The sequence below is a fragment of the Hippocampus guttulatus genome, chromosome 18 (assembly GCF_054856545.1).
Source record: "Hippocampus guttulatus isolate MCC_2025c chromosome 18, RoL_Hgut_1.0, whole genome shotgun sequence".
NCBI lineage: Eukaryota > Metazoa > Chordata > Actinopteri > Syngnathiformes > Syngnathidae > Hippocampus > Hippocampus guttulatus.
In genome coordinates this window covers 12,413,376-12,485,464 of record NC_141278.1, presented here as the reverse complement: position 1 = coordinate 12,485,464, position 72,089 = coordinate 12,413,376, and the positions used below count along the sequence as shown (strand labels likewise).

The following is a 72,089-nucleotide window of genomic DNA, read 5'->3' as shown; positions in this document are numbered from 1 at the left end:
TTGCCGGCCCGCCAGGCACGGCGCAGCTCTGGCGGGGCCAAGCGACAGCATCGGTTAGGTCCCGGGCGCAAAATCAAAAGGGAGGGTCGACACTGTGGACAAACGATGGACCCTAACACAAAGGGCAGGAAACTCCGACGCACACCCGCGCGACATTCTGTGAACGAAAATATGCCACCCGCCTGACCTCGCCGGAGTTTCGCCGCGCCCGTCGGTCCAACGTGGCCCGGGTTGCAAGCGAAGTGGGTGAAAAGCTCACGCCCATCCTCGCGAAATGTCGGACAATGCCGCTGCAAAACACGGCCCGGGCGCGGCTGCTCCTAGCGGATCGCAATGCAGCTCTGATCAGGGGGATCTTGCGGGAAGCCGGGAGGGGCGCGGGTGTCAAGCAACGGGCTAATAAACCTCGTCGAATACGCCCGCGACGGGCCGGTATAGAAGCGATGCTGCCAGTTTGTCCCCGCCGGAAATCCTCCAAGCCAGGCAGGCCGAAAGTGGCGCGGGTTGACAACACAGGGTCCAAAACTTCAACTATAACCAAGCGATCGTCCGGCTTTATGCAGCCTTGTACAAACTGTGTTTTCAAATTGTTCGCCCGAAACAGGTTTGTCACTCCCACAAGACAAACAAGCTATTTTTTTCAGATGGCAGTGGAACTGATGAAGGCCTTCCCCAGACATTCCGTGCATCAATTTTAGAACATTATTTGGCGATGGAAAATAAGAGAACAAGACAATCATCAGAAATATTGACCACAGAAGGTTTATTGGATGATGATCACCCATGCAAAAAATGTTTAATTGTGGCATCCAGAAATGATGACAAAGAAATATTTTGTTTCAAACGACTTCATGAAAATGAAGTGCTGATACCAGGGATGAATTCTGAAAGCTTTTAGAAAATCATTTTTTATGATTTGTACCACAACCAAAAATCTCGTGTTATTCACTGCTCTGATGAAAACAAAATGTCAAGATAAAATTTCAATCCCATATTTACACAGTGAATTTTAAGTTTAATGTTGACTGATATTCTGTCACGTTGTAGTATTTGTTCTCGCCATGCACTGTGGCATGCTCTCAATGGCAAAACCACCTGGAGAAGGTCCTCTGACAAAACGAGTGATTTTTACAATGGAAGAACACACAATTTATCTTGCATCAACATTGTCTTCATGATGCTTTGCATGCATCATTGAAATTGGGTTGGTTCAAGTAAGAAAAAAAAATTGAATTTTAAAAGCAACTTAGAGTTATCCTGATTGAAATTTCCTAACATATAATCTTGCGATGTTAGGGTTCTCTCCCCCCGCCCAGCTTTTGACAAGACCCAAGCATTTGCATGAATTGAGAGGCCGAAAACTGGTATTGCTGCTGTGAGTGCACATCACAATGTTGGAAGTCATGTCGACCTATATCTAATGTTGTGAGTGTTGTTCTGGAAAAAAATAAATTCTCACTAAAAAATGACAGACATGTCAGATTAAGTTGCCTACACTGGTAAAGTTTTTTTTTGGCCACTGGTTGTGTGTTGGTCTCAGTGGCTATATGATGTGGAAAAATTACACCCCAAAAAATTGGTTTCGAACCGGAGCTGCGCCGTGCCGACGTCCCCGCCAGAGATGGAAATCGCTTTGAGGACCAGGGGGTCGCGGTGTGCGATCAAAGGGAAGAAAAACTTGGTCATCAAACAGCACGAAGGTCCGGACCGAACGGATGCCACCCGCTTGGCCCCGCCGGAGCAGAGGTAAGATCAGGCGGCCCGAGCCCGAGCCCGAGCCCAACGCGAACCCGACCGCCCTAAAATGTCCCTCATTGCTTTGGGTTCGGGGAGCACGGCACCCGTACGGCGGAGACTCTCCGCCGGAGAGTATCCAGGGTTACCAGTGAAGCGGAGGAACATCTCACGCCCACCCGCGCGAAATGTCGTACCGAGTTGTTTATGCCCACGGCACCGCCGATGCTGCACCGTTTCGGCACGAGGGACGCTCCAAACGAGGAGTTTGGGTCGAATGTGAATTAAAGTCTTTGGTTTCGTGAGAGATCAGCACAAGAACCACACACAGACACCAAAAACGAAGAGGGGTTTTATTGCCAGAAAGTTGGACAGGTCGAGGTGTAAACAACTGAAAGCTAGTCAAAATGATCGCGTTGAGGAGTTCAGAAATGCTGGAGCGTAACGGCAAGCCATTTGAGCATTTATTCCAAATCCCTGATATCAAACATAAGTGTGTTACACTAGTTCGATCTCTTTCAGCACTAGTTCGACACTCGGCCACACTAGTGACACCGAATGTCGAACTAGTTGCACAGAAATCCTCACTAGCCACTCATTTTTGGCAACTAGTGCCACTTTTGTCCAACTAGTGCTGACAAAATTCTAACTAGTGACACCTGGAAGCACAGAAGCAGAGGGAACTTCCCAGCTAGTCAGCTTTTTTATGCCCTAGTGGCCCACTAGACCAAACTAGTGAGGTTCAAAGTCTTACTAGTTTACTAGTAAGGTTTAAAAAGTGTTAACATGTTAACTAGTGAAACGTGGATTGTTCTAACATGTTAACTAGTGGCCTATGATTTCCTGCACTAGTTAACTAGTGGGAGCTGAAATATCCACTAGTTAACTAGTGGAGGATAAAACATTGATAGTGCACTAGTTTAAGACCGTTAAAGCCTTGATATCCAACTAGTGAGTCCAAAAATGTTACTTGCTCACCAGTGATGCCCCAAATATCCACTAGTGCGACATTTTGACTTCACTAGTTCGACTAGTGAAGTCAAAATGTCGCACTAGTGGATGTCACCCTACTCACTAGTCAACTAGTTAAATGGTCGTTTGATTTAACTAGTTAACTAGTGATGGCAAAATGTTCACTTGTACAACATGTGAAACACTAATGGCTCACTGGTCACACTAGTTATGCTAAATGCTAATCAGGAGGCAGGACAGTGCCAGAAGTGAACACCTCCAACTGGCTCCATAATAAGAGCACCACCCAGCAAAAAATTAACCCTTTAAAACCTGATTCTGAGCTTTCACAATTATTTACCGCCATTTGCGTAATATCTACAGTATACAGAAGGAATCAAGCAATTTTTACCAGTCAATGTATCTGTAGGCGATGTTTATTCATTATGTACACGGAGATAAAGGGTAACGGTACAGCTCTACAGTATCTTTCCACTTTTATATATGTATGCTATACTAAATAAAATTAATACGGCACCATATAATTCAACAGTTCTGCAACATATTCTCCCTAAATAATGATGTCAATTTTCAGTTGTTGCTAAATCAGTTAGGATGCTATAATTTGTGGTGTAGATGCGAATTTAGGAGAGCAGGACAATATATCGCATTGCAAATGGAGCAGCAGCTTGGTTGATGATGTCCCCAAACCGGCTCATCTATTATATTTGTCGTGCAATACAACGAAAATGAGCACAATTGAAAAACATAGGCTTCTTATATTTTAAAATAAAATAATCACATGTTTACCCTTCTGGGGGTTCTACAATCATGAATGAAGGCATTATTTACAGCATCTTGACAGCAGTGTGATCGAGCAGATTAGATGGAGTAGAATTTGATTGGGGCTTCATTGATTTATTTCATACAATTCATATCCAAAACACAGTTGAAAAATATTTTATTGTTAAAATATTTAAATTCAAGAACTATATCAAGAAATTAACAAAACATACACAGTTTTTTTTAATGAGGAGAAAAGTCTAAAAACATATCACAGATGACAAACGTTGTGCCTCTCCTCCTCCTGTTCTTCAATGAAGCTGATCACCCTCCAGCCCCCGTTAGAAACATCGTGCTGCTGAAGGTGTGCCGGCAGAATGGTTGTGATGCAGGAGGTGCTGTGGACTCTCCCAGAAACGAGGACCTAGTTTAGTTTAGTTGTAGATCCAGTAAAAAATAGTGCAAATGTTACATTATTTATAATGCACAGTTACAGTCTTGTGAATATTAAAAAATGGACTTCATGTAATGCAGGCAGCGAATAATTCAAACGAACTAAGGCAGCAAACAGTAAGAGCAAAATCATGTTCCAAACATTAACTTTAACTCTTTTTTAAATGTCAATTAGCTTGTGAGTAATAAGACAAAATGTGACTGTCAGACAGAGAACTGTCAGAGCAAACGGCAGATTTGAGAAAGTCCTGCCGAAATAAATCTGCACCCGACTGCGACTGTCAGCGTTGAACTGCCGCCATTGCTGTCAAAGTCAGACACATCTCCGAAATCGTTGGAGCAAATTTTTAAGCAGGCTTCATCTTGATAAATTGACCACATATTTGACATTCAAACCATAACTTTACCGCCTAAAATAATCGTAAAACAACATCTTGTGTAACAACAAGAGTAATATTTACCCCAAAAGCTTTCAATGCGTCTGAAAGTTTTCTCCTCTGTTTTTGTTGGGGCTTGGCTCGAAATGCATCATGATTGGCTGCCCGAAGTCCACGTGTCTGTCGGACGTGCTCTCATTGGTCTGCAATACAATCACGGATGAATAAATACTCAGAGGGCTTGCCAGGCAAGCCCTTTGAGTATTTATTCCATATTGCCCACTAGTTCACTAGTAAGATCATTTTGACGCTTACTAGTGAACATGTAAGCCACAAAACGCCCACTAGTTCACTAGTAAGATCATTTTGACGCTTACTAGTGAACATCCATCCATCCATCCATCATCTACCGCTTATCCGGGGCCGGGTCGCGGGGGCAACAGCTTTAGCAGGGAAGCCCAGACTTCCCTCTCCCTAGCTACTTCTTCCAGCTCTCCCCGGGGGATCCCGAGACGTTCCCAGGCCAGCTGGGTGACATAGTCTCTCCAGCGTGTCCTGGGTCTTCCTCGGGGTCTCCTCCTGGTGGGACATGCCCGGAACACCTCACCAGGGAGGCGCTCAGGGGGCAACCGAATCAGATGCCCAAGCCACCTCATCTGGCTCCTCTCGATGTGGAGGAGAAGCGGCTCGACTCTGAGCCCTTCCCGGATGACCGAGCTTCTCACCTTATCTCTAAGGGAGAGCCCGGACACCCTGTGGAGAAAACTCATTTCGGCCGCTTGTAACCGGGATCTCGTTCTTTCGGTCACGACCCATAGCTCGTGACCATAGATGAGGGTTGGAACGTAGATCGACCGGTAAATTGAGAGCTTCACCCTTTGGCTCAGCTCCTTCTTCACCACGACAGACCGATACAACGTCCGCATCACAGCAGACGCTGCACCGATCCGCCTGTCGATCTCCCGCTCCCTCCTGCCCCCACTCGTGAACAAGACCCCAAGATACTTGAACTCCTCCACTTGGGGCAAGATCTCCTCCCCGACCCGGAGGGGACACTCCACCCTTTTCCGACTGAGGACCATGGTTTCAGATTTGGAGGTGCTGATCGTCATCCCAACCGCTTCACACTCGGCTGCGAAACGCTCCAGTGAGAGTTGGAGAGACAACAGCACCACATCATCTGCAAAAAGCAGGGATGCAATACTGAGGCCCCCAAAACGGATCCCCTCAACGCTTCGGCTGCGCCTAGAAATTCTGTCCATAAAGGTTATGAACAGAATCGGCGACAAAGGGCAGCCTTGGCGGAGTCCTACCCCCACTGGAAACGATTCCGACTTACTGCCGGCAATGCGAACCAAACTCTGACATCGGTGGTATAGTGACCGAACAGCCCGTATCAGGGGGTTCGGTACCCCATACCCACGAAGCACCCCCCACAGAACTCCCCGAGGGACACGGTCAAACGCCTTCTCCAAGTCCACAAAACACATGTAGACTGGTTGGGCGAATTCCCACATACCCTCGAGGACCCTGCTAAGGGTGTAGAGCTGGTCCACTGTTCCACGGCCGGGACGAAAACCACACTGCTCCTCCTCAATCTGAGGCTCGACTTCCTGACGGACCCTCCTCTCCAGCACCCCTGAATAGACCTTACCAGGGAGGCTGAGGAGTGTGATCCCTCTGTAGTTGGAACACACCCTCCGGTCCCCCTTTTTAAAAAGAGGGACTACCACCCCGGTCTGCCAATCCAGAGGCACTCTCCCTGTTGACCACGCGATGTTGCAGAGGCGTGTCAACCAGGACAGCCCCACAACATCCAGAGCCTTGAGGAACTCCGGGCGGATCTCATCCACCCCCGGGGCCTTGCCACCGAGGAGCTTTTTAACCACATCGGTGACTTCAACCACAGAGATAGGAGAGCCCACCTCAGAGTCCCCAGGCTCTGCTTCCTCCAAGGAAGGCGTGTTGGTGGAGTTGAGGAGGTCTTCGAAGTACTCTGCCTACCGATTCACAACGTCCCGAGTCGAAGTCAGCAGCGCCCCATCCCCACTGTACACAGTGTTAGTGGCGCACTGCTTCCCCCTCCTGAGACGTCGGATGGTGGACCAGAATTTCCTCGAAGCCGTCCGGAAGTCGGCGTCCATGGCCTCACCGAACTCTTCCCACGCTCGGGTTTTTGCCTCGGCGACCACCGAAGCTGCCTTCCGCTTGGCCAGTCGATACCCGTCAGCTGCCTCTGGGGTCCCACAGGCCATAAAGGCTCGATAGGACTCCTTCTTCAGCTTGACGGCATCCCTTACTGCTGGTGTCCACCAGCGAGTACGGGGGTTGCCGCCACGACAGGCACCAACCACCTTACGGCCACAACTCAGATTGGCCGCCTCAACAATAGAGGCACGGAACATGGTCCACTCGGGCTCAATGTCCCCCGCCTCCCCCGGAACATGGGAAAAGCTCTGTCGGAGGTGGGAGTTGAAACTCCTTCTGACAGGGGATTCCGCCAGACGCTCCCAACAAACCCTCACAATACGTTTGGGTCTGCCAGGACGGACCGGCATCTTCCCCCACCATCGGAGCCTACTCACCACCAGGTGGTGATCAGTTGACAGCTCCGCCCCTCTCTTCACCCGAGTGTCCAGAACATGCGGCCGCAAATCCGATGATACAACTACAAAGTCAATCATCGAACTGCGGCCTAGGGTGTCCTGGTGCCAAGTGCACATATGGACACCCTTATGCTTGAACAAGGTGTTCGTTATGGACAATCCGTGGCGAGCACAGAAGTCCAATAACAAAACACCACTCGAGTTCTGATCGGGGGGGCCGTTCCTCCCAATCACGCCCCTCCAGGTCTCACTGTCATTGCCCACGTGAGCATTGAAGTCCCCCAGCAGAACAAGGGAGTCCCCAGCAGGAGTACTCTCCAGCACACCCTCCAAGGACTCCAAAAAGGGTGGGTATGCTGAGCTGCTGTTTGGTGCATATGCACAAACAACAGTCAGGACCCGTCCGCCCACCCGAAGGCGGAGGGAGGCAACCCTCTCGTCTACCGGTGTGAACCCCAATGTACAGGCACTGAGCCGGGGGGCAATGAGTATGCCCACACCTGCTCTGCGCCTCTCACGTTGAGCAACTCCAGAGTGGAAGAGATCCAACCCCTCTCGAGAGAACTGGTACCAGAACCCAGGCTGTGTGTGGAGGCAAGTCCGACTATATCCAGTCGGAAATTCTCTGCCTCACACACCAGCTCGGGCTCCTTCCCTGCCAGAGAGGTGACATTCCATGTCCCAAGAGCTAGCTTCTGCAGCCGAGGATCGGACCGCCAGGGTCCCCGCCTTTGGCTGCCGCCCAGCTCACATTGCACCCGACCCCTTTGGCCCCTCTCATGGGTGGTGAGCCCATGGGAAGGGGGACCCACGTTGCCTCTTCGGGCTGTGCCCGGCCGGGCCCCATGGGTGTAGGCCCGGCCACCAGGCGCTTGCCAACGAGCCCCACCTCCAGGCCTGGCTCCAGAGGGGGGCCCCGGTGACCCGCGTCCGGGCAAGGGAAACCTTGGTCCATATATTTTTGTCATCATAAGGGGTCTTTGAGCCGTGCTTTGTCTGGCCCCTCACCTAGAACCTGTTTGCCATGGGTGACCCTGCCAGGGGCATAAAGCCCCAGACAACTTAGCTCCTAGGATCATTGGGACACACAAACCCCTCCACCACGGTAAGGTGACGACTCACGGAGGGGACTAGTGAACATGTAAGGCCATAAATGTGCCCACTAGTTCACTAGTAAGATCATTTTGACGCTTACTAGTGAACATGTAAGGCCATAAATGTGCCCACTAGTTCACTAGTGAGATCATTTTGACGCTTACTAGTGAGCAGAAATAGTCCTAAAAAAATGGATTATCCAGAGTATTTTATCAAAGGCAAAAATACTATTTTGGAAAAAACTGCAGAAATAGCAACTGAATTTAATGAGTATTTTGTCAACATCGGCAGTAACCTAGCAAAACAAATTCCTGATCCATCAAACTTGTTTGAAATAGATAGATATGTAGAAAAAAAACTCCTCCACGATGTTCCTTACTGCTGTAAAACAAGAAGAAGTATCAAATATTATAAAAACTTTTAAAAATAAAAAGTCAACTGATTGCTTTAATGACATGACAATAATAAAGCAGATTATAGAATATGTAGTGCGACCTTTCACGCACATATGCAACCTGTCATTCAAAGCTGGTATCTTTCCATCAAAAATGAAAATTGCTAAAGTTATTCCAATCTATAAAAGTGGAGAAAGACATCGGTTTACAAATTATAGACCAATATCACTACTACCACAATTTTCAAAAATATTATAAAAACTATTTTCTCGCAGACTTGATAGCTTTATACAAAAGCATGCGTTGTTAAGTGAGAATCAATATGACTTCAGGGAAAAACGGACCACCTCAATGGCCGTTATGGAGTTTGTGGAAGCAATAGCCACTAATATAGACAACAAAGAATTTACTGTTGGGGTTTTCCTAGATCTAAAAAAAGCTTTTGACACAATAGATCACAGTATATTATTGAAAAAACTAGAAAGATATGGCATTAGAGGTGTATCTTATAAATGGATAAAAAGTTATTTAGAAAACAGATATCAGTACGTGCAGCTCAACAATAAAAAAACGAATCAACTGAAAATCACTCACGGAGTTCCTCAGGGGTCAGTGCTTGGTCCAAAACTATTCATCTTATATATAAATGATATCTGCAAGGTCTCAAAACAATTTAAATGTGTCCTATTTGCTGATGATACAACTTTCTACTGTTCTGGAATAAATCTGAAACAGCTCCTGACAACCGTAGAAAACGAATTAAACAAATTAAAAAACTGGTTCGACAGAAATAAATTGTCACTTAACCTGAAAAAATCGAAGTTAATTGTTTTTGGCACAAGACCAATCAAACACCAAGCTAAAATTATGGTAAACTCAATTGAGATAGAAAGAGCGTTTGAAACCAAGTTTCTCGGATTAGTAATAGACTCAAAACTATGTTGGAAGCCACATATAGATAACGTAAAAAGAAAAATAGCCAAAACCGTAGGGATCCTCTACAAAACCAAGGAAGTGCTAAATAAGAGATCTTTGTACACATTATACACTTCATTATTATTACCATATATGACCTACTGTGTGGAAATATGGGGAAATGCCTGCAAAACAAACACACTCCCTATTCTCAACCTACAAAAAAAAGCAATTCGAATTATTAATAGATCAAAATATACGGAACCCACAAATCCACTATTTATCAAATTAAATACGATGAAATTTTATGACCTGGTTGACTTTAAAATCGCCCAATTAATGTACAAAGCACACAATAACCTGCTCTGCCAAAACATTCAGAAGTTTTTCGAAATTCGAGAAAGCAGCTATGATTTAAGAGGTACCAACTTATTCAAAAAACTCAAAACAAGAACAAACATCAAGCAAAGAAGTGTATCTATCAAAGGTGTTAATCTGTGGAATAATCTCGAAACGGACCTGAAAATGAGTAAATCGCTTGCTGAGTTCAAAAACAAATTCAAAAAAATAGTACAAACAACCTACATCAATCAGAGTTAAAATGATAAATTCAAAACATTAAATATAATGATAAATCAGAACTAAGTTGATAAATAGAGAAAGGTATATAAATATCCATTATGAATACAAGAGAAAATTGACACAAGAGTGTCAGGGTGTGGAAGTATATAATCCCGATACAAACCAAAAGTTGTAAAAATATCACGGTTAAGGGTAAAGTATGAGCCTTAATGGAGACTTCTTTCTTCTTACTTTTTTATTTTCTGATTGATATAAAAATGATTTATTAGATATAATCACATAACGGGGTAGGACTAGATAAGTTTTTTACTTCTTCCTACTCCCTTGAACATAATAACTGTGTTGAATGAAGATTGATTTCTTTCTTTTTCCTTTTTTTATCTACCTTATTTTCTGTCAAATTATTACTGTATATATGTTTTATGTTCAATAAACAAACAAACAAACAAACAAACAAACTGCACCGGTGCAGTTCACGTGTCAATTAGCAGCCTGGACTGTGTCAACGCAGCCGATGTGTCAATTAGCAGCCTGGACTGTGTCAACGCAGCCGATGTGTCAATTAGCAGCCTGGACTGTGTCAACGCAGCCGATGCAGTCTAAACTGCGCCGGTGCAGTTCACGTGTCAATCACGTGACGTAATGAAGCAGCACATGCACCGACACGTGGTTTGCTCTGTGAGCCCGGCGCATGCGTCAACGCATCGGTGTCGCTGGACCCATCATTATGGTTTTTGTTTGCTACTTTGGACTTTGTTTGCTTAGGATTTAGTTTTCTGTGTTTTATCAATACACTTCTTCAAATACACCCTGCTCCTCTCTCCTGCCTGCTTTTTGGGGTCCACCACAACCGCGCAACATGACAGAATGACCCGACCACCTGGACCCCACAGGTACGAAGGACTGGTCCCAATTCCACCATGTGCCTAGCGGAGCGCGTCTGCGGCCGACACCCTTTTCCCTTTCAGGCAGCGCTGGTGATGCGGCTGTCCTGTTTTTGTCTCGTCAAGCCGCGTCTACGGTGGGCCGAGCCCCGTCCGCGTCCACGTTGAGCCAAGGCTTGTCACGTGTCTGTTCGAGCTGAGTCACATTGACGACGAGCCGTGCCACGTTCACGCCCACGTCAGGCTGAGCCCCTGTTCACGTCCGGCTGTCCCATGTCCCCCGTTACGTCGAGCTCCGTCCACGTCAGGCCACGTCAGGCCACGCCCAGCCAAAGGATTGCCGTCGCTTTTGTTCCTGTTCCCTGGCGAGGTGAAGGTCACCGTTGCTTTTGTTCCTGCTCTCCGGCGAGGCGAAGGTCGCCGTCGCTTTTGTTCCTGTTCCCTGGCGAGGTGAAGGTCACCGTCGCTTTTGTTCCTGTTCTCCGGCGAGGCGAAGGTCGCCGTCGCTTTTGTTCCTGTTCTCCGGCGAGGCGAAGGTCGCCGTCGCTTTTAGTTCCCGTTCCCCGGCGAGGCAAGCCTTCTGACAACTTTGGGACGTCTGGGATCCGTCCCTTGAGGGAGGGGTACTGTCATGATTCGGTTTGAGACCAACAGGTGGCACTGTAGGGCTCCCCCTGCAGCTGCACACCTGTTGGTCATTAGGCAATTAGTGCTTTAAAAGGACTCCCAGCCCGACCACTCATTGTTGCTTTTTGCTGATGTCATGTTTGTTTGTTTGTCATGTTTCTGTTATTGATAGTTTTGAGCTTCAATCATGGTTTTTGTTTGCTACTTTGGACTTTGTTTGCTTAGGATTTAGTTTTCTGTGTTTTATCAATACACTTCTTCAAATACACCCTGCTCCTCTCTCCTGCCTGCTTTTTGGGGTCCACCGCGCAATGTGACACAAACACCTTTTGATCTGTGCTGTGTAAATTCACAAAAAAATAAAAGCAGGGGACATCAGCATGTTATGTTCTCTTCATTCTGCCGTTGATCCAAATACTTTGCATGAAAGGATAGTAAATGTACGACAAATGAGTTACATGAAATGAACGAGCTGATATGCTCTACCAGCTGAATTAAAGACGGGGAGTTGATTCCCGGCCTGTGGGGTATCATCCATTGCCACATTTTTGCCATTTGAAAATCAATACAGCTGCCAGTGCCGCAGCGACGACCTCACCCAGAACTCCCCCTGCTACAATCGCTGTGTATAACACAAAACATTTTAATCTAATTTCTTTGTCTACCCAAAGTAACAAATACAGTGATCCCTCGCTTATCGCGGTTAATGGGAGCTGGGACCACCTGTGATAGATGAAAAAATAGCCAGAAAAATTAACATGCCAGATTATGAAGGCTGAAAAAAAACCACGCTCGAACTACCCTAATTTTGAGGATAATTTGAGTTCGGCAAAAAATTCCTGCACAAGCATATGACAGTTACAACAGGTCACAAGACATAAACAATGAAGACGGTGATACAAGGGAATGTATGAAGGAGGGGGTGATGGTGGGGGACTAGCTTCCGTGCATACTTTCATCAGGGTTTGAATTTTGCGATAGATCAGGAAACTGCCAACACCAAACAGCAGCATACCTGTTATCGGAAGACCGATAATGTAGATGTCATCCACATCCTCAACGGACAGTGTTTTCAGGCACACCATTCTCCGCTTCCTCCAAGGATCTAGGGTGTACCCAGCAGCAAAAGTCCCAGACGGGCAAGTAGGCTCCCCACTGCCTGCTCTTCTCGTTGAGAAAATTTTGTCAATGGCATCGAGAGACCAGCCAACCAATTCCATGTTTGTTTTTAGGATGAAAATACAACAGGAGGCTAGGAAAAGTCAGACAAAGACAGCACATGGACTGAGTGGCGAGCAGGGAAGGGTGGGGGGCGGGGGGGACAGGAGCAGAAAGCAAAAGCATCCGCCTTCGTCGAGAGCCAAGCAAGAAGTGTGTAGTACCGTATTTTCCGCACGAAAAGACGCACTGGATTATGAGGCGCACCTTCACAATGAATGGCTATTTTGTAATTTCTTTTTCATACATTAGACGCTTCGCCTTAAAAGGTGCAATCTACAATGCCTCCACTAGATGGTGCTACGATCCTTCCATTCAACTCGAGAGGCGTCCGTTCAACTTGAGAGGCGTTCATGACCGCCTCTGAAAAATGTAAATGAAGTGTTACTGGACTTAAATGAAACTACGAAAATTGAAAATAATGCATCAAAACAGAAAATCAAGCGAGGAAATCACAAAATAAATTCTATATCCCCCCTACAGAATTTATTTTCTGATTTCCTCGCTTGATTTTCTTCATGGTTTCATTGAAGTAATAATTAATTTATGTTTTTCGGAGGCGGCCATGAATGCCTCTCGAGTGGAACGGAAGACAAGGCACGGAAACGGACAAAGACGTACAGGACCCGTATTTGTTCAGACTGTGAAAACCATTAATAAAGTCTGCGTTTAAAAATAATAATAAAACCGCAACCACAGCTCTCCTTTTTTCAACAAATACAGGTGCGTCTTTGTCCGTCTCCATGCCTTTTCTTCCGGTCAACTCAAGAGGCGTTCATGACCACCTCCGAAAAAGGCATTGGCATTTCCTTTATCGTACCTCCAAGAGTATGATCAGATAAGATAAAATAAGAAAACCTTTAATAGTCTCACAATGGAGAAATTCCCACTTCACAGCAGCAAAGTTGCTGAGAGGAAGAAGTAGAAGAACAAAATAGGAGCTGCTGGAAAGGCAGCCACTCTCGCGGCGCCATCTTGAAGTCAAAATAACACAACAAGATGTCAGTCGTAATTATGTAGTCCTTTGTTGTGTATTCACAAACAATGAAATCACAATATCAATTCTGTAGGGGTGGGGCTATAGAATTTATTTTGTGATATCCTCGCTTGCTTTTCAGTTTTGATGCATTATTTTCAATTTTTGTAGTTTCATTGAAGTAATCGTTAGTTACGTTTTTTGGAGGCGGTCTTGAACGCCTCTCGAGTCGAACGGAAGAAGGCACGGAGACAGACGTGCCTGTATTTGTTGAGACTGTTTTAAAAAATTAACACCACAGCTCTCCTTTTTTCGGAGCTCAACACAAACCTATTTAATAAAGCAGCAACACAGTTCACTGAACCAACAGCAAGTTGTAACATTGGAAGCATGTTTTCAGGAAGGACCCATCTTGGAGTCGACGAATTACCGTAATGACCATACAAAAAACGCACCGAAGAATTTTTGGTGTGCCCTATAGTGCGGAAAATACGTGTGTATATATAAAAAAATAATTTAAAAAAATTCCTCGTCTCACCCCCCCTCGGGTGGTGTCCATCCCTCATTCAGCTCGGGTCCTCTACCAGAGGCCAGGAAGCTTGAGGGTTCTGCGCAGTATCCTTGTGTGTTGGATCGTCTCAGGTGCCTCTTTGCACAACCTACACCTTGGGCCTTGTCTGGTGTGGTATATCTGGGCCTCAATGGCTCTGGTGCTCAGGGCCTGCTCCTGAGCAGCCAGGATGAGTGCCTCTGTGCTGTCCTTCAGGCCAGCCCTCTCTAGCCACTGATAGGACTTCTTTAGATCGGCCACTTCAGTTATGGTCCGGTAGTACATCCCGTGTAGGGGCTTGTCCTCCCATGATGGTCCCTCTTCCAGCACCTCATCCTCTGTTCCCCATTGTCTGAGGCATTCTCTGAGTACGTCATCCGTTGGAGCCTTCTCCTTGATGTAGTCATGGAGCTTGGATGTTTCATCCTGGACAGTGGCTCTCACACTCACTAGTCCCCGGCTTCCTTCCTTTCGGCTTGCGTACAGTCTCAGGGTGCTGGATTTGGGATGGAACCCTCCATGCATGGTTAGGAGCTTTCGGGTCTTAACGTCCGTGGTCTGAATCTCTTCCTTTGGCCACCTTATTATTCCTGCAGGGTATCTGATCACTGGCAGGGCATAGCTGTTTATTGCCCGGGTCTTATTCTTGCCATTGAGCTGGCTTCTTAGGACTTGCCTCACTCGCTGGAGGTATTTGGCCATAGCCGCTTTCCTTGTTGCCAGTTCGAGGTTGCCATTGGCTTGTGGTATACCGAGGTACTTGTAGCTGTCCTCAATGTCTGCTATTGTTCCTTCAGGGAGTGAGACCCCTTCAGTGCGGACTACCTTTCCTGTCTTAGTCACCATCCGACTACATTTCTCAAGCCCGAATGACATCCCGATGTCGCTGCTGTAGATCCTGGTTGTGTGGATCAGGGAGTCTATGTCCCTTTCGCTCTTAGCATACAGCTTTATGCCATCCATGTAGAGGAGGTGACTGATCGTAGCTCCATTTCTGAGGCGGTATCCATAGCCTGTCTTGGTGATTACTTGGCTTAGGGGGTTCAGTCCTATGCAGAACAGCAGTGGGGAGAGTGCATCACCTTGGTATATGCCACATTTGATGGACACTTGGGTAAGTGGCTTGCCATTGGCTTCAAGTGTGGTTTTCCACATCCTCATCGAGTTCGCAACGAAGGCTCTTAGGGTCCTGTTCACCTTATACAACTCCAAGCATTCAGTGATCCATGTATGTGGCATCAAGTCATAGACTTTCTTGTAATCAATCCAGGCTGTGCACAGGTTGGTACGTCGGGACCTGCAGTCTTGTGCGACTGTTCTGTCAACCAGGAGCTGATGTTTGGCTCCTCTTGTATCTCTACCAATGCCCTTCTGTGCTTCGCTCATGTATTGATCCATGTGTCCACTTTTTACATGTATATATATATATATATAGAGAGAGAGAGAGAGAGAGGCGGCTGGATAATTATTAACACGTTATTATATCATTTCACATGTTATTTTCACATTAAATATGTATATACATATGTATGGATAGCTCAGTTGGTAAGGTATCAGTTTGGCATACGGGAGACGGTGGTTCGAATCCCGCTTGGGGCAAAAAATGAGCACATAACACCATCCAGTGTGGGTCCTTGGGCAAGATCCTTCACGCTAATGCCTACCTCATACGATGATGAGAGACAATAAAATGAATGACATCGCCCGGCCAAACAAGGTCTGCGTCAGGTGCTGGGGAACCAGAGCTCCTTGATGAAAAATGGGCTACTGGAACAAAGCGGAGATGGGCGAGTTGCGATAACATGGCTCTGTTGGAATGCTTCTACTCAAGCAACCCTAGTCAGAGGAGTTACATGCAGAGAATGTGGGCTAAATGGTTACTTCGAAACCCACAGTCACGGTTGACCACGAAACAACTAGTAGCTCAGTGTTCCAACATCCACAAACGGCAACTGCTGTCAAAACTTGAGATTGATGAGGTACAACGCAGGGCCCCAGGCTGCCAGATCGGAGGAGGTCATACCAGCGATTGGGAGGCAAGCCCCAATGAATGCCATTGATGAGATTGGGAGGCCAGCCCCAATGAATGAAATAATGAGCAAGGCAGCAACTGACCTGAAAGCTAAGATCATGGCGAGAATGAAAGCTGGGCAACCTAGAAACCGATTACAACGGCTATGTACCACCTGAAAAGTCTCATGGAAAGTGTGAATGCAGCACTGAGGGCGATCCCTACCGTAACGATCACGGAAACCAATGAGCTGATATACGCTTCAGCATCAGTGATCCTTGAGATGCTTGGCTATAAGAGCAACCATGGAAGCCATGAGTTACCCACCATGGAAAAGACGGTTGGAGGCTAAGATCAAGGCGGCTCGGAAAGATGTGAGTCAATTGACGGAGGCCCAGAGAGGTGTGATGAAAAGGCCGATACCCGAGAACATCCAGATGACCATACCTGAAGCACTCGAAACTGCCAAACAAAGGCTCCAAGCCTTGTCCAGCCGCCTAAAGCAGTACACGAAAGAGAATGAGGCCAGACGAATAAACAGGCTGTTCGCAACACAACCTGCGAAAGTGTACGCTCAGTGGCAGGGTCCTAACAACAAAGCCGACCCACCAAGACTGGAAACTGAAAGGTACTGGAAAGGCATATGGGAGAAGGAGGTTGCACATAACAGCAGTGCACAATGACTGGTGACCCTGAGAAAGGAGCACAGCAACCTCCCTGACCAGAACCCAGTTACCATAACAGTGGCAGACATACAGGAAAGAGTCTCAGATATGAAGAACTGGACAGAACCAGGCCCGGACATGGTCCACACCTACTGGCTAAAGAAACTCACAGTACTCCATGTGCGCCTAGCAGCACAAATGAACCAGCTGCTGAGGGATGGGACTCACCCAGGATGGCTAACCGAAGGGCGAACGATCCTGATCATGAAGTCCCATCCAACTATCGGCCAATAACCTGTCTATCCACAACATGGAAGCTCATGTCAGGCATCATTGCGGCTAAGATAAGTGGACACATGGATCAATACATGAGCTCCTGGTTGACAGAACAGTCGCACAAGACTGCAGGTCCCGACGTACCAACCTGTGCACAGCCTGGATTGATTACAAGAAAGCCTATGACTCGATGCCACATACATGGATCATTGAATGCTTGGAGTTGTATAAGGTGAACAGGACCCTAAGAGCCTTCGTTGCGAACTCGATGAGGATGTGGAAAACCACACTTGAAGCCAATGGCAAGCCACTTACCCAAGTGTCCATCAAATGTGGCATATACCAAGGTGATGCACTCTCCCCACTGCTGTTCTGCATAGGACTGAACCCCCTAAGCCAAGTAATCACCAAGACAGGCTATGGATACCGCCTCAGAAATGGAGCTACGATCAGTCACCTCCTCTACATGGATGACATAAAGCTGTATGCTAAGAGCGAAAGGGACATAGACTCCCTGATCCACACAACCAGGATCTACAGCAGCGACATCGGGATGTCATTCGGGCTTGAGAAATGTAGTCGGATGGTGACTAAGAGAGGAAAGGTAGTCCGCACTGAAGGGGACTCCCTGAAGGAACAATAGCAGACATTGAGGACAGCTACAAGTACCTCTGTATACCACAAGCCAATGGCAACCTCGAACTGGCAACAAGGAAAGCGGCAACGGCCAAATACCTCCAGCGAGTGAGGCAAGTCCTCAGAAGCTAGCTCAATGGCAAGAATAAGACCAGGGCAATAAACAGCTATGCCCTCCCAGTGATCAGATACTCTGCAGGAATAATAAGGTGGCCAAAGGAAGAGATTCAGACCACGGGCGTTAAGACCCGAAAGCTCCTCACCATGCATGGAGGGTTCCATCCCAAATCCAGCACCCTGAGACTATACGCAAGCCGAAAGGAAGGAGGCCGGGGACTCGCGAGTGTGAGAGCCACTGTCCAGGATGAAACATCCAAGCTCCATGAATAGGAGAAGGCTCCAACGGATGACATACTCAGACAATGTCTCCGACAATGGTGAACAGAGGATGAGGCGCTGTAAGAGGGACCATCATGGGAGGACAAGCCCCTACACGGGATGTACCACCGGACCATAACTAAAGTGGCTGATCTCAAGAAGTCCTATCAGTGGCTCGAGAGGGCTGGCCTAAAGGACAGCACAGAGGCACTCATCCTGGATGCTCAGGAGCAGGCCCTGAGCACCAGAGCCATTGAGGCCCAGATATACCACACCAGACAAGACCCAAGGTGTAGGTTGTGCAAAGAGGCACCTGAGACGATCCAACACATAACTGCAGGGTGTAAGATGCTGGGTAACCTGTCAAAACCTGTCACATATGGCCCACTTCAAAGCAAGGAATTCAAGCCTGTGAGCAGGATAGTTCAACTGGGCTCCCGACAGCGTTTTACTAGCAAAAGCCACTGGTCTCGCAACCTTGTCACCAGGTTGAAGCTGGGAAAGGACGGCCTAGATGCCGTCCAATGATGCATCGACAGCAAGGATGAAAGGTTTCTCGAAGTCAGGATGGGCCACCGTCACACTGTGTGACAGATCATGCTTCAAAGTCTCAAAGGCATTTTGAAACTCAGTGGTCCAGTCTTCCGCTTTCAACTTCACATGACTTTAAGCATCCAATGCTGGCTTCGCCCTTCGTCTGGCTTTACCACCAGTCTTCTGGCCCGAAAGGAGCTTGAAAAGGGGCTTGGCCTTGATGGAGCAGTCCTCAATGAAGTGCTGATAATACAGCACCATCCCCAAGAAAGACCTAATCTTCTTCTGCGAGGGAGTGAGGCCATCACTGTCCATCAAGTCAGACACCTGCACCCTGTTTATAGCTTCCACCTTTCCGGGGTCCGTCTGTACCCCTGACTCAGAGATGACATGGCCGAGGAACTTCACAGATCTCCGAAGAAAGTGACACTTCTTCGGCGCTAGCCTGAGATTATGGTTCTTCAAGCGGGAGAAAACCATTTCCAATCGCTCAAGCGCAATCTGCTCTGTAGCTCCATTTCTTGTCATCGGACCAAAGACCATGTGATCGTCACAATAGCACAAAAGGCTCGTGAAGTTCTTGTCACCAAAAATGGAAAGCATCATCCGCATGAATGTAGCCGGGCTGTTCGATAAACCCCGTGGCATCCGGTTATATTTGTGCAGGCCAAAAGGAGATGAAAAAGCAGTGTACTTCTTGTGATCCTCAAACAGCGGCACGTTATAGAATCCTGAGGTAAGATCCATGGTGGAGAAGAAGACATTTCCCCCAAGTGCGGCAAGAGCATCAGCCTGATGGGGTAGTGGGTGAGCATCCCGCTGTGTCCTCGAATTAAGACACCTGAAATCTGTGCAGATGTGCAAATCCCCATTCATAGAACCAATGGAGACGCATATTCATCTCCATTGGCATATCCACGGTATTGGCATATTCGTGGATTTCCGAACGATGCCCTTTTCTTCCATCTCATTGAGAGTCATCCTCAGCTTCTCATCTTGACTTGGCAGGACTCTCCGGTAAGGCAGGCGGAATGGCCTCTCATCCACCAGGTGTATCTTGTGCACAAAGTCAAAGACCTCCCCACAGTCCATCTTGTTCCATGAAAAGACTGATTCATACCTCTCAATGATTTGGAAAAGTCTGTCCCTCCACATGTCAGACACAGCACACGCATCCAGGTCCAGATCCTGTAGTCCTAGCTTGTCCAGTGCTATTTTAATGTTTTCTTTGGACCTTGGCCTCGCGGAATGCATAACAGATTGGGAGAAAATTTGGATGTTGTCGGGCTCAGACAAGTCTTCAGCAGCAATGCAACTATGACCGTGCTGCCAACCGACATCGGTGCAAGGCGGGAAGCTTAGCCCAAACAAGATGTTCACTCTTTGGTTGTAACATCACACACTGCCGTAACTTCAGTGTGCCAACTTTATCGGGTACAGTTACACCCCTCCATCTCTCTACGTTGGATAGGAGTGAGGAAAAGTGGTGAGAGTCATCATCAACGATACTGCCGGGTTCTGACATGAGCCACCAGTAGCCTTCAGTCTTCCTCATCAGATGAAGAATTTTCTGAATGGCATTACTGCCCAGAATAATGTCATCGGTCTGTCCAGGCACCACAAACATAGGCACAGCTAACTTGCTATTTTGGATTGTTTTGTTGCATGCATTCTTTGGTTAATGACAACGTTCGCCTGCGTGTCATACAGTTTTCTTGCTAGTTGCAAGTAACTGTCCCGTTCATTGCCGATGTCTGGTGATTCTTGTGCGTAGCAAAGGATTTTTGTTGCCATTTGCATTGCCTCCTTGCTGGAAGGTGGCTTGTCATCAGGAGTTGAGCAGGGAAGATCATCTTCTTCCTCAGACTCAATCACATTGGTGGTTTGCTCGATCAATTCTGTGATTTCTGTTGCTCTGTAATATTTCGTGACAGCCAAATCACAGTCCACATTTAGAAGATCCTGGTTTGTCAGGTCAGGAATTATTTGACGCAGTGGAATAAGGTCACGCTCATCAATATTTTCCCCCTCAGCATTGTAAGTGATGGCGTCTGTGTGTGAAAATCCACACTTGGAAAAGCATTTACAGATGGTAGAAGATTCTAATTTCATCCAAGCAGCTTCTATCCATTCAATGGCATCCCTGACAGTGATTTTTTTTACAAGGTCACTTGCTTTGTTGCACTCATCCATGTTGAGCAAAATATTTTTCGGCATGCTCTTACAATACTGCAGCTTGATATTCTGGATGACTCCAGTATCCATCGGCTGCAAGTGAGATGTTGTGTTTGGTGGGAAGAAAATTATCTTTATGTTTGACAAGTTTGCTGTGACGTGGGCTCCACAATTATCCACAAACAATAGAATCGTTCGGTTTTGGATGATCATCTTGTTATTTAGCTGATGCAACCACTTCATAAAGATTTCTGAAGTCATCCAAGCTTTGCGGTTGGCTTCATATGTCACTCTCATTTGTTGTTTATAGTCTTTTGTGAAGCACCTTGGGTTTGCTGATTTTCCAATGACCAGTGGACGCAACTTTTCACCAGCCATTGAACTTGCCAACAGTACGGTAATCCGGTCTTTAGTCCAGTCCAGTCCAGTCTTTACCTCCCCTCCCTCACTACACAAGACAGAATTGGTCAACTGATGCCGGGCAACAAACTTCTGCAGCACGCCACCGGACGCTTCGAAGTCGTCTATGCCCATAGATTTCGATATGGAGCTAGACTTCTCACGAATTAGCGGCCCAGTTCGCGGGAAGTTTTTAGCACGACAACAGTTAAACCATTCCAGCACACGATCATTTACCGCGCTGAATCTCGTCCGTCGAGCCACAAGCAATTTCCTATGAGCAGGCAGACTCCCACATTCGGACCGGGCAAGAATCGATGCCTTGTTTTTTAAAGTCTCGTAGATTTGGGTCTTTCCAACTGTCAGGTTTGTCCAATTTGACACTCAGGAATAAAACACAAGGAGGAGACAGGAGACTCAATTCTGGTACCAGGAGGGAACGAGGAGAAGCGTTCGGTTTCAGTTCTCGGCACGTCACCCTAACGATCTCCCCCTTCACCTTCTCATTTATTGGGAAATCTACTACATAGGTGTGTCCAACCTAAAGGGTGGGGGCTGTTGAACACACACTGAACTTGTTTGACTATGTGTGTGCATGTGAGTGTAAATTACGTACATGTGTGCAATTGTTACAAAAACATCACGTTGCAGCTGGTGTTGATGGCTCCATTCACTGTCCAACCTTGATCACTGTTTAGTCTTAACACTTACAGTGTATCTCTTCCCAACCACGTCCTCTGAAAGGTGGTTGCGTCCCTAAACTTCCACACAGTGCACCAAGCATTCTTGATTATAAATGTGAGTATATAATGGATAAATGTGAGTACATAATGAAGAATATATCTTTATTAAAAGCAGAAACTACAAATAATCAACCTATCACCAACTCCAAGTGTCTCCTGGATGCTTTTAACTTTGTGTCCAGCCTCGCTCAAACGGATGCATTTCACCCGCTCCACTACAGTCATTACAGTTCTGGGACATTTCGATGTCATGATCTACAGGGTGCAAGTGAATACATACAGTTAAAATCTTTCGCAATTACGTACAGTAAAACGCACACCAATAAAAACTCACTTACACGTCATCGTTTCGGATCGGATGATGAAAACGGCGAAGCGAACACGTGTCTTTCGTAGTGTCGAGTGGGCGGTGCTTTTTAAGCCAGTGCCGCTATCTACGAGACGTAAGTGAATAAAGTTAAAATCATTGACAATTACAATAAAACACACGCCAATAAAAACTCACTTGCACATCGTCGTTTCGGATCGGATGATGAAAACGCCGAAGCGAACACGTTTCTTTCGTCGTGTTGAGTGGGCACTGCTTTTTAATCCGGTGCCGCTATCTACGAGACGTAAATGAATAAAGTTAAAATCATTCACAATTACAGTAAAACGCACACCAATAAAAACTCACTTACATGTCGTCGTTTCGAATCTGATGATCGAAAAATGCGAAGTGAAAATATGTCTCACGTCCAGATCTTTCCGTCGCATCGGGTGGGCATTGAGTGTATTTAAGCTCCCGCGGCATGACGTCTCCATCCGGGTTATGCCTAGTGGAATTTCCGCTCACGTAAGTTCCGGTAACATGTAATATCGTAGTCAAAACGTTAATGCATAGGTTTTTATTACGGGTGAAAGATATTAATTTTCATAGAATTCCGGGGATGGGAATATTTACCCAACTGCCGACCACTTGTCTATTGTTTTTGACCTGAATGTCATGGAAAGATCCTTGGATTGGCAATGTTTGATAAACATCCGTGTCGTTCAAGAGAAGAACAGTCCAAATCTCTGCCCTGTTCTCTGAGACGGTCAGCGGCAACCTCAGCTGCATTGTTAATCCTCAACCAATAGTCATATGCGTCCTCATTATTCTCTGGGAGAGTAGTGTAAAGGTCTGCTAGAGGGAGAGGTGAACAAGGGACAGTTGCAAAATGTTTACGAAGAAGGCCATAGATGGCATCTGGGTTCTGGGTAACATCAACTGCACTGTTTCTTGCGCTAACTTTTACAACATCTTTAGCTCTACCCCTGAGGTTCATGAGGATTTCCTCTGCCTGATGCTCAGGAGCTACATTTGCTCTCCTCATGTAGTTCCTCATTAGGTCTTCCCACTCATGCACATTAATTGTATCAGTGTGATCCCACTTGAAAGCTGGAGGTTCCCGAACTTTCCTGTGCGGCACTAGCAGAACTTGTGATGAGTCAAGACTTTGTGCAGATGTGTCAACGGCCGTGTCATGTAAGACTGAGTTGTTATGCATGGCAACATTATGTGTTAGGCTGAGATGTGCAACAATGCTATCTGCCAACTGCTGGCCAACATGTCTTATGTCACTCATCTGACCAACTACATCAGGTGACTGGAGAAAGGGATGTCGGTATAGCAGTAGTCTGCGCACTTGTCATAGGTACACTGCACTGGGTCTGGGAAGGAACTCTGTCCCCACTAACTGAAGTGGCCTCAGCTAGAACACGCCCATTCCCCTCTGCATGAACTACACCACTCTGACCAGGACTACTAAACTGTAACACGGTCGGGATCCCTCTACCTCTACAACACACTTATGCATAAATGTTCCCTGTAAAGAGCTCATCCTGAGACTTCACAAAAAAAAAAAAAAAACACCAGAGGAAGAGAAAAAAAATTGCAGAAAAGTACACCAATTGCAAAACAGCAGTTGAGATGAGAAACACACTAATTGCAGAACATGAGCACACACTGTCCACCTAGTCATGAGTGAGTGATATGATGAAGCGGCACAGCGTCGTGGTCCCGGTCCGAAGTGGAGAGTCAACTTGTGATCGACGGGTCACGGCACCAATGTGACGGGGTCACAACTGTGATGGTCTCGAACTCCACGTCGCTGCCGCCTCAAGAACACCAGACACTGGGATGTGGCTTTTTCTCTATTTTTATAACTGCAACACAGTATGGCGGAGGGATAGGTGAAGTCACAGGGCTTTTCGGTCTCAGAAATAACCTGTGACTTCCCTGGTAGTTCTCCCAAACAAAACATCATTCATAACAAAATAAAATGCACAACAAAACAAAATATACAACATAGGTGATCGTATATTAACTATTTACAAAAAAAAAGGGGGAAAAAACGCACATACACTGGTATTTATGTGATGCCGCTGAACGTATCACATGCAGCAGAACGGCTGTGCAATGTACAACAATGGCGGCCGCGACGAACTGTGGCCACACACCAGCCACTCAAACAGCCAAATGAAAAACGACACGAAAAACTATATACAGTACAACCAAAAGGAAACAAACATTACCTGCAACACAGTATGGTGGGAGGGATAGGTGAAGTCACTGGGCTTTTCGGTCTCAGAAATAACTGCACAACAGAAAAGCACTATTTAAAAACTTTCATTCGACAAAACTTAAATAAAATAACGACACAAAAAGCAATGTGGACTCGGAACAATACAGGGAACTAATTAAATACACAGCACCGCCGAAAAGGATAAAACAAAGTGAAATATTGTAATTAAACTAGAAATGAATCCAGACCGTCAATGAAATGGTGCCAAACCCGTTTGCATTGCAGGGCAGATTATAGTGGAATCAAGATCATTTTTCCATCCATTATCTGAGCCGCTTACCCTTTGCAGGGAGCACTGGCCCAGTTTCAGGACGTCTCACCATCTCAACCAGCCGTCTTCGTCACTTCACATCAGTAGCGAGTTGGCCGCGCAACTCAGCCTGCTGCACAAGTTCTCCTTGCTACGCCTCACTGCCATTATGGAGAAGTACTCCAACAAGCATGGTTGGACCTGGTGGGTAGAAGAGCATCTGCTTTGTTCTGCTCGCTATTTATTGCCTTTTGCAGCCTATTTTTGGCTCAATTGTTTCAGGTCCACCCAACCTGTTTTTGCATTTTTAATTCAGCCCTAAAGGCCAGTTTCGTTTAGCAGCATGACACGCACAGGTAGGCAGCCATTTTGTTTTGAAGTGGCCATTAACGGGTAATTTTGTCAAAGGTCCCTCAGAGACAAATTCTCTGAAATGTTGATTGCTACCAAATATGAATGACATACATTTTACTTGTGTGTAAAAACATCACAATTGAAGAGTCATCCTGTTTCCTTGCAGGTCTGTACCAAAATTCATGAAGCGTATAAAGTCTCCCGACTTTAAGAGAGAGCGTGTTTGGGGTCCCACTCATCGTGCACGTATGACGTTGCGGCTTCCCGTTGTCCCTTTGCCTTCAGCAGGCTCTTGCCCACCTCACGCGCCATTGTCTGGACCAGGTACTTGCGGCAAGCAGATTTTAAAAATAAAACACGAGATTTTGCCACAAAAGACAGCATTTGACCAACTATGGAGTTCTCATGGAACGCTTTACTGTCTTCTCATCTTGTACGGGTTTCCCTCCAGGTGGGCCTGTTCCGCAATTCTTTTGCGGAACAGGCCGGACAGGCCGAATTCCGGATGGAGTGGACTACGAGGAGCAGTCGGCCTTTGATGAGTTCGACATAGTCAAGCAATTCTTCCGGGACCTTCTGGAGCCCTGACTGAGCAACAAGCTGGGAGAAACCTTCCTGCGCAATAATTCCTTAACACCAGTGTAGGTAGCCAGGCTTCCTGCTAAAATACCTTTGTGGATTTTCGGATGGTTCATGCTGAGAGTCCAGGGATTATTCAGTGGTAATAGTTTGAGGGAGTAATGCATTCTGCCAGCATGTCATTGTGTCAATACTTGACTGAGTTCAGAATTCATCACAACACGACATTTTGCCATAAAGTCTCGATATTTTGTCTCCCCTCACACCCAAGACGTACCCAAGGAGCAGCGTTTGCAGGCTGTTGAGGAGGGGGAGCTGTCAATTTGCTCTTGGTCCTCCTTGGACACAGGTTCTTTTATCTCTCTATAAGGTGGAAGAAGACCCAACACCACGTCGTCTTTTCTTCAGTTTATCACAACGCAACACGAATCGATTCGGGCTCCTGTGAGTCTCAGATTTCATCAGGAAGCCCCGAACAACCACGGTCACACGTATATATAGGCATAGTATGTTAATTATGTTAATTAGGGGCGGGCAGTCCTTCCCCTTATGTAAAAATCAGAAACAAAGAAAGGTCAATGCAGTTCGATCTTGGCATTTTGACAAAGTATAGACCACATCTGCTGTGCACAAATCTCGAGATAAGAGTTCCTCCTCAAGGGAACTTGACAGCCTTCAGGAACTTTCCTGAGGTGGGGGACGCAAAAGAAGACACTTGGGGGCTGTTCATCACTCAAAATAGGAATCTAATAGGAATAGGAAATAGGATCTAAACTTCACACTACATTCTTTGTTTTAAGTACTTCAGCAGATGTTCAGGACAGAGACTAGTATCAATAGTTCTCATAGCAAGGTGAAATTCCTCAACAATGTCCTACTACTACTTCTAGCAGAATAATTCCTTAACAAGGCGATGCAGGCAGCCATCTTTTTGATGGAGGACAAAAACCGCCAAGCATTGCAGACGCTGCTCTATTTCCTGCGCGATGTGGCAGCACAGGTTGACGAAAACCAGATGACGGCCGCCAACCTCGCCGTCTGCCTGGCGCTGTCCGTCTTCCACTTAAGCCTAACCAAGAGCAACACGCTTTTGTCAAGGTACACCGTTGCTGTGCAGTCCAATACGCAAGATTTATAATACAGTATACTGCAGAAATAAAAAGTATTGGGTGTAGGACTTGTTCAGCATACAATGATTGTTGATCATGAACTGATTGATGTTCACTGTTGTCTTTCCGATGATGGTGAAGGTCCATCCAGAAAAGTATGGCAGTGGCTGACCAGATCAGAAGGACTTGAGCGAGATCTTGTCTGCGACTCAAGGCCTGGCTCACATAATCAGAGTGCCCGCGCCTTTTTCAGGTTTACGTATTTATTTATTTATTTATTATTGTTCTCGATTTACTTATTTATTTATTTGTTTGTTTATTTATTTTCATTTCTGATTCTATTCATAACTGGAAAGTCAGAACCACTTTAAGTATTTTCAATACTCATTGACTGCCACACCGCATGAGATTTAACCCCCAAAACACAAATTTGTTGTAAAAAATTCATGTTAATGAAGGCCTTTTCACCAGTCAATCAATGGGATCTTTTCGGCCAAAGTCACAGGACACATCGTAGTACAGTAATCGCAACAAAGAAACATTTCCTGTGCCTCACATGCCGAAACCCGGGTTTGAAGTAGGGACCTTTAGATCCTCAGTCTAACGCTCTCCAACTGAGCTATTTCAGCCTCTTGTAGCTTTGACTAAGCCCTCTTAACCAGTCAATCAATGGGATCTTATCGGCCAAAATCACAACAGTGTGTCAAAGGACACATTGTCGTACACTAAGTAATTGCATTAAAGAAAACATTTCTGTGGCTTACATGCCGAAAACCAGGGACCTTTAAATCTTCAGTCTAAGGCTCTCCCAGCTGAGCTATTTTGGCCTCTCGTGGCTTTAACTAAGCCAGTGGTTCTCACTTATTTTCTGTCATGCCCCTCCAAGGAAGAGGAAAACACCTCGCACCCCCCACCCCAGCACGACTATAAATAGTATCATTTATCTATAAAATTGGTAGAAGTACAACTTTGCATAACACTGTATCCTTATTAACATATAAGAGAATAAAAAAAGAAAGAAATATGGACCAACTTTATGGACCAACTTACAACAAAGAATAGCTTTAGTAACTGGAACAGAAAAGATTTAAAGTGCATCTGAAATTCAAAAATAACATTAAATCCTTAATTTAACAATAAATATTTTTTGACCATGTCAAACCATACGATACTGAAAAATAATCCATCCATCCATCTATCCATTTTCCACCGCTTATCCGGGGTCAGGTCGCGGGGGCAGCAGCTTTAGGAGGGAAGCCCAGACTTCCCTCTCCGCAGCCACTTCTTCGAGCTCTTCCTGGCGGATCCCAAGGCGTTCCCAGGCCAGCTGGGTGACATAGTCTCTCCAGCGTGTCCTGGGTCGTCCCCGAGGTCTCCTGCCAGTGGGACATGCCCGGAACACCTCACCAGGGAGGCGTCCAGGAGGCATCCGAATTAGATGCCCAAGCCACCTCATCTGGCTCCTCTCTATGTGGAGGAGAAGCGTCTCTACTCTGAGCCCCTCCTGGATGACCGAGCTTCTCACCTTATCTCTAAGGGAGAGCCCGGACACCGTGCGGAGAAAACTCATTTCGGCGGCTTGTATCCGGGATCTCGTTCTTTCGGTCACGACCCATAGCTCGTGACCATAGATGAGGGTTGGGACGTAGATCGACCGGTAAATTGAGAGCTTCGCCCTTTCGCTAAGCTCCTTCTTTACCACGACAGACCGATACAACGTCTGCATCACAGCAGACGCTGCACCGATCCGCCTGTCGATCTCTCGCTCCCTCCTGCCCTCGTGAACAAGACCCCAAGATACTTAAACTCCTCCACTTGGGGCAAGATCTCCTCCCCGACCCGGAGAGGACACTCCACCCTTTTCCGACTGAGGACCATGGTTTCAGATTTGGAGGTGCTGATTTTCATCCCAACCGCTTCACACTCAGCTGCGAAACGCTCCAGTGAGAGTTGGAGAGCCCTGCTTGAAGGAGCCAACAGTACTACATCTCTGCAAAAAGCAGAGATGCAATACTGAGGCCACCAAAACGGATCCCCTCAACGCTTCGGCGGCGCCTAGAAATTCTGTCCATAAAGGTGATGAACAGAATCGGCGACAAAGGGCAGCCTTGGCAGAGTCCAACCCTCACTGGAAACGATTCCGACTTATTGCCGGCAATGCGAACCAAACTCTGACATCGGCAGTGTAGGGACCGAACAGCCCATATCAGGGGGCTCGGTACCCCATACTCCCAAAGCACCCCCCACAGAACTCCCAGAGGGACACGGTCAAACGCCTTCTCTAAGTCCACAAAACACATGAAGACTGGTTGGGCGAGTTCCCACGTACCCTCGAGGACCCTGCTAAGGGTGTAGAGCTGGTCCACAGTTCCACGGCCGGGACGAAAACCACACTGCTCCTCCTCAATCTGAGGATCGACTTCCTGACGGACCCTCCTCTCCAGCACCCCTGACTAGACCTTACCAGGGAGGCTGAGGAGTGTGATCCCTCTGCAGTTGTAACACACCCTTCGGTCCCCCTTTTTAAAAAGAGGGACCACCACCCTGGTCTGCCAATCCAGAGGCACTCTCCCCGATGACCACGCGATGCTGGAGAGGCGTGTCAACCAGGACAGCCCCACAGCATCCCGAGCCTACTGAAAAATAAAATGACATAAATCAATAACTAATAATGTATTCAAACAAATCACCAACATTATCTCAGGGGCACAATATATATATATATATATATATATATATATATATATATATACAGTATATATATAAAAAAAACCTTTAACTACCAAAACAAAAATATATAAAAGAATTTGTGCTTTTTTTTTTTTTAAATCAAAGATGATGTCTGGATTAATGGCTACAATGAGCACGTTTTGCAATGCACAGCTTTTCGAAGCGAGGTTTGAAGCAGGACACAGCAACTCTCGGCTCCTGCTCAATGTGTAGCCGGGACCTGTATTTTAGTTTTTTGAAGTAGCAGTCACAAAGCGGCATGATTGTTGGCAATATTCGGCACGTTTTTGCTGAAAAAAACTCAAGCAGCTTATCAGCGTGATTGGGGTGTAATGTCTTTAAGTGACGCCTTAATTTATTTGGCTTCATGTTGTCGGCTACCAAAAGTTATTAGACACAGTAAGCACATCGATCTTCCCTTGTCTGCCACCGCAGTCACACTGAAACGAAGCGCTACATAGCCTCGTCATATTTCCTCCCTGAGAATGCTCCCTGCGCAAACTCTGCCAATGAGAGCGCCAACCTTGAGATGTTCATTGTAACTCTCCCTCATTTGAGGTTAACTAAGGCCTTTTCACCAATCAATTAACTCATTGAATACCACCCCTTCTCACTGGAGCAACCCCCTCAATCCCTCACATTTTACTGAATTTTGACTGATTTGCAAGGCCCACAGAATTTTCTGTTCTATGGCTGTATAAACATGCAACCTGTCAAAGGAAAGGTGAGACTCTCTCCCTTCAGCAGAAAAAAAAGGTTTGTTTCTATCTTTCTCCGTTCATTGGTAATCAGCATTAGAAAACTGCTAAGTTTTATGGAAAAGGCCGATTTTCTGCAGAAATCCAGAGAAAATGAGCTTTTTGTAATTTCAAGCATCATTTCAAGTTTTACACTATTTTTTGCTTTTGTGACAGCTCAAATACCTCAATAATGTGTTCCTCCTACAAAAGAACATTACAAATAATGTTTTTATAGCAAAATAATTTATTTGCACACAACAAAACTATTGAACTATGAACAAAAGTGCAAATGGAACATTGAACGAAAGTGCAGCTGTGGAGAGGATGGTTTTTGGCTTCCATCCAGTTTGTCACCACATCGATTCATCCCACCACGTCCAGATGCACGACCTTATAGAAACAGAAAAAGTTGCAAATATATATTGCTGCAGAGTGAGGTACAATAATTTTATTTACCTTTCTTTCCACCACCAAAGCAAGGAGTCGTCATCTTTTGGCTTCTGGTTGGACAATCTGTAATTTATAGAAGTTTTCAATTTTTTTATTGTTGCTTTCCACTTCCATTTCAACATCTCTCACACACACATACATGCTCGCACACTGCTATTTACACCATTCATTCCACGTTGCTCAGCATCCAATTTGAAATGAAATGGAATATGAATTGGGCGGCCTGGTACTCCAGTGGTTCACACGTCGACTTCACAGTGCAGGGGTACCGGGTTCAATTCCAGCTCTGGCCTCCCTGTGTGGAGTTTGCATGTTCTCCCCGGGCCTACGTGGGTTTTCTCCGGGTACTCCGGTTTCCTCCCACATTCCAAAAATGTGCATGGCAGGCTGATTGAACACTCTAAATTGTCCCTAGCTGTGAATGTGAGCGTGGATGGTTGTTCGTCTCTGTGTGCCCTGCGATTGGCTGGCAACCGATTCAGGGTGTCCTCCGCCTACTGCCCGAAGACAGCTGGGATAGGCTCCAGCAGCCCCCGTGACCCTCGTGAGGATCAAGCGGTTCGGAAAATGAATGGAATATGAATTTAACACGAGTGGTTTAGCAGAGCTGAGCGGACCAAATGTGTCCTGTTTTTTTATTGTTTTGTTTTGTTTTTTTAAAACCTATGGCGACACGCAAGTCAGCACATTTATGGCGCATATTTTCATCCATATCTACGAGACGCATCAACCGTACATAAATGATTAGTGTTACTGGCAACTTTATAGTACAGGTATAGCGGGGAATGTAGCAGTGCATAAAAGTGACTGATGAGGCATAAGAAGTGATGAAGTTTTGAATGGGAACTTGCAAGCTAGTCAGCAGTTACCTTCTCGTTCCAGTGGCTCTGGCGAGAACTCTCAGCTGCTTTCCGTTATGTCCGAAGGCACGTATTCGTCCGACAGATCGGGATTCAAATCCAATTTGTAATTTTGTAATCGTCATTACGAGACGATTACAGCGAATCGCTGACGTGTGCCCGGTGTCGGCCATGCGAAGCAATGCAGCCTCTTTGCCGTCATCGCTGGAAGTCGCCGGGGAGACAATTTGTGGGCGATGTGCGCCACGGGAGGCACAAAATGCTCTGCCAAGCGATGGTCCCTGACGTGGAGCATGTTCATCTTCATCAGATGAACTCGAAACTCGGCGTGAGCTATGCGGGCCGAGTATAGCACGCGATATTTGCGCAGGCTGACGTTCGTTTGACAGGTGCTGCTTTTGATTACGTGACCGAAGCGTCATCTTCTCTTCTACACAAACACCATCTCCTTGGTTGTTTTGTTTTGAGGACGCTTTTATACCGAAAAAAACCCAGTCCTCAAGTGTTCGTTGTTTCCTTTTCTCCATCGTTGCTAGTTGCTAATTGATGGATTGATTATTTTTAGTCATCATACATTCGCCTATTAGATTGATTGATTGATTGATTATGCTTGCAAAGAAGAACACTTATTCTTGCAATCATTAATTGACTATGCCTGCAATGAAGAACGCTTCTACTTTTAATAAAGATATATTCTTTATTATGTACTCACATTTATAATCCTTTTAGACTCAAGAATGCTTAGTGCACTGTGTGGAAGTTTAGGGACGCAACCACCTTTCCGAGGACGTGGTTGGGAAGAGATAAGTGTTAAGACTAAACAGTGATCAAGGTTGGACAGTGAATGGAGCCATCAACACCAGCTGCAACGTGATGTTTTTGTAACAATTGCACACATGTACGTAATTTACACTCAAATACACACACATAGTCAAACAAGTTCAGTGTGTGTTCAATAGCCCCCGCCCTTTAGGTTGGACACACCTATGGAGTAGCTTTCCCAATAAATGAGGAGGTGAAGGGGGAGATCGTTAGGGTGACGTGCCGAGAACTGAAACCGAACGCTTCTCCTCGTTCCCTCCTGGTACCAGAATTGAGTCTCCTGTCTCCTCCTTGTGTTTTATTCCTGAGTGTCAAATTGGACCAACCTGACACTAATGTTGCAATCCACTATCCACATACGCCCCTCCTCCACTATACGCCCTTTCTACTGCTTCTGCGGTGTGATCCTGGTGGACTTTTGCACCACTGCCACCTGATGGCCATTTTTTTGCTATTTAACATTGCCATCAAGCTTGATCATTCAGTGAGAAGTTGCATCAGACTCTCTTGCACCCTCATCAAAACCTGGATGGCACAAAATTTCTTGAGATTCAATGAAAAGAAGACAGAGGTGATATTGTTTGGTCCCAGTGGCCCTTGTACATTCCATCCTGTAGACTTGGGCCCCCTGTCTCCTTATCTTAAGTCAACAGTCTCAAACTTGGGCCTTAAACTGGACAGTGATTTCAAACTCGATCGGCAAATTGGTGCCGTTGTTAAATCCAGCTTCTTTCACCTTAGACAGCTGGCCAAAATAAAACCTCTCCTCTCACATGAACACTTTGAGACGGTAATTCATGCCTTTGTCACATCCCGGCTCGATTACTGCAATGCCCTTTACTTTGGAGTCAGCCAGTCCTCCATTAAGCGCCTTCAGCTGGTCCAGAATGCCGCCGCTCGCCTCTTGACTGGTACTCGTAAGAGGGAGCACATAACTCCTACTCTGGCATCCCTTCACTGGCTCCCCATTCATTTTAGAGTTATTTTCAAGATCCTCTTATTTGTTTTCAAATCTCTGAATAATCTCGCGCCACCTTACCTCTCTGAGCTCATCCGCCCCTACACACCTGCCCGGCGCCTCAGGTCTGTGGACCAGACTTTATTAGAAGTACCAAGAACTAAACTGAGGCTCAGAGGGGATTGAGCCTTTTCTGTTGCTGGTCCCTCTCTCTGGAATGACCTCCCACTAAACATTCGGCAAGCCTCCTCGCTGCCCATCTTCAAAACCCTCCTCAAAACTCACTTGTATTCTTTGGCATTCGACTCAGCATGACTTAGATTTGTTCTTGGTTTTACTGTTTGGTGCTTTCTACCGCCTTTATTACCGATTTGTCTTACTGTTTATTGTGCATGTTAAATTGCTCCATGTACAGCACTTTGTATGCAGCGATGGCTGTTTGAAAGTGCTCTATAAATACTGTTGACTTGACTTGACTTGACTTGACTCCCCCATGAAAAACGTGATTGACGTATTTTCACGTCATGGGGAGGGAGCGGCTATGCACTAATTGACATATTTATACGTCAAAGGGTGTAAATGAGTTAATGGGATCTGCACTACACAACGTAGTGCAGTAATTGCATGAAAGAAACAATTTCTGTCTTACATGCCAAAATCCAGGGTTGCACCAGTGACCTTGAGATCTTTAGTCTCACGCTCTCCCAACTGAACTTTATCAGTCTCTTCTGGCATTAACTAAGCCGTTTTCACCAGTCAATTAATGGGATGTTATCGGCCAAAATAACAACATTAAGTCAAAGGACACAGCATAGAACAGCAATCGTAACAAAGAAATTAATTCTGTGCCTTACATGCCAAAACCCGTGGTTGAACAAGGGACCTTTAGATCTTCAGTCTAACGCTCTCCCAACTTAGCTATTTTAGTCTGTTGTTGGTTGGACGTAGGCCTTTTCACCAGTCAATTAATGGGAAGGTATCGATAAAATGACAACAGTGAGTCACAAGATCGTCGTGCAGTCATCATAACATCAAAATAATCTCTGTGCCTTACATGCCTAAACACAGGGTTCAACCACAGACCTTAACAGCTTGAGTGTGACAACTCTCCTACCTGAGCTATCTCTGTCTGTTGATGGGCGGGCTGAGGATGGTCCACAGTCAGTCAGAAGACGCAGTTACGAGTTCACATGATGGTCCTCTCACAGATCCCTGAGGAGATGGTCAGCCAATCCTGTAACTCTTAGATGGAAGCTGAGCTTGCAGCGCCTCCTCTGGATGAGCTGGGTAAGATACGCCAGTATAACATGGAGGAAGATGGAGAGGAAGTGGACGAAGAAGACGAGGAGATCGATGAAGGATCCTCCTATTCTTACGCGGACAAGCTGATCCACAACCTGCTTAAACCAAAGACAAAAGCAAAGCGTGGATGTGTCGACCGGCAGAAGACCACATGGAACTGGCCTACAAAAAGGTTCTCACTTCATCCATACGAATGGCGCACACTGGACTAGATTGCTGTGATGCAAACACGCTTTTTATTTAATTAATTAAATAATGTATTCCTTTAAAAATATATGGGAAGAGGACCTTGAACAAAATAATCGCACAGTGAATCTCACTCGCATTAAAGCTCTCGTGCAACTGCTGAAACACACTCACATGCTCTTAGCTGCTGTGTTCGTGCCTTCAGGTGGGTGACGGCAACCCTCTTCAGTGTTGGCGTGTCAGCACAGAGGTGGAGGCCACGCCCCCCTGAGGTTCTTCACCGGAAACTGCGAGAGCACCCCCTCTGGCAGATGGAGCTCCAGCAGCAGAAGGTTCTGGATATGCTGGACAAGCAAACAGACGTGTACCAGTGCTGCTGTCACAACATGGCACCGCAGCCACGGACAGACTTCGTCATTCTCAGGTCCACTCACCAGACGCGGGGACAAAAAATTGACTGGTTGCCAGTCCATCTTATGACTCGTCTGGAAAAAATGATCAACATCAATAGCAGTGTTGTGTCCAAGGACTGGCAACCCGAGGCCAAGGCCAAGGCCAAGGCCAAGGGCTTGACTCCGAGGCCAAGGCCAAGGACCAAGGACTGATTTTGAAACTGAGGCCTAGTCGAGGACATGTATAAAACAAAGCTATCATACCACTTGGCAGGTCTTCATGATTTGCAACACCTCTCCATCATAACCCTTTGCACTCCCTAACGCTTGAATGAAGTGTTTTTATTCAAAGAGTAGAACAGTCAGGGTACGTGTTATTTATACTGAGAAAAATAAAATAAAATCATATGGTATACATTTATGAATTAATGTTTTAGTGCAGTAGTTTCTTAATATGAAGTAAATCACCACTCAAACATGTTTTTCTGCCGATTTGAAAAGGTCACCCCCATTTCCCACACACACCCACCTCTACCAGAAACCACTCTACCTACCCCCCCACCCTCTTTTTCTCCACTACAGATCCACGAACAGGACGTGAGACGGCTCTTCAAGCAGCAGAAGATCAAGAAAGCTGCGGGGCCCGACAAAGTGTCCCCCTCCTGCCTGAAAGTCTGCGCTGACCAGCTGGCTCCGGTCTTCACACAAATCTTCAACAGATCCCTGGAGCTGTGTGAGGTCCCATCCTGCTTCAAACAGTCTACCATCATCCCAGTTCCCTAGAAATCGGCAACATCGGAACTGAACGACTATAGGCCTGTCGCCCTGACGTCTGTGGTCATGAAGTCCTTTGAACGCCTTGTGCTGAACCACCTAAAGAACGTCACCAGACCCCTGCTGGACCCTCTCCAGTTTGCCTACCGGGCAAACAGGTCTGTGGAAGACGCAGTCAACATAGGTCTGCACTACATCCTCGAGCACCTCGACAGCACAGGGACCAACGCAAGGATTCTGTTTGTGGATTTCAGCTCTGCGTTCAACACCATCATCCCGGAACTCCTCACCCCCAAACTTCTCCACCTCGGTGTGTCCCCTACGATCTGCCATTGGATCCTCAGCTTCCTGACGGGGCGGACACAACAGGTGAGACTGGGAGCAACAACATCATCAATACGCACCACCAGCACTGGAGCCCCACAGCCCCTCCAAACGATTGCACCTCAACAGATCCAGCTGTCAAACTCATAAAGTTCGCAGACGACACCACGGTCATCGGTCTCATCAAAGACGGCGACGAGTCTGCGTACCGCCAACAAGTGGAGCAGCTGGAGCTCTGGTGCAGCCGACACAACCTCGGGCTGAACACGCTCAAGACTGTAGAGATGATCGTGGACTTCAGGAAACATTCTTCTCCACAGTTGCCCCTCACACTATCCAACTGCCCTGTGTCAACCGTCGAGACCTTCAAGTTCCTGGGAATCACAGTCTCCCAGGACATGAAGTGGGAAGTCAACACCATCTCCATCCTGAAAAGGGCCCGGCAGAGGATGTACTTCCTGAGGCTGCTGAGGAAGCATGGCCTGCCACAGGAGGTGCTACGACAGTTCTACACGGCAGTCATCGAATCAATCCTGTGTTCTTCCATCACGGTTTGGTTTGGGGCCGCCACAAAAAAGGACAAAATCCGACTTCAACGGACAGTTAGGACGGCGGAAAAAATCGTTGGCACCGCCCTACCCACTCTTGAGGACTTGCACACTGCAAGAATCAAGACAAGGGCACGGAAAATCCTCCTGGATCCCCCGCACCCTGCCCACCACCTTTTCCAGCTACTCCCCTCAGGCAGACGCTACAGATCCATGCGCACCAAATCCAGTAGACACTTAAACAGCTTCTTCCCTCTAGCCATTAACTCCTTAAACAGTCACTGACGTAGTCACTCGTCTTGTACTACAAATACTGCTACTGGTTACTCTAAAATGGTTCAATGATTTGTTGTTTACGATGATACTAATGCAGCGTGTTATACCGACAAATTCCTTGTGTGTCCTACATACTTGGCCAATAAAGATGATTCTGATTCTGATTCTGATTCTGAACAGGCATGACATGGCACGGAACACAAGTTGAGAAATGACTTTGCATAGAAGTCAATCACTGACTGCAGAAAAAGCGGTAATCTCTCAATGATAATTTCACAGTTTACCGGCAGCGAGTCCCAGGGACTCGCTGATCAGAAAAGTATGAGTGCCAATATGGATTGAGAGAGTGCCAAATTTCGAATTCTGAAAGGGTCTACTTATTCAATTGCATATCATAATAACACAAACAACAAGATATACTGTACATACAATGATAAACAAATGCTGCAAAAATTTAAATAATTCAGGAGCAGGCCTGAGGATTTCGGAAATTCATGGTAACCGTTTTTCGGTTCCGTCGGATTACCCAATGGGAAACCACGATAACAAATGTTGGGTTCCGTAAACGTTCATCATGGGAACCCATTTTTTTATTTTGACTGATATTGATAATCAAGAATTCCGAAACTCAAAAGTATAATGTTTCAAGGGTCAATGTTTGAAAACTATGCATTAACAATGAACATTACATCACCAGCTGTGTACTCCAGGTTTATTCCAAAAAATAAATGGATCAAAAACTGGTGTACTCATGTGGCGTCATCAGAGTATTTTTTCCAATCTCACACTGCAAAGAAGTCAAGATGGCGCCCGAGTAGGCAGCCGCCAGCAAGTGCTCTCATGAGCCTTGGTTTTTTTGGTGTTTTTGTGTTTGTTTTGTCACTTTGTGTTTGTTGTTACGTCGTGTGGACATGATGTGGACTTTTTTCAGCATTTTTTGGCCACGACATTCATCAAGGAGGAGACTCTGTCCTTGGTGGTTGCGCCTTCTCGGCAGCATGGGTATACCAGCACTGTTTTTGACTGGGAGGAATGTCGGCGCCATTTGACTGTCGTTGCTGGACAGTCCCGGGGCGCTTGTGTCTTGCGCCTGTAATGGGAAGCATTTTTCACTGCCCCGCTTTGTTCAGCGGAGAGATCAGTGCTGTTGAACGGTCTGCGGCTGGATGGATGTAAGTCTTGAGTAGCCGACGATGAGAAGAAAGGAGCGTTAGCGCGGAGCGCCGATGCGGATTTGGAACTGGGAGTCGCGGCTTGGAGTTTGAAGCAGATTACGTGGGACAGGAGAAGTGAACTAATCTCTTTTCGTCAATGGACGCTACAGCTTCGTGTTTGCTTTCAAAACTTATCTTGTAGCAGACGTGTGCACATTTTCAGCATGACGTCTCTGATCCACTGGTGAAAGGACACTTTGATCCTCTCCTCTTTCATCTATAACTGCTTCAGACAACAAAGTGTATGCAGAAGATTGGTGAAGATTGCGCGACTGTCTGTGTCTTATGTGTTGTGTTGTGTTATTTTGACTTCAACATGGTGCCGCGAGAGTGGCTGCCTTTCCAGCAGCTCCTATATTTTGTTGTTCTACTTCTTCCTTTCATAACTTTGCTGCTGTGAATCGGGAATTTCTCCACTGCGAGACTAATAAAGGTTTTCTTTTCTTAAAGATTAATTGACTGATAATCATTAATACAGGTAAGTATTGATGTGACTTGACATCCTCTTCCCAAGACGATGCATGTATAATCTACGATCAATTTGACGAAAGAATTTAACACACGTTATCATTAGTTCTACCAACAGTTAACATTAGCATTACTACACCTTGTGACGAATGTTTTATTCATAAAGTTACCATGCTACAACCAGTAAATTATAGAATAACCAATACTGTTTCATAATATTTTTCACAGCGATTAGCCTACAAATCTAATGACCAATTTGCCTCGTAATCGTTCCTCGCGTCGTATTTCGCTCTCGCGTTCTGTGCATACGTCACAGGTGAGTTTACTGATACGCCCTTTGGACGATTCATACGAAAAATCAGACAAGGATTGCCATTTTTAAAATATTGTAATTAGTAGACCTTGGTGAGTTTTTTTCGCCGCCATCTCAAACTTTCATCCGCGCGATTCCTCAGTTTGCGGACTAAAATAACAACCCGCATGCGCACATAACGTCATCTGTTGTGCCCCCCCGCCCCAACACTGAAAACAAAACAAAACAAAACGAAAGTAAATTAGAAGAAACACACTCACACACCACACCACATCACAAACACACATACAGGCGCAGCGAAATCACGTGGATCACACAGTCAATTCAAGTGCGGTGACTTTTATAATTAAACTATTTTTCGGTACCGTGAAAATGACGCCACGGAAACTGTTGTCAGCGGCTTACTTATGCAGTAAGTAAGCCGAAATGGTATTTAATATCAATGTGTTTGCTCCTCTGCCTGTTCACGGGATTCTTTGCTAGAGCTATAGTACCCTGATTATCCTCAAACACTTTGGCAGGTGAGTGTCCACACATTTTCATACCATTCAGTAGGTGGGTCAAATGTAAACATTATTGAATAGTTGCGGCTAAAGCCATATATTCGGCCTCACATGTCGACAATGCTACAGTTTGCTGCTTTTTGGTTTTCCATGACACAACAGGACCTCTTTCATTCAGACATACACAATAGCCAGTTGTGCTATCTGTAACATCTGCTGCCCAGTCGGCATCACTGTAGGCATGTATCTGTAGTTTGTCACATTTCCGGTAGCGTAGTTCTTGTGTTGTAGTACCTCTATATTTAGTTACATTGTCTAGTGGCTTTGCATCATCAGAGTAGTTGAATTTCTGTTCACATGGTGTTTTTCTAGCTTTACAATCCTCCATGTTGAATCTCACAAGTAACTTTTCCACATAAGTTCTTTGTGACATCTTCACACATTCCTCTGACTGATCAAAATCAATACCCAGAAAATGTGTCAGTTTACCCAAATCTTTCATTTTGAATCTAGCTGCAAGCATGTTTTTCACATTTTTCATTACTTCCTCATCAGTAGCAGCTATGATTAAATCATCAACCCATATTATTATGATGACTTTGTCATTTCCGTTTTCTTTGAAATAGACACAATAATCAGCTTCATTCTGAATGAAGTCGTTGTCAATCAAGTAAGAATGTAACATCAGATTCCAATTACGACCTGCCTGTTTCAGGCCGTACAGTGACTTTTCAAGTTTACACACAAGCTTCTATTCAGTACTTATTACCTCATACCCCTCTGGTTGTTCTACATAGAGCTCACAATCTATGGGTGCATGAAGATAAGCTGTCTTTATGTCCATTTGGTGGAGTAGCAAATTTTCCTGAACCGCTTTTTGCATTAGTACCCTCACGCTTGTCATATTTGCTGTTGGAGAAAATGTTTCCTTAAAATCTATGCCATGTTTTTGACTGTAGCCTTTAGCAACGAAACGAGCCTTATATTTGTCTGTGCCATCCTCATTTCTTTTTAATGCATAAACCCAACATAACCCCACTGCACACTTTCCTCGGGGTAGCTCTGTTAGGGTAAAAGTGTTGTTTTCATTCAATGACTCCATTTCTTCGTCCATAGCTTTGGTCCATTTGTCAGCATTAAGTGAACTTTTTGCCTCTTTAAAAGACGGTGGTACGTCACACGCCAGTCTATAACAGTAGTCTATGTTAGTAAACACTTGGTCATCATCATCAGTCACATACTCATTTAGGTAACTAGGCTTCTTTTTGGCTCTAGTTGTTTTTCTCACACTGTCTGCACTGCTCGGTTGTGTTACCATGTCAGATACAGGGCTGCCCATTTCTGCATCATCCTGCACCGTTTCCACTGTATATGGCTTTCTGTCTATTCTACCAGAGGCCAAAAGATCATCACTATCATCCTGATCTGAGCTCATTTCTGTCTGGATTTGTTGCTGTGTAGATGGCTTTGTCACAAATTTCAACATTCTGAGTTTTTGTACTTTTTCACTATTTGGATAATAAACTTAATAAGCTGGACTATTTTTGTAATATCCAATGAAAACTCCCTTTTCACTTCTAGAGTCAAGTTTCTTCTTGTCATGCTTGTATGCATAGCACACAGCACCAAACTTTTGCATTTGTGAGACATTTGGTCTCTTTCCAGTCAACATAAAGTAAGCAGTCTGCTTTGTGCGATTATTAAAGCATCGGTTCCTGACCACTGCCGCTGTCTGCACTGCATAAATCCACAAAGTTTTGGGTAGGTCACTTTCAAGTAACATGCATCTAGCCATGTCAAATAAAGTCCTCCAGTTTCTCTCTGCTGTACCGTTTTGGTGTGGTGAGTATGGTGCTGAGGTTTCGTGTCTAATGCCATGTTTACGCATAAGTTCTTGGTACTCTTTGGACATGAACTCAGTACCATTGTCAGATCTAATGCACTTAACCTTCCCATAGGGGGCAGTGTCTGCTAAAAAGCTTTCTGTGGCAGTCACTGTATCACTCTTTTGTTTGAGAAAGTACACAAAAACTGTACTTGAGAAGTCATCGGTAAACGACACTGCAAATCTGTGTCCATCTGTAGAAATTGGATCTATAGGTCCTGCCAGATCTGTATGCACCAAGCCAAACACCTCCGTTGCTCTTGCATCCGGCTCTCTATTTCTGGTTTGTACAAACTTCCCTTGAATACACACTTCACATGGTGATACAGGTTTTTCACATTTCCCTTTGATTACCATACCATCAACCACTTTTGTCAACTTTTGCACATCACTGTAATTGCAATGGCCAAGAATCTCGTGCCACGTTTGCATATCAAAACAACCTTTGCACTTGTCATTACCCTAGTCTGCAGTAGATAGGTAGTAAAGATTGTTCTGCACATTAATACGGAATACAGTACCATCACTCATTTTCACCATGTCCTTTCCATCGTTGAAAATCACTGTTGCTCCACTTGCCGTCGCAGCCATCACAGAGAAAATGTCTTGTGGATATGAAGGGATGAACAGTGTATTTCTCAATGTCGCTGTATGGTGGTGTCCTTTGCTGTCGATGAGGATCACCTCTGCTTCTCCCCGCCGTTTCGCCACGCCTTGGCACTTGGTTCCGTCTGCTAGCTCAACATAGTGTGTTTCAGCCTTGAAGGTCTCATCAAAGCTCTTGAACTTTGTCTCATCTGTGATGATGTGGGATGTAGCACCCGTGTCCACCATTAGGCCTTTCGTCTTCACACCATGTCCTGGAACGATGTCCGCTTCCCGGTCCTTGGTCAAGAAAGAATACGATTTGTTGCCGTCTCCCTCTGCAGCTTGTCTAGCTTGTTCACTCTTCGGTCGTCGTCTGCAGTTTGCATCTCTGTGCGTTGAACTCTTGCAATAACTGCACCACTGTCTTCTTTGGCTCTTGCTTTGTGCCCTTTTACACCGCACTTGAAGCACACCATATCCGCCATTTTGTTTTTGTCGTCGCCCCTTGGAGTGTTATCTTTTACGTTCACTTTCATCACATTATCTGACACCTGAGCGCAGAGTTTTCCTGTGTCTTCATATGATCGCAGTCTAGTTTTTAAGTCAGCAAATTTTAGCTTTTCTTCACTCTGTGTCACATGCACTGCAAAAGGTTTGAAGGGTTCTGGAAGTCCTTTCAACACCATTGCTATGAGAAGATCATCACTCATGACTTCCTCTGCATTTCTTACCGCCGTGATGATAGTCTCTGCCCAAATCACAAAATCTGTTACGCTTTCCTTGCTTCTCATCTGCAGACTTGTCAGTTCAGAATACAGGTTTATTATGCGAGGTTTCCCTTTACCTGCATAGTACTCTCGAAGCATCTTGAGGGCTTTTCTCCCATCATCTGCAGCTTCGCGCATAACCAGGCCTAGGCTTTTGTCGTCCAAAAACTGTATCAGCTCTGCATAGGCCATCCCGTTCTGTTCCTTGTCCTTAGCCTCTTCATCAACGTCAGTAAACTGCGGATTTTCACTCAAAATAGTCTCTTTGAGCCCCTGTAGCCGCAAGTAGGCCAAAAATTGTGTTTCCCAGAGCTCATACTGTTTCTCATCTCCGTTAAAAGTTAAACGTGACCATCTGCTTGAGCCGTGGCTTGGCTGCTCCATAGCTTCTACGGTAGCCTAGGGTAGCACCACGAGGTAGCACTGTTAGCAGCTAAAAGCTAAGCTACGCTAACCTCTTCGCCGAGTTCGCAGTTTGTCACTCTTCTCAGCGGCTTCAAACTTTCTTCAGTCATTCTTGGGGGTTTCCTGGGCCCATAACCTGTTGTCAGCGGCTTACTTATGCAGTATACCCGCGTGTCACCCCTCAAGGCGGCTGGATAAACGGAGGAAAAATCTGCGTGACAGGTCTCTTGTTTTATTAGAATTGGTGATAGTCAAGTATAACACACACAGCATATATAGTGGACAAACCGGACGTTGGAATAGATCCTTCAAAGTAAAACAGGAAATAATTGAGAGCATATTTGTCTGTTCACAACAGAAACGACACGCTACCGGTAACGATTGTTCCTGTGAAATCCTCAGGCTTGCCGTAGTTTTTTTGTGTTTGTTTGTTTTGACTGAGAAATTTCCTTGCGTCCCAAAAACGCACATTGTTTGGAACTGTGCGTCCCGTGGGAAAATTATGCGTCTAGGACGCGGGACGCAGAGGTAAAGATGGCTGAATCTCTAACCATTCTCTGAGTATGACTATTATTACCACTACCACTAATACTACATTAATTAATACCTTCAACTTCACAATAATAATAATAAATAATTAAATCAAGCATGATTTTTAAACTACCGTATTTTCACGACCATTCGGCGCACCGTATGGTTGGGCGCAGTCTCATTAATGGGTGCTATTTCTGTATTTTACACATAGACAAAACGCACTGTATTATTGGGCGCAATTTTAAAGTGGTAAAACATACGCCAGCTTAAACATACGGCATGCATGCGCGCACGCTAAAAACACGTTAGCTTGAAGCATACGGTAGCATGCCAAGACATTCAGATACAAGCTAAAAACACGTTTTTAAAAAGGCAACGGAAGCAAAACTGAGTTCCGTTGTATTTTATTTAGCCATCGTACAATGTACTCACGTTTTTCGATCAATCATCACCCAGAAATCCATCAAAGTCCTCATTCTCTGTATCAGAATTGAACAATTGTGCAAGTACCGGTAATCCATCAAAAACGCCGTGTTCCCTCTCGTTGTCAGTCACTCTCATTGCCATGTGGCTCCACAGAAATGATGCCAGCTTTGCCAAAAACTCGAACAACAGTGCAAGCAGACACGTTCGTCCAAGCAGCCACAATCCATTCGCAAATTGTGGCGTAACTCGCGCTGCCTCTCACTCTTTGTAAAGTTGTGTTTGCCATCGATCATTCATTGTTCCCATGCCGTTCGCAACTTTGCTTTGAACGCCCGGTTGATGCCGATGCCCAGCGGTTGGAGTTCTTTATTCAAGCCTCCGGGAATAACGGCAAGCTCAGAGTTCATTTGCTTGACTTGGTTTTTCACCGCTGCTGTGAGATGGGCATGCATGCCAAAAGCATAACCGATGGCTTGAAGTTTGAACTGAGCTTCGTAGGCGTGTCTCTTTGTAGAATTTATTTTCGGGGGTTCTTAGAAACCAAAACCGAAGTTGTTTTGCAACAATGCACATAGCCACACTCTATACAGGTGTTGGTACCTGCTTGTGGCGTCCCTTTAGCGTCCACTTGCACGCCCACCCTTCACTCATTGGCGGACTTCTTCCCCGCATGCCTGTCGTCACTCACGTCTGCCTTTTCTCTCTCTCTCTCTCTCTCTCTCTCCATATATGTATATATACACGCCCACCCTTCACTCATTGGCGGACTTCTTCCCCGCATACCTGTCGTCACTCACGTCTGCCTTTTCTCTCTCTCTCTCTCTCTCCATATATGTATACATACACGCCCACCCTTCACTGATTGGCCGACTTCTTTGCCGCATGCCTGTCAACAGTCACTTCTGCCTTTTCTCTATACAAACAGCGTGTCGGCTGTCAGTCAGGTTTTGGAACTCAGCGCATACACAAGACGCTCGGCATCATAAGGCGTCCAGTCCATTTTGGAGAAAATTTAAGACATTTAATGGCGCCTTATAGTCGTGAAAATACGGTATGTATTATCAATATTCATTATTCCAAACATGAGGAAGCATTCAGCAAACATAACTGGAATCGAGCAAAAGGACTCCAAATCCCAACGGCCAAACCCGGAAGTGAACTGCCGACATTATTGACTCCAGCTGTAACGCAAATTACTTGGTTCAAACAAACATTCGAGTGCGACCGCACAAACGTGACGACTGTGCAAAAATAACTAAATAAAACACACCACTGTTACAGAAAGGCTTTACACGCTATTTAAACTGCCGATCGCGAACAGAACGAACCGTGATTGAAACTAACTGTGATGCCGCTCTTTACACGTTGCGCTTAACTGTCACCTGTCAGTGGCAGACCCGCCCCTCTTAAAGCGACAGAGTTAATCCATCAATATGGGTTTCCTTCGATGGAATTTATTAGATGCATTCGTGATTTTAGCGGTCTTTTGACAAAGGGATTCGAGGCTCTAATCCCTCATTGTGTCCGAGTACCGGCAATCCGAGGCCAAGGCCAAGGCCAAAGACTTGACTCCCGAGGCCAAGGCCAAGGACCAAGGACTTGACTCCGAGGCCAAGGCCGAGGACCAAGGACCGCCCCTCGGTCCTCGAGCCGGTCCTCGAGGCCAAGGACCGGCTCGAGGAACACATCTCTGATCAATAGACAAAGGACTTGTGTAGAGGAAACACACATTCGTGTGTGTTTCACACTGAAACCCACGAGCAAACCAAGGACCCTTCTGTCCTCAGTCACATGCTTTCCCAGCTGATTGATTTCAGCCTGAGCCAGGTTCTGTGGTCAGGGTGATGCTTCCCATCAGGTCCTGGTGTTCTGACCCAATTAAAGACTGGTGTACACTGGTGTGAGTGTCGGTGGATCACGACGACGGACCGCGGACGGCAGTGCGGGGCATGGTCCTGCAGTCCCAATACCTGCTGGAGCCGTTTGGCATGCCGGACAGAATCAGACTGATGCACGTCTTCAGAGTAGATTTCAAGTATGAGTAAACAACATCGTCCCGAAACCATTTGTTTTTCGATTTCACTGTCATTTTCTCTTGTGGCCTGCAGGGGGCCCAGAAGGTTCCACACTTCATTGCTGTCATGTCTGAGACATGTGATGGTTGCACTGCTTCTGGGAAGCATGATGAGTGTGTGTAAGTGTGTGTGTGTGTGTGTGTGTGTGTGTGTGTGTGTGTGTGGCCAGCGCTCGCCATTTTGTTGCCCAAAGCATAAATGCTTTATGCCCCCCCCCGAACCCCCTCAACCACCGCACCACCCCTAACAGAACCAAACATTATCTGAGCATTTCTCAGTTCTGCCTTATTTGACAAAACTAACCTGTATGTCTGACACGCTTATGGTAACTGGGTTCTGTTCAGGGAGGTTGCTGTGCTCCTCTCTCACAGACATACAGGAAAGAGTCTTAGATATGAAAAACTGGACAGCACCAGGCCCGGACAAGGTCCACACCGGCCGGCTCAAGAAACTCAGAGCACTTCATGAGTTCCTAGCATCTCAAATGAACCAGTTGCTGAAGGATGAGACTCTCCCAGGATGGCTAACCGATGGGCGAACAATCCTGATCACGAAGGATCCCTACACGGGAGCAGTCCCATCCACGATATCTGGTTGGTTCGCCATTATCTTGTCAGTCTGTATCTGCAAGTCCCACAGGATTTTCGCTCGGTCATTCTCCTCCACCTTTGGAGGTGTTTCCCATTTTGACTTTGGGTCCATCCTCCACACAGATGTTTCGGTAGACTATGCCAGACACCTGGTTATGGTGTTCCATATCAGCTTTCCCTGGCAGCATCTTACACCCTGCACTTATGTGTTGGATCATTTCAGGTGCCTCTTTGCACAACCTACACCTTGGGTCTTGTCTGGTGTGGTATATAAGATAACCCTTATTTGTCCCATACTGGGGAAATTTGCAGTCTGCAGCAGCAAAACTAAGGGGGGGGGGGGGGGGGGGGTAGAAAAGAAAAAACAAAGTGTTGCATGCACAAAATAAATCTGGGCCTCTATGGCACTGATGCTCAGGGCCTGCTCCTGAGCAGCCAGGAGGAGTGTTTCTGTGCTGTCCTTCAGGCCAGCCCTCTCAAGCCACTGATAGGACTTCTTGAGATCAGTCACTTCAGTTATGGTACGGTGGTACATCCCGTGTAGGGGATTGTCCTCCCATGATGGTCCCTCTTCCAACACATCATCCTCTGTTCTCCATTGTCTGAGACATTCTCTGAGTACGTCATTCGTTGAAGCCTTCAATTTGATGTATTCAAGTAGCTTGGATGTTTCATCCTGGACAGTGGCTCTCACACTCACAAGTCCCCAGCCTCCTTCCTTATGGCTTGCATACAGTTTCAGGTTGCTGGATTTGGGATGGAACACTCCATGCATGGTTAGGAGCTTTCGGGTCTTAACATCAGTGGTCTGAATCTCTTCCTTTGGCCACCTTATTATTCCTGCAGGGTATCTGATCACGGGTAGGACATAGCTGTTTATTGCCCCGGTCTTGTTCTTGCCATTGAGCTGGCTTCTTAGGGCTTGCCTCACCCGCTGGAGGTATTTGGCCGTAGCCACTTTCCTTTTTGCCAGTTCGAGGTTGCCATTGGCTTGTGGTATACCGAGATACTTGTAGCTGTCCTCAATGTCTGCTATTGTTCTTTCAGGGAGTGAGACCCCTTCAGTGTGGACTACCTCGCCTCTCTTAGTCAACGTCCGACTACATTAATCAAGCTTGATTGAGATCCCAATGTCACTGCTGTAGACTTTGGTTGTGTGGATCAGGGAGTCTATGTCCCTTTCGCTCTTACGTCAGCTTTACGTCACCCATGTATGACTGATCATAGGTCAATTTCTGAGGCGGTATCTATTGCCAGTCTTGGCGATTAATTGGCTTAGGGGGTTCAGTCCTACTTGGCTTTGAGGGTAGTCCTATGCAGAACAGCAGTGGTAGATGCCACATTTGATGGACACTTGGGTAAATGGCTTGTCATTGGCTTCAAGTGTGGTTTTCCACATCCACATTGAGTTCGCAACAAAGCCTCTTAGGGTCCTGTTCACCTTATACAACTTCAAGCGTTCAGTGATCCATGTGTGTCACATCGAGTCATAGGCGTTCTTGTTATCAATCCAGGCTGTGCACAGGTGCCAGTTGTTGGGACCTGCAGTCTTGTGTGACTGTTCTGTCAACCAGGAATACTATTATAACACCGATAACAATGATAGATTTCGTAATTAATGACTACCAAAACAATCAAAAAAACTTTTCAGTGGAAAAAAAAAGCACATCAAATACATTTGGCCATGGTGCATGAATTTATGAAGCCTGCTAAGATTAGAGGCGAAAATGTCATTGAGAATTGTTCATCTGATCAACACACTTGTGATTTTTCATCTGAGACTTCCACGAAAATCTTTGGCCACAAACTGAGCACGAAAAGGGTTTCTCGCCAGTGTGGATCCTTTTGTGTCTTCCTAAATGTCCCTTAAAAAAGAATGTCCGGTCACAGTCAGGGCATGCAAAAGGTTTCTCACCAGTATGCTTTCTGATGTGTATTTTAATGTTTCTTTTCTGAGCGAATCTTTGGCCAGAATCTGAACAGGCAGAAGATTTCTCACCAGTGTGGGTTGTTGAGTGTGTTTTTAAGTATTGCTTCTGAGAGAATCTTTGGCCACAATCTGAACAGGCAAAAGGTTTCTCACCAGTGTGAGTTCTGATGTGCTTTTTTAAGCTTTCTTTCTGGGAGAATCTATGGTCACAATCTGAGCAGGCAAAAGGTTTCTCACCGGTGTGGGTTCTTGAGTGTACTTTTAAGTTTCCCCTCTGAGAGAATCTTTGGCCACAAACTGAGCACAAAAAGGGTTTCTCACCGGTGTGGGTTCTTTTGTGACATACTAAATTTCCCTTACAAGAAAATTTTTGGCCACACTCCGAACAGGAAAAATCTTTCTCACCAGTGTGGGTTCTTGAGTGTAATTCTAAGTGAGGCTTCCGAGAGAATCTTTGGCCACAAACTAAGCAGGCAAAAGGTTTCTCACCAGTGTGTGTTCTTGTGTGGCTTTTTAAGTGTCCCTTCTCAGAAAATCCTCGGCCACAAACTGAGCAGGCAAAAGGTTTCTCACCTGTGTGTGTTCTTGTGTGGCTTTTTAAGTGTCCCTTCTCAGAGAATCTTTGGCCACAAACTGAGCAGGCAAAAGGTTTCTCACCAGTATGCGTTCTTGAGTGTAATTTTAAGTGATGCTTCACAGAAAATCTTTGGCCACAAACTAAGCAGTCAAAAGGTTTCTCACCAGTGTGGGTTCTTGAGTGTACTTTTAAGTTTCCCCTCTGAGAGAATCTTTGGCCACAGTCTGAACAGGTGAATGGTTTCTCGCCAGTGTGGGTTCTCATGTGTCTTTTGAAAGGACTCTCATAAGGAAACATCTTGCCACACTGAGAACATTGCCATGGTTTGTTGTCAGTGTGACATGTCTGATCACCATCAGACTTTTCATCCTCCTCATCATCATCAACGTTTGATGATGTGTTGTGACTCTGTTTCGTGCAAGGGTGCTCTGGCTCCTCCTCTCTTTTAATGTATGGGGCCTGCTGCTCTTCTTCCTCTTTAAAGCGGGAGACTTCTCTGCTCTCCTCTTCCTGTTTAATATCAGGGGGTTTTGCATCCAGCCGCTCAGGAGAAGCTTCTTTGCTGATGTCTGCAAGACACGAGAAGACAAACACAATTGGGATTATGGTTTATAATTACAATGAAGGTTATTAGGAGAGTCAGACGAGTTCAGATTATTACTCACTGTCACATGAGCAGCTTCAGTTATTGGTGTTGGATTTTTTAAATTTCCCTCCTTGGTAATTATTTTTTTTTGTCATTAATTGTTTTTATCCATGGTTATTTGTGGTTCAGACTCAGACTCAGTCTGACATTGCACATTTTTGAGTGGCGGATCAGTCCAAAACGCAAATTCTACCTTGGACTGGCAGCCCCTATGCATTGTGGAGTATGTAGGGTTCAAAAAAAGTGATTCAGCTCCTTCAACCCACATACTGCATGTTTGGCCAACAAGAAAGCCTCTTGTGCAAGTTACATAAAGCAGTCGTTAATATGAGCAATTTCTTTCATCTGAAATCTAAATGTATCAATTTGATTTCGGTTTAATTTTCTGATCATCAAACAAATGGTTGTTGTTGTTTTCCTTTAATGACCTGTGGCAGCACTTAGATTAGATGGCAAAGTGGGGAGACTTGGGAGAAGTGCAACTGCAGATGCAATGGCTAAAATCCAGCGATATTTAGGAGAGGAGAATATTGCACCGACCAAGATCCTCTGGCATACTGGAACAGCCAGCAACAGCCTATCCCAACAAATTCCAACAACCTCTTCCAAACGCCATCATCACGGTCATATGAGTGTATGTTCTCCACGGCAGAAGAAATCGCTTGCAAGAATTGCAACAGAAAGACACACACACACACACACACACACACACACAGGAATTATTATAATAACAGTTTCTAATATTCCTAATAAAGGTTTGTTCAGTATGTTAGTAAATATCAGCAATACAAAATAATGTAACTTATTCACGCAAAAAAAAGATGACCCTCCTGTGCGGACCTCTCGTTGGTTTACCTCTAGTGCCCTGCCACACCCTTCTATTTTTTCTATTATGTTTCAATCGCAAATTTGGCAGAAGTTGATTTTTGGATATCTGGACATGATTTTGGAAACGCATCAAGAGTTTGGGCAGAAAAGAGGACAAGGGACAAAAAAACAGTAAGATGATGCGTTTTGATGCACTTCAGTTTTGCGATAATCAGAAACACCTGGTTTACATGGTTCAGTCAATCGTTCGATTTATTTCCAAATACATGATGTAAATCTCTTCGTCTCAGAGCCTAAAAAAAACCTGCTGTACATCAAGAAATTCGAGTGGCTATTGCGTGATACAAGCTCCACAACAACCCAAAACGCTGTTGTGGAGAGGTTGTGACCTGCACATTGATTACACTATGAAAATTAAACGGACTATTACGAGACAAAGTTGTTTGAAATGCAACAACTATGCCCACATTTTCGGGAGGTTCATAAACCAAAGGCGACATCTATTGGTGAAACTGTAAGTTGAAAAAAAATCGACCCTTTCATTTTCACTGTTTTCACATTATGTCCAGAATATTTATTTTGTGTCACATCAGTCCTTGTCTATAAAGATAGAATATAGAAGTTTTCATGTACCTATATTTTAAATACAGGCCTACATTTATTTAAGATACCCTTTATTTGTCCCACACTGGGAAAATTTACAGCCTCCAGCAGCAAGAATGTGGGTAGAAAGAAGAAAGAAGAAAAAACAAACAAACACCGTTCAATTAAGTGCAATATAAATACAAAATGGATAAATCGCAGTGCTATTTACAATTGTTTTTCACATCATTTAATTATTATTATTGTTATTATTTTTATTCAGCAGCCTGACAGCAGTCGGTAGGAACGAGCGTCGGTATCTCTCCTTCTTGCAGCGCGGGTGTAACAGTCTCTGGCTGAAGGAGCTACCTAGTGCTGTCAGGGCGGGCTGGAGGGGGTGGGAGGGACTGTCCATCATAGCTTTTAGCTTAGTTAGCATCCTTCTGTTGCCCACCTCCTCCAGAGTGTCAAGGGAGCAGCCCAGGACAGAACTGGCCTTCCTGACCAGTCGCTCCAGTCTCTTTCTGTCCCGGACTGAGATGCTGCCTGACCAGCAGACAATGCCATAATGGATGGCCGAGGCCACCACTGAGTTATAGAAAGTCTTAAGGAGCGACCCCTGAACCTCAAAAGACCTCAGTTTCCTGAGTAGGAAGAGTCGGCTCTGTCCTTTCCTAATCAGTGTGTCCGTGTTTGTAGACCAGTCCAGTTTGTTGTTCAGAAGAACACCTAGGTACTTGTAGGAGGTCACCCTCTCTATGTCCATACCCTGGATGTTCATCAGTGCTGGTGAGGACTGTTTCCTGCAGAAATCCACAACCAACTCCTTAGTTTTCCTAGGGTTGATCTGTAGGAGATTCTGCTAGCACCAGTCCACAAAGTCCTTCGTCAGTCCCTTGTACTCCTGATCGTCCCCCTCTGTAATGAGGCCAACAATCGCAGAGTCATCGGAGAACCTCTGAAGGTGGCAGTTTGGAGGGCGTGTCTGAAGTCCGAGGTGTAGAGGATGAACAGGAATGGAGCCAGAACAGTCCCCTGCGGCGCTCCAGTGCTGCAGAGAAGCCTGTCCGACTCACAGCTCTGCAACCTCACGTACTGCGGCCGATTTGTGAGATAGTCTATGATCCATGTTGTGAGATGGTGGTCCACTCCGGCGTTCTGCAGTTTGCCTCCCAGTAAGTTGGGCTGGATGGTGTTGAAGGCACTGGAGAAATCAAAGAACATGATTCTCACAGTGCTCCCAGCCTTCTCCAAGTGTGACAGCACTGAGTGGAGGAGGTAAATAATGGCGTCTTCCACGCCGATGCCAGGCTGATAGGCAAACTGCAGCGGGTCCAGTGCCGGGCTCACCAGCGGTCGAATGTGGGCGAGGACGAGTCTCTCCAGCGTCTTCATCAGGTGAGACGTCAGCGCCACCGGTCTGTAGCTGTTCAGCTCCTTAGGGTGGGGGGTCTTGGGCACTGGGACCAGGCACAAAGTTTTCCACAGCTGTGGAGCTCTGCCCAAATTCAGGCTCAGGTTGAACATGTGCTGGACAATGTCACACAGCTGGTCAGAGCAGGTCCTGAGGAGCCGGGAACTGATCTTGTCTGGATCTGCTGCCTTCCTCATAATTTGTTTATATTAGTGGCATTTATTTATTTATTTAGTTAATGCAATAATTTAGATATATTTACTTTTTTGGTGCCATTCCTGGTGTTTTATGTAAGACTTTTATTTTGATAGTTTTTGAAAGACAAGTTATTTTGTAAAATAAAGCAAAACTGAAAAATACTCATATAACGTTCATTTCTGTCAGGGTTGGTGCGGGGGGGGGGGGGGGGGGGGCACCACAAAGCATTTATGCTAAGGACACCAAAATGGCAAGCGTTGGCCACGCACGCGCGCGCGCGCACACACACACACACACACACACACGTGTTTTTATCGCATTAATCAAAATTTTAATCTCTCACTTTATTGTTCCTATAGGTGGAGTGCCTTTTTACAATATCCCTTTTTATGTGTTTGGCTTACTGTGTTCGGGTTGTTGAGGGTGTGGAAACAACGGTCAGTCACGCGGACATTGATTGGCTGTCATTATGTTTGTGCTTGTTTAGCATAGGCTGATGTGCTGTAATCGTGTACGAAAAACACAAAGTCGCTGGGCGATTACGTCACGGTGGTGCGTCGAGAGTGGGAGACGAGAGAGAGTGACTGGAGAGAGGCATACACGCGTCGGGAAGTTAAATAAAAGTTACCCACGTGAACACAACAGCTGGACTCATGCGTGCCTCCTTTGATAACACGACATGGTGTAAGAAACCCTGTAGTTGACGTGGAGTGCGTAAAGAGGATCTTTTGTACACGGCGGTAAAGAGGGAAAGGTGAAGTGAGCGACGGAGAGGAAGGAGCCTCGGCGCGGGCAGATGGAACCGCGGCGCAAGGTGCACAGCGGCTTGCGAGACAAGTCGCCACCGCGGGGCCGTGCGCCACGTTTGACATCCAGCCACCAGAGCCCTTTGACTTTTCAAAACCGCAGGAGTGGGACAAATGGATCCGGAGATTCGAAAGATTCCGCCTGGCAAGTAACCTGAATGCTAGTTTTGAAGAAAATCAAGTCAACACACTGATTTACTGCATGGGTGATGAGGGTGATGATATCCTACGCGGGTTAAATCTGACCAAGGTTCAACGGCGCACATACCCAGAAGTGCGAGGGGTACTCCAAAAATTCTTCGTTGTCAAGAAAAACGTCATCTTCGGACACGCTATATTCAATATGCACTATCAGAAGGAAGGGGAGAGTGTGGATTCGTTTGTCACTGCACTATATGCGCTTGCAGAGCATTGTAGCTATGGGGCGCTACGCAATGAACTGATCAGAGACAGAGTTGTCGTCGGACTACGAGACAGTGGATTGTCTGAACGCATGCAGTTGGACACGGATCTGACCCTTGAAAAGGCCATAAGAATAGCACGGCAAAGCAAGGAGGTGAAGAGGCAGCAGTCTTATCTGAGAGGGGACACCAACTCAGAGGCAAGTGGCGCTGAATCTGTTGACAGAGTGTTCAAGAGCAATTTAAGGAATGCTAAAAACACACCGAACTATGCTAATAGCCAGATAAACACGTCTCACAGCACTCACGACAGCAAGGAAAGGGGTGCACAGTCAGTGTGTCAGAAATGTGGCAGCTCTCCATCCCATCCAAAATGTGATTGTCCCGCTCATGAGGCAAAATGTCATGCTTGCAGGAGGAAGGGACATTTTAAGAATGTGTGCAAGTGTAAATCTGAGCACGAAGTTACAGGGGACGAAGAAGACAAGAAAAAGGAGGAGGTCCTCCTCGACAGTGTTATGACAGACCGTGACCTGTGGATGGTCAAAATCGTCAATAATCAGCGCAGTGTGATGTTCAAAATCGATACGGGCGTCGATGTCACTGTTCTGCCACACAAGGTTTTCAAGAGCACGTACAGAAACAATCCACCTAAACTCAGAAAGGGGGGTTCAATGTATATACACGCACACATACATATGTGTGTGTATATGTACCTGTATATATATATATATATATAGATATAGATGCCGCTGCTCGCCTCTTGACTGGTACTCATAAGAGGGAGCACATAACTCCTACTCTGGCATCCCTTCACTGGCTCCCCATTCATTTTAGAGTTATTTTCAAGATCCTCTTATTTGTTTTCAAATCTCTGAATAATCTCGCGCCACCTTACCTCTCTGAGCTCATCCGCCCCTACACACCTGCCCGTCGCCTCAGGTCTGTGGACCAGACCTTATTAGAAGTACCAAGAACTAAACTGAGGCTCAGAGGGGATCGAGCCTTTTCTGTTGCTGGTCCCTCTCTCTGGAATGACCTCCCACTGAACATTCGGCAAGCCTCCTCGCTGCCCATCTTCAAAACCCTCCTCAAAACTCACTTGTATTCTTTGGCATTCGACTCAGCATGACTTAGATTTGTTCTTGGTTTTACTGTTTGGTGCCTACCGCCTTTATTACCGATTTGTCTTACTGTTTATTGTGCATGTTAAATTGCTCCATGTACAGCACTTTGTATGCAGCGATGGCTGTTTGAAAGTGCTCTATAAATACTGTTGACTTGACTTGACTATATCATAGATAGATAGATAGATAGATAGATAGATATTAGAGCTGTCAAATGATTAAAATATTTAATCTAATTAAAAATGCAACTGTCACAATTAACTCAAATTCACTAAAAATTAATCATGATTACTCACGCATTTTTTATCATTTCTGAATTTCCTTTTATTTTTTTGTCCTATTTTTCCCCCATTTTAATGCTCTCATCAACATGGAATCATGAATGAGTTTTCTATGTGCAAAATGCAAATATTTACTGAAATAACAAATTCGATTTTCAATTTTACATGAACATTTTTCACTTGGAGCAGTTATTCACACATAATCTCTCACACAACATTACTGTCCATCAACAACAGTGAAAAAAATATTTCGTCACACAACAGCTGCTTTAACAGCTCTTTTTATGGACTCAAAACAGAGCAATATAACATTATAAAGTGCACATCTAAGGTAAACTGGTGCTCAGCCTATAGTGGATTTAAACCATGGTTGCATACTTCGTTTTTCTCAAGTTTGCTTTGAACACAGCAGTCAGGCTATGTTGATTCTGTTGGTCCTTCTTGCGCGGAAGTCTCTCGACGGTTTTGTGGAGACATCATTTCGGATGACTACACTTGGTTCGATGACAACACTGAAGACGTTTTATTTTCGCTAGGTCGCTACCACTTCACCGTCACTGTCAGACGAACACAGAGAAGCTCCACCCGCTCTATTTATATGGACACGGAACACTGTAACCTTCCACAGAAAATAGTTCCAAACAAGTAACAATCGCGTCAGTGGCATACATTGTATACCTGTATGATACAGGTAACTTTGGTCTTATTAGTGGAACAATCTGGCAAGCCCCAATGAATGCAGATGATGAGATTGGGATGCCAGCCCCAATGAATGAACTCCTGAGCGAGGCAGCAACTGACCTGAAAGCTAAGATCATGGTGAGAATGAAAGCTGGGCAACCTAGAAAACGATTACAACGGCTATGTAAAGTACCACCCGAAAGTCTCATGGAAAGTGGGAATGCAGCACTGAGGGCGATCCCTACCGTAACGATCACGGAAACCAATGAGCTGATATACGCTTCAGCATCAGTGATCCTAGAGACGCTTGGCTATAAGAGCAACCATGGGAGCCTTGAGATACGTTACCCACCATGGAAAAGATGGTTGGAGGCTAAGATCAAGGCGGCTCGGAAAGATGCAAGTCAATTGACGGAGGCCCAGAGAGGTGTGATGAAAAGGCTGATACCTGAGAGGTACATCAAGATGACCATACCTGAAGCACTCGAAACTGCCAAACAAAGGCTCCAAGCCTTCTCCAGCAACCTAAAGCGGTACACGAAAGAGAATGAGGCCAGACGAATAAACAGGCTGTTCGCAACACAACCAGTGAAAGTGTCCGCTCAGTGGCAGGGTCCTAACAACAGTGCTAACCCACCAAGACTGGAAACTGAAAGGTACTGGAAAGGCATATGGGAGAAGGAGGTTGCACATAACAGCAATGCACAATGGCTGGTAACCCTGAGAGAGGAGCACAGCAACCTCCATGAACAGAACCCAGTTACCATAACAGTGGCAGACATACAGGAGAGAGTCTCGGATATGAAAAACTGGACAGCACCAGGCCCGGACATGGTCCACACCTACTGGCTTAAGAAACTCACAGCACTCCATGTGCGCCTAGCAGCACAAATGAACCAGCTGCTGAGGGATGGGACTCACCCAGGATGGCTAACCGAAGGGTGAACGATCCTGATCATGAAGGATCCCTCAAAGGGTGCAGTCCCATCCAACTATCGGCCAATAATCTGTCTCCCTACAACATGGAAGCTCATGTCAGGCATCATTATGGCTAAGATAAGTGGACACATGGATAAATACATGAGCGAAGCACAGAAGGGCATTGGTAGAGACACCAGAGGAGCCAAACATCAGCTCCTGGTTGACAGAACAGTCGCACAAGACTGCAGGTCCCGACATACCAACCTGTGCACAGCCTGGATTGATTACAAGAAAGCCAATGACTCGATGCCACATACATGGATCACTGAATGCTTGGAGTTGTATAAGGTGAACAGGACCCTAAGAGCCTTCGTTGCAAACTCGATGAGGATGTGGAAAACCACACTTGAAGCCAATGGCAAGCCACTTACCCAAGTGTCCATCAAATGTGGCATATACCAAGGTGATGCACTCTCCCCACTGCTGTTCTGCATAGGACTGAACCCCCTAAGCCAAGTAATCACCAAGACAGGCTATGGATACCGCCTCAGAAATGGAGCTACGATCAGTCACCTCCTCTACATGGATGACATAAAGCTGTATGCTAAGAGCGAAAGGGACATAGAATCCCTGATCCACACAACCAGGATCGACAGCAGCGACATAGGGATGTCATTCGGGCTTGAGAAATGTAGTCGGATGGTGACTAAGAGAGGAAAGGCAGCCCGCACTGAAGGGGTCTCACTCCTTGAAGGAACAATAGCAGACATTGAGGACAGCTACAAGTACCTTGGTATACCACAAGCCAATGGCAACCTCGAACTGGCAACAAGGAAAGCGGCTACGGCCAAATACCTCCAGTGAGTGAGGCAAGTCCTAAGAAGCCAGCTCAATGGCAAGAATAAGACCCGGGCAATAAACAGCTATGCCCTGCCAGTAATCAGATACCCTGCAGGAATAATAAGGTGGCCAAAGGAAGAGATTTAGACCACGGACGTTAAGACCCAAAAGCTCCTAACCACCCATGGAGGGTTCCATCCCAAATCCAGCACCCTGAGACTGTACGCAAGCCGAAAGGAAGGAGGCCGGGGACTAGTGAGTGTGAGAGCCACTGTCCAGGATGAAACATCCAAGCTCCATGAATACATCAAGGAGAAGGCTCCAATGGATGACGTACTCAGAGAATGTCTCATACAATGGGGAAAAGAGGATGAGGCGCTGGAAGAGGGACCATCATGGGAGGACAAGCCCCTACACGGGATGTATCACCGGACCATAACTGAAGTGGCTGATCTCAAGAAGTCCTTTCAGTGGCTAGAGAGGGCTGGCCTAAAGGACAGCACAGAGGCACTCACCCTGGCTGCTCAGGAGCAGGCCCTGAGCACCAGAGCCATTGAGGCCCAGATATACCACACCAGACAAGACCCAAGGTGTAGGTTGTGCAAAGAGGCACCTGAGACGATCCAACACATAGGGTGTAAGATGCTGGCAGGGAAAGCCTACATGGAACGCCATAACCAGGTGGCTGGCATAGTCTACCGAAACATCTGTGCGGAGTATGGACTGGAAACCACAAGGTCAAAATGGGAAACACCTCCGAAGGTGGTGGAGAATGACAGAGCGAAGATCCTGTCGGACTTCCAGATCCAGACTGACAAGATGCTAATGGCGAACCAACCAGATGTCGTGATCATAGATAAAGGGCAGAGGAAAGCCGTTGTAGTGGATGTAGCGGTCCCAATGATGGAAACATCAGAAAGAAGGAACACGAGAAACTCGAGAAATACCAAGGGCTCAGAGAGGAGCTGGAGAGAGCCTGGAAGGTAAAGGTGACAGTCGTGCCTGTGGTGGTCGGAGCACTCGGGGCAGTGACCCCCAAACTAGATGAGTGGTTGCAACAGATCCCGGGAACAACATCAGACATCTCAGTCCAGAAACGTGCAGTGCTGGGAACAGCAAGGATACTGCGCAGAACCCTCAAGCTTCCTGGCCTCTGGTAGAGGACCTGAGCTGAATGAGGGACAGACACAGGGGTGAGACGAAGATTTTTTAATATATAAGATAAGATATCCTTTATTTGTCCCGCAATGGGGAAATTACAATCAGAATTCAGAAAGGAAAAAACGCTGGGTAGGGAGAGGGAAAAAAAAAAATTATATATATATATATAGAGAGAGAGAGAGAGAGAGAGAGAGATCCAAATTATTTTGATATTTGTCAGACTGGAATTAGTTGACAGCACAGTGTCTAACCAGCAGGTGGAGGTTTGCACTTGAGAGAAGAGGAATGAAGGTCAGTATTAAGACAGAGTACATGTGCATAAATTAAAGTGAGACCAGTGGAACAGTGAAGTTACAGGGAACAGAGGTGGCGAAGGTACAGGAATTTAACCCTTGTGTTGTCCTCGGGTCAAAATGACCCATCACTGTGTTAAAAACGCCCCAAAAATCCCTTAAATTATATTTGTTTAACTTGAAATTATATGACTTTTCCTAGATTGGCCCCAACTGCAGAAAAATTGAAATGTTGCTTTTCCAAATGCACATTTCCATGGAAGCTGTACAAAAAAAAAGTACAAAGGTGGTCTTCAGGTCAAAATGACCCATGAGGCAAATAGAGTTGAAATCAAGGTCACAAAGTTATTTACACACCACAAAATGTTTCAATGTTTTTGTCGTGTCTCAGATCAATCAACACGTGAACAATACGTAGCAGACATAAACAAGACAAGATAGGTGGCATTCTCACGGGTGGCAGAACTCTTTTTTGCAGATTTCAAGGGGTTGGTTATAAAGGTGCTACAGATGACAGGACCCCGAATTCTCTCTGTGCTGACGCCAAGAGTGTGCGTTATGACATTGACGAGGCTCTAGAACTGATTTTTTTTCTGCTGTCCAGCAAGACAACTGATTCAGAAGAGGAAGTGGAGGATGTATTAGAAGATGGGGAAGAATATAACCCAGAGCATGATGTATCATCTTCAGAACAAGAAGAAATCCCTGAAGCTGAAAGAGAGACGTTCCTTTCAAAAAACGGCAAAATAACATGGTCCTCAGCAGCATAGAACCAATAAGGCATGCATGCAGAACAAAACGTACAGGAGCTCCTGAGAAACCTGATGATCCACCTTCCACAGCCACTTCCCCAGCGAGGGCAAGTACAGTGAAACTCCTCTACAACGAAATCATGTTTGCGGCAAGAAATTTTCACAACAGGGGGTATTTCACTGGAGCAAATTTGATCTCAGATGTAAGCACACACACACACACACACGTATGTGTACTCTATTTTTATTCCAATAGTGCATAAGTATGAGCACATACTTATTTGACACTTCATATTGTCAGTGTAGAAAGAAAAAAAGGGAAAGAAATTGCGAAATTTACGATCAGCATTCACTTTCACTTACCCGGTACATCAATTTCTTGGATAATGTCTTTTATTTTGCTTGCTCCGTCTTTCATTTTGATCACTTTTACCCTCTCTTCCAGCATCAGCGTACGTCTTGTCTTCGCTGCTTGACATCCAAGGCCCGTTTTGTAGCCATTTTAGCAATGCAACGTCCATCCTCGTCTGAATCTAACAATAACAAATACTTCCTGGCATGCAATGAACTTTTAAGCCAGCCACAGGACGCTTCGTAGTCCTCGATGGCCATAGTTAGCTCTTGAAGGCTAAAAACCTTACGCTAACGGGAGCGCTAATGAGTCATTATTAGCGCATGGAATGTTCTAAATAAAAACATGGAATGTTCAACACAATATTTGTTTCCGTGGTTTCCCATTGGGTAATCCGACGGAACCGAAAAACGGTTACCGTGAATTTCCGAAATCCTCAGGCCTGCTACTGAATTATTTAAATTTTTGCAGCGTTTATTTATAATTGTACGTATGTTGTTGTTTGTGTTATTATCATATGATATGAATTGAATAAGTAGACCATTTCAGAATTCGAAATTTGGGACTCTCGAAATGCATAATGGGACTCGTACTTTTCTGATCATCGAGTCCCTGGGACTCGCTGGTGGTAAACTGTAAAATTATCACTGCAAATGCATCCATAACTCATTTTCGTACGTTTTTTTTCCTTTTCTTAAGCTGTAGAAATACAAGTGAAGAGGGAGAACTATATCACACATATTGTGGTGAAGGACAAGTTGTTTCTTCAAGCAATATGAAATTTGGTGTTTAAAATTCAATGAAGCTGCTTATTTGGGGGGTTTAGTGAAGATGGGTCATTTTGAACCAGAGGACACAGGATGTGTACAGAAAATGAGGACAAAAGGAGGGTTAAGTACCTAGGATCAACAGTGCAGAGCAGCGGAGACTGTGGAAGAGAAGTGAAGAATTAGAGTGCAGGCAGGATGGAACAGCTGAAGAAAAGTGTCAGGAGTGATTTGTGATAAAAGAGTGTCGCTAGGGTGAAGGGAAAAGTTTACAGGACAGTTGTGAAACCAGCCACGATGTACGGTCTAGAGCAGGGGTGCCCATTACGTCGATCCTGATCTACCAGTAGATCGAAGACAGGTCCCAAGTAGATCCGAGGAGTGTCGAGGAGAAAAAAAACAACCATTTGTGTGTCTTTGTACATGTTAGTAATATATATTTTTTGTGTTAACTCATTCAATACCACCCCTTTTCACTGGAGCAACCCCCTCAATCCCTCACATTTTACTGAATTTTGACTGATTTGCAAGGCCCACAGAATTTTCTGTTCTATGGCTATATATACATGCAACCTGTCATAAGAAAGGTGGGACTCTCTTCTTTCAGCAGAAAAAAAAGTTTGTTTCTAGCTTTCTCCGTTCGTTGGCAATCAGCATTAGAAAACTGCTAAGTTTGATGGAAAATGCAGATTTTCTGCAGAAATCCAGAGAAAATGAGCTTTTTGTAAAAGCATGCATTTCAAGCATCATTTCAAGTTTTACACTATTGTTTGCTTTTGTGGCAGCTCAAATACCTCAATAATGTGTTCCTCCTACAAAAGAACATTACAAATAATGTTTTTGTCGCAAAATAATTTATTTGCACACAACAAAACTATTGAACTATGAACAAAAGTGCAGCTGTGGAGAAGATGGTTTTTGGCTTCCATCCAGTTTGTCACCACATCGATTCATCCCACCACGTCCAGATGCACGACCTATAAATTATAGAAACATAAAAAGTTGCAAATATATCTTGCTGCAGAGTGAGGTACAATAATTTTATTTACCTTTCTTTCCACTACAGATCCACGAACAGGACGTGAGACGGCTCTTCAAGCAGCAGAAGATCAAGAAAGCTGCGGGGCCCGACAAAGTGTCCCCCTCCTGCCTGAAAGTCTGCGCTGACCAGCTGACTCCGGTCTTCACACAAATCTTCAACAGATCTCTGGAGCTGTGTGAGGTCCCATCCTGCTTCAAACAGTCTACCATCATCCCAGTTCCCAAGAAATCTGCAACATCGGAACTGAACGACTATAGGCCTGTCGCCCTGACGTCTGTGGTCATGAAGTGCTTTGAACGCCTTGTGCTGAACCACCTAAAGAACGTCACCGGACCCCTGCTGGACCCTCTCCAGTTTGCCTACCGGGCAAACAGGTCTGTGGAAGACGCAGTCAACATAGGTCTGCACTACATCCTCGAGCACCTCGACAGCACAGGGACCTATGCAAGGATTCTGTTTGTGGATTTCAGCTCTGCGTTCAACACCATCATCCCGGAACTCCTCACCCCCAAACTTCTCCACCTCAGTGTGTCCCCTACGATCTGCCAGTGGATCCTCAGCTTCCTGACGGGACGGACACAACAGGTGAGACTGGAGCAACAACATCATCAATACGCACCACCAGCACTGGAGCCCCACAGGGTTGTGTACTCTCTCCACTGCTCTTCTCTCTCTACACAAACGATTGCACCTCAACAGATCCAGCTGTCAAACCCATAAGGTTCGCAGACGACACCACGGTCATCGGTCTCATCAAAGACGGCGACGAGTCTGCGTACCGCCAACAAGTGGAGCAGCTGGAGCTCTGGTTTAGCCGACACAACCTCGGGCTGAACACGCTCAAGACTGTAGAGATGATCGTGGACTTCAGGAAACATTCTTCTCCACAGTTGCCCCTCACACTATCCAACTGCCCTGTGTCAACCGTCGAGACCTTCAAGTTCCTGGGAATCACAGTCTCCCAGGACATGAAGTGGGAAGTCAACACCATCTCCATCCTGAAAAGGGCCCGGCAGAGGATGTACTTCCTGAGGCTGCTGAGGAAGCATGGCCTGCCACAGGAGGTGCTACGACAGTCATCGAATCAATCCTGTGTTCTTCCATCACGGTTTGGTTTGGGGCCGCCACAAAAAAGGACAAAATCCGACTTCAACGGACAGTTAGGACGGCGGAAAAAATCGTTGGCACCGCCCTACCCACTCTTGAGGACTTGCACACTGCAAGAATCAAGACAAGGGCACGGAAAATCCTCCTGGATCCCCCGCACCCTGCCCACCACCTTTTCCAGCTACTCCCCTCAGGCAGACGCTACAGATCCATGCGCACCAAATCCAGTAGACACTTAAACAGCTTCTTCCCTCTAGCCATTAACTCCTTAAACAGTCACTGACGTAGTCACTCGTCTTGTACTACAAATACTGCTACTGGTTACTCTAAAATGGTTCAATGATTTGTTGTTTACGATGATACTAATGCAGCGTGTTATACCGGAGACAAATTCCTTGTGTGTTCTACATACTTGGCCAATAAAGATGATTCTGATTCTGATTCCACCACCAAAGCGAGGTGTCGTCATCTTTTGGCTTCTGGTTGGACAATCTGTAATTTATAGAAGTATGTACAATTACCACACTTTTATTTTTCTATTTTTTTTATTGTTGCTTTCCACTTACATTTCAACATCTCTCAGACACACACACATACATGCTCGCACACTGCTATTTACACCAGTCATTCCACGTTGTTCAGCATCCAATTTGAAATGAAATGGAATATGAATTTAACACGAGTGGTTTTAGCAGAGCTGAGCGGACCAAATGTGTCCTGTTTTTTTTGTTTGTTTGTTTTTTGAAAACCTATGGCGACATGCAAGTCAGCGCATTTACGGCGCATATTTTCATCCACATCTACGAGATGCATCAACCGTACATAAATGATTAGTGTTACTGGCAACTTCATAGTATAGCGGGGAATGTAGCGGTGCATAAAAGTGACTGAGGAGGCATAAGAAGTGATGAAGTTTTGAATGGGAACTTGCAAGCTAGTCAGCAGTTACCTCCTTGTTCCTGGCGAGGACTCTCAGCTGCTTTCCGTTATGTCTGAAGGCACATATTCGTCCAACATCGGGATCCAAATTGCTCTCCAATTCATCGTTTTCGCCGTCGTCTTTACGAGACGATTCCAACGAATTGCTGACGTGTGCCCGGCGTCGCCCATGCGAAGCAATGCAGCCTCTTTGCCGTCATCGCTGGAAGTCGCCGGGGAGAGGATTTGTGGGCGACGTGGGGCATCGGGAGGCACAAAATGCTCTGCCAAGCGATGATCGCTAATGTGGAGCAAGTTCATCTTTATCAGATGAACTCAAAACTCAGCGTGGGTTATGCGGGCTGCGTGTAGCACGCCATGTTTGTGCAGGCCGACGTTCGTTTGACGGGTGCCGCTTGCGATTAGTGACCGAAGCGTCATTTTCTCTTCCACACAAACACCATCTCCTTTGTTGTTTTGTTTCGAGGACGCTTTTATACCGAAAAATAAATCATTTTAAGTTAGTTATTTCCTTTTCTCCATTGTTGCTAGTTGCTAATGTTCCAATCCACTATCCACATACGCCCCTCCTTCACTGTACGCCCTTTCTACTACTTCTGCTGCATGATCCTGGTTGATTTTTGCACCACTGCCACCCGATGGCTATTTTTTTGCTATTTAACATTGCCGTCAAGCCTAATCCTGTGGTGAGAAGTTGCATCGGACTCTCTTGCACCCTCCCCCATGAAAACACGTGATTGACGTATTAATACGTCATGGGGAGGGAACGGCTATGCGCAAATTGACGTATTTATACGTCAAAGGGTGTAAATAAGTTAATGTACGCTGCACCCTGATCATCCTATCAGTCTCATTTTCACAAAAAAATATTTAAGAAATAAAATAAAGCAGGTAAATCTTGAATTTACGGTGGCGCGTGATTACGTCACCGGAAGTTGTTAGCAGTCTGCAATTGCAGCTTGTGATCAGAGCTGTTGCCCTCCATCTTTTATCGTCATTATTCTCATTCAGAGTTTGTGTGTGTGTGTGTGTGTGTGCGTGTGCGTGTGTGTGTGTGTGTGTGCGCGCGCACGTGCCGGTAAGGGTAGATCCCGGGAGGTTAGTTGATCGAAAAGTAGATCTTCGGTCCAAAAAGTATGGGCACCCCTGGTCTAGAGACACTAGCAATAGGCAAAATACAGGAGGCAGAGTTAGAGGTGGCTGAGTTAAAGATGCTGAGATTCTCCTTAGGAGTGACAAGGATGGACAGGATAGTTTGGAGAAAAAGTTAGAGATGTTTGAACATGTACAGAGGAGGGACAGACGATACATTGGTACGAGAATGTTAGAGATGGAGCTACCAGGTAGGAGACAGAGAGGAAGGCCACAGAGGAGATTCATGGATGCCGTGAGGGAAGACATGCTGGTAGTTGGAGTCAGAGTCGAGGATGCAGAGAACAGGGAAAGATGGAAATTAATGACTTGCTGTGGCAACCCCTGAAACGGGACAAGCCAAAAGGAGAAGAAGACAGTGTCTAACCAGCAGCCACCTTGATAACATTTCAGGTGTGAAGAGACATAATTACAACATGATTCAAACATAGTCAGATAAAATGTGTGATGGCAGAATTGTGTCTGAAAGTGGTAGCGTTAATCAGCGACAAAAAAATTAGCTCTCACTTTCAAAATGGTTGGTGGACATTGCAATCGAGCAAAAGAATGAGACGTGGCCAAACCTGCTCTGGTCGAGCCAACTCGAAACTTCTCGAAACTAGCGTCGTCGTCCTCTTTTAAGCCAAGGAAATCATCCTCGTAATCTGCTGTCCTCCTGCACACATTTTCACACAAGTCATAACAACACTTCATACTCACGCTTGATCTCTGCTGGGTTGTCAGCGGCTAGGGTGCTAGGCTAAGTAAGCTAAGGAAGGCCCAGAAGCTTGAGCGAATGATGTTGTGCAATAGAGGAATAATGGACTTACTGCATCGAGACTTCGGTCCGTTCAGTTGTAACTAAAAAAATGGGATCGTATTTTTCAAGTGTTCAAGTTTGTTTGTTGTTTTAGTGAAGTGCGTATAAATAGTTTGTTCTGAGGACGGATAGGCCGCTGTGACGATGTACGGCAACTCATTTCAGACAAACTTAGTCGCAGTACGAAACGGTGAGGTAACGCGTGCGCACGCACGTTAAATACACACACAAACACACACAAACACACACACACGCGCACAGATAAATGAAAAAAGACATGGCAAGGCACAGAGAAACCATATGAGGTAGTAAAAGGCACCCAAGGGGGGGTTGCAGATCCACAGTGAGTGACAGCAACCACACCTCCCAGCGTGGAATATCCCCATGAAGAAACACTGGCTCTTCAATAAGAGAATAAAAGTCAATAAATAAAATGAATTTAAAAAAACATATTAAGTTAAGAAATTTAATATAAATCCAAATAACAGGAAATAAATAAATAATCCAAGCAACAGGAAATAAAAGCATGCATCAGCACTTCCATATTGGCCTGAGAAAAAAAGGGGCGGACTGTGGCTATATATTTGAGGTGATGAAAAACAATCTTATATTTTTAGAATGAGGAAGAAAAAGAAGCACCGAGTCAAAACTGACGGCCAAGTTCTTCACACATTGTGTGTGTTAATGTAGGAGATTGGACTATTTCAGGATTGTCTGTTATTTATTCCTTTATTGTGAGTTCACAAACACCCCCCATAGAATATATGTTGCGATTTCCTCGCTGGATTTTCTGTTTTGGTGCATTATTCTTTGAAGTCAAGATGGCGCCCGAGTAGGCAGCCGTCAGCAAGTGCTCTCATGAGCCTTGCTTTTTTTGTTGTTTTTGTGTTTGTTTTGTCACTTTGTGTTTGTTGTTACGTCGTGTGGACCTGATGTGGACTTTTTTCAGCATTTTTTGGCCACGACATTCATCAATCTGTGCTTGGTGGTTGCGCCTTCTCGGCAGCATGGGTATACCAGCACTGTTTTTGACTGGGAGGAATGTCGACGCCATTTGACTGTCGTTGCTGGACAGTCCCGGGGCGTTTGTGTCTTGCGCCTGTAATGGGCAGCATGTTTCACAGCCCCGCTTTGTTCAGCGGAGAGATCGGTGCTGTTGAACGGTCTACGGCTGGATGGATGTAAGTCTTGAGGAGCCGACGATGAGAAGAAAGGAGCGTTAGTGTGGAGCGCCGAAGCGGATTTGGAACTGGGAGTCGCGGCTTGGAGTTTGAAGCGGATTACGTGGGACAGGAGAAGTGAACTACCGTATTTTCACGACCATTCGGCGCACCGTATGGTTGGGCGCAGTCTCATTAATGGGTGCTATTTCTGTATTTTACACATAGACAAAACGCACTGTATTATTGGGCGCAATTTTAAAGTGGTAAAACATACGCCAGCTTAAACATACGGCATGCATGCGCGCACGCTAAAAACACGTTAGCTTGAAGCATACGGTAGCATGCCAAGACTTTCAGATACAAGCTAAAAACACGTTTTTAAAAAGGCAACGGAAGCAAAACTGAGTTCCGTTGTATTTTATTTAGCCATTGTACAATGTACTCACGTTTTTCGATCAATCATCACCCAGAAATCCATCAAAGTCCTCATCCTCTGTATCAGAATTGAACAATTGTGCAAGTACCGGTAATCCATCAAAAACGCCGTGTTCCCTCTCGTTGTCAGTCACTCTCATTGCCATGTGGCTCCACAGAAATAATGCCGGCTTTGCCAAAAACTCGAACAACAGTGCAAGCAGTCACGTTCGTCCAAGCAGCCACAATCCATTCGCAAATTGTGGCGTAACTCGCCCGGCGTTGCCTCTCACTCTTTGTAAAGTTGTGTTTGCCATCGATCATTCATTGTTCCCATGCCGTTCGCAACTTTACTTTGAACGCCCGGTTGATGCCGATGTCCAGCGGTTGGAGTTCTTTAGTCAAGCCTCCGGGAATAACGGCAAGCTCAGAGTTCATTTGCTTGACTTGGTTTTTCACCGCTGCTGTGAGATGGCTCGAAGTTTGAACTGAGCTTCGTAGGCGTGTCTCTTTGTAGAATTTATTTTCGGGGGTTCTTAGAAACCAAAACCGAAGTTGTTTTGCAACAATGCACATAGCCACACTCTATACAGGTGTTGGTACCTGCTTGTAGCGTCCCTTTAGCATCCACTTACACGCCCACCCTTCACTCATTGGCGGACTTCTTCCCCGCATGCCTGTCACTCACGTCTGCCTTTTCTCTCTCTCTCTCTCTCTCTCCATATATGTATATATACACGCCCACCCTTCACTGATTGGCCGACTTCTTTGCCGCATGCCTGTCCACAGTCACTTCCGCCTTTTCTCTATATAAACAGCGTGTCGGCTGTCAGTCAGGTTTTGGAACTCAGCACATAGACAAGACGCTCTGCATCATAAGGCGTCCTGTCCATTTTGGAGAAAATTTAAGACTTTTAATGGCGCCTTATAGTCGTGAAAATACGGTAATCTCTTTTCGTCAATTGACGCTACAGCTTCGTGTTTGCTTTCAAAACTTAGCTTGTAGCAGACGTGTGCACATTTTCAGCATGACGTCTCTGATCCACTGGTGAAAGGACACTTTGATCCTCTCCTCTTTCATCTAGAACTGCTTCAGACAACGAAGTGTATGCAGAAAATTGGTGAAGATTGCATGACTGTCTGTGTCCTATGTGTTGTGTTGTGTTGTGTTATTTTTGTTATTTTGACTTCAAAATGGCGCCGCGAGAGTGGCTGCCTTTCCAGCAGCTCCTATATTTTGTTGTTCTACTTCTTCCTTTCATAACTTTGCTGCTGTGAATTGGGAATTTCTCCATTGCGAGACTATTAAAGGATTTCTTATCTTATCTTATCTTATTTTCGATTTTCTTAGTGTCATTTAAGTTATCGTTCATTTCCGTTTTTCAGAGGCGGTCTCTGAACGCCTCTTGAGCCAAACCGCAGAACAGAAGACACGGAGTCGGACAGAGATATGTCTGTATTTGTTTGAGAGTGTTCAAAGAATGAATAAAGTGTACGTTAAAAAAAATAAAATAAAAAAATAAAAAAACACCACAAACTTCTTTGTTTCAGAGCTGCACTATTAAGATCCTGTAGTTTGGGTAAAAGTTTCTTTCTCTGATCGTCAGGGCCCAGTGGCGGATGCTGGTCTGTCGAGGAGAAGCTCAATTTCGGCCTAAATCATAAAATGTGTCCGTTTATATATACAGTAAATATTCCCATCCCCGGAATTCTATGGAAAGGAATATCCTTCACCCGGAATAAAAACCTATGCATTAACATTTTGACTACGATATAACGTGTTACCGGAACTTGCATAAGCGGAAATTCCACTACCCGTAACCCGGATGGAGGTGTAATGCCGCGGGAGCTTAAATACACGCAACGCCCACCCGATGCGACGGAAAAGACACAACGCTGAAACAAGTTTTCACTTCGCGTTTTTCGATCATCATTTTCTAAACGACGACGTGTGAATTTTTATTGCCGTGCGTTTTACTGTAATTGTGAATGATTTTAACTTTATTCACTTACGTCCTGGAGAAAGCGGCACCCACTCGACATGACCGAAGAAACGTGTTGCTTCGCCGTTTTCATTCATCAGATTCGAAACGAAGACGTGTAAGCGACTTTTTATTGGCATGCGTTTTACTGTAATTGCGAAAGATTTTAACTTTATTCACTTACGTCGAGTAGATCATCGCATCGAAACGTAGAAGAACTGTAACGACTGGAGTGGAGCGAGTGAAATGCGTCCGTTTGAGCGAGGCTGGACACAAAGTTAAAAAGATCCAGCAGACACTTGGAGTCGGAAAGACGCAAATCTACGAAACTTTAAAAAAACAAGGCATCGATTCAACTCCTGATGACAAGCCACCATCCAGCAAGGAAGCAATGCAAGAAAAATCCTTCAGTACCAGACATCGGTGATCAACGGGACAGTTACTTGCAACTAGCAAGAAAACTGTATGACACGCAGGCAAACATTGTCATAAACCAAAGAATGCATCCAACAAAACAATTCAAAATACAATTTTTTTTCCCAAGACAGAAAAAAATAAACATTAAAATACTGTATGTATTTTACTGTTGTGATTTTTTTGGGCTACACCTGTATTGCAGTTTTTGTTATATAAACTGTTTTTGGACAATATATTTTTGTATTTTATTGATTGTGTCGTTACACGTGAATTTTGTCAACATACTTGCAGGTTCATAAAGGACATGTACCATGCTCATTTCCCAAATGAGGAATTTCTGTTATCAGGACAAATTGGACAGCGCAAACACGAGTCCGTACTAGAGAATATTTACTGTATGTGAATTCTACTCTCCGTTCCTTTTCAAGAAAATGATCTGTGACCCTGTCATACCAACTGGGCGTCTTTTCCAGGGAGTTAACTGTGGTGATATTAGTCAGTCTGCGAACACAAGCAACTACAATAAAATCCACCAGAAATAAAATATGAATCTGTTGCTAGTCGTTTTCAACAAAGAGAGTTTTGCTAAGATGATTAGAAGAAGTCTCCAGTTCAACTTAGAACAGAATGAGATTTGAAAAATGCTCCCACAGATGCCTACACCAAAAGTTAAGTGATTGGCTCATTTCGCTGTCAATCAAAAAGTGATTCAGCCTCAGACACATCATCTAATCATCATGCAGAAAAGCTGAGCGTCCGGGTCAGCCCATAAACGCCCACTGTCCATAGACTCCCAGAGACGCTGAGCGTCCAATGGGCGGGACAAAACCAGCATTTATCCAATGACTTGTCATTGGGACTACTCTCGAGATGTCCAGCGTCTGTGCTGTAGACGCTCAGCGTCCACATAGTTTAAAGCACAGTGAAGCTGCGGGAATGAATAAGAAGAGAGTCGCGTCGTAACCAGTAGTAAGCAGCTGTGATTCGGAATAGAGGTTAAGAGCCTTGTAGCGCATATTTAGTCAATGACATGTACACACAATTGTATGCACACACATATATTTGATCACTTATTTTTTGGGGAAGCTGAGGTTCCCTTAAGTAATTGCCTCTGTCAGGGCCAATAACGAAAACCTCGTTGTCGTTCTGATTGAACTGTGGGAAATTCTCTGCCATCCTTGACTTAAGATCTACAATACAATTTAAAAGTGTATGAATAGGCCCTGTGTTGTCAGGAGACATGACAATATTCAGCTGTGTATCATAAGCATAGCTGTGGAATCTGATGCCGTGACTCCTGATGAATTCCTCAAGGGGAAGCATGTAAAGATGAAAAAGTATTGGGCCACAAATTGAACCTTGTGGAACCCCACATTTAATTTCATGGACTCTGGAGAAACAAGTATCCAAACTTACAAAATAACTTCTGTCTGCGAGATTGGAATGAAACCCGCTAAAAACAGCACCTGTGATGCCCACCATGTTTTTAAGCCCATTTAATATAATGTGATAAATCTACTGTGTCA

At 45.5% G+C, this 72,089-nt stretch overlaps 1 protein-coding gene and 1 non-coding gene across 10 annotated transcripts; both read right to left on the bottom strand.

Annotated features, from left to right (window-relative positions):
• Positions 1-22,051: 22,051 nt before the first annotated feature.
• LOC147191274 (uncharacterized) lies at positions 22,052-66,974 on the bottom strand. Of its 9 annotated transcripts, XM_086136713.1 has the most exons (11): positions 66,598-66,970; positions 66,352-66,443; positions 49,663-50,067; positions 35,084-35,253; positions 34,536-34,818; positions 24,850-25,020; positions 24,520-24,581; positions 22,644-24,150; positions 22,469-22,568; positions 22,302-22,397; positions 22,052-22,218 (listed from the first exon to the last, which is right to left on the bottom strand). In XM_086136713.1, exons 1-4 carry the CDS (start codon positions 66,600-66,602, stop codon positions 35,135-35,137), a joined length of 621 nt encoding a protein of 206 aa, XP_085992839.1. In that variant the 5' UTR covers positions 66,603-66,970; the 3' UTR covers positions 22,052-22,218; positions 22,302-22,397; positions 22,469-22,568; positions 22,644-24,150; positions 24,520-24,581; positions 24,850-25,020; positions 34,536-34,818; positions 35,084-35,134. The 9 variants fall into 9 exon arrangements, 3 of the variants coding, with proteins under 3 accessions (XP_085992839.1, XP_085992837.1, XP_085992838.1); XR_015103715.1 differs by lacking the exons at positions 22,052-22,218; positions 22,302-22,397; positions 22,469-22,568; ... (4 more) ...; positions 35,084-35,253; positions 49,663-50,067 and adding exons at positions 62,386-62,525; positions 62,598-62,778; positions 64,110-64,916 and having other exon boundaries at positions 65,713-66,443; positions 66,598-66,961; XR_015103714.1 differs by lacking the exons at positions 22,052-22,218; positions 22,302-22,397; positions 22,469-22,568; ... (4 more) ...; positions 35,084-35,253; positions 49,663-50,067 and adding exons at positions 62,386-62,525; positions 62,598-62,778; positions 64,110-64,189 and having other exon boundaries at positions 64,647-66,443; positions 66,598-66,959.
• trnal-gag (transfer RNA leucine (anticodon GAG)) lies at positions 27,419-27,490 on the bottom strand. The gene has a single exon. It is a non-coding gene; the product is annotated as a tRNA-Leu (tRNA).
• Positions 66,975-72,089: the final 5,115 nt, after the last annotated feature.

Excerpts from the sequence above, each read along its gene's own strand:
- LOC147191274 (XM_086136711.1), bottom strand. Across the intron at positions 50,068-66,351 it reads AGTTGGCTCGACCAGAGCAG|ACATCAGCAAAGAAGCTTCT; the intron begins GTTTGGCCACGT and ends CGTGTCTTGCAG.